The sequence below is a fragment of the Strigops habroptila genome, chromosome 14 (genome assembly GCF_004027225.2).
Source record: "Strigops habroptila isolate Jane chromosome 14, bStrHab1.2.pri, whole genome shotgun sequence".
Classification (NCBI taxonomy): domain Eukaryota; kingdom Metazoa; phylum Chordata; class Aves; order Psittaciformes; family Psittacidae; genus Strigops; species Strigops habroptila.
Window position 1 is genome coordinate 5,246,833 of NC_044290.2, and position 71,064 is coordinate 5,317,896.

Below are 71,064 nucleotides of genomic sequence, written 5' to 3' on the forward strand. Positions count from 1 at the left end.
GTGCAGCTGTGAAGTGTCCGCAGGGTGGGAAGGTTGGGCTAATGCAGGGAGGGCTCTGAGGGATATGTGGAGCGACCGGGATAATCCAGAGGTGCATAATTTTGTCCTGCGGTTCTCCTCCGTGCTGTACAGCAGGCAGACCTCTGAACCCTCTCGTCTAGCAATTAAACGTACTGTTTCATCATTCAGTCTCGTTTAGGGATAAAGCCACGTGTGATTAACATTCCCGAATGGAAGCCCTGCGGGGTGGGCTCAGCCTGAGGGCGCTCCCTGTGCGAACGCAAGTCTAAGGGGAGAGGTCCCCGTTAGCGCCCGACAGCGCAGCCGTGCTTTGAGCTGAAACAGACTCAAACCGCCGTCCCTTGCCACCGGAAGGTTCCCTATCGCGATCACAGCACCCCCGACCCCCTGCCCTGCCCCAGCGCGCCCCGCGGGCCCGCACGGTCCGCGCCGGGACCCGGCAGCCCGATGGAGCGGCTGCCCCGACGGTGCGAGGTGCGGGGCGCCCCCCGGCGCCCGCTCAGCCAATCAGCGCCTCCCCTCCCCTTCTCCTCCCCGCCCCTGCTCGCCTTCCGCTCTTCTGATTGGCTCTGCCGCCCGGCTCATTATGCGGCAGAGCGCGGCCGCGATAGGCTGCGGGCGCCGTCCATCGCCTGCCCCACCGCCCGCCCCTGCCGCCGCCTTTGCCTGCGCTGCCGGGCGGCGGGAGAGCGGCGCTGAGGCGGGCGGGCAGCGCCCTGCACACACGGTCCCGGGGCCGTGCGGAGCTCGGGGGTGCCCATGCGGCGCCGGGCAGAGCCGAGCGGAGCCGGGCGAGCTCCAGCCATGCATCCCGGCGCGCCCGCGGGCACATGGGGCAGCGCTTGAACCGCTGCCTCGATGTCCCCGTGGCGTTGCCGCCGCTGAGGCGGAGGTTGCTGCTGCTCTTCATCATGCTCTTCCTCTGGCTTTACATGTTCTACTCCTGCGCCGGCTCCTGCGCCGGGCTGGCCACCCGCGGCTCCCCCGCGCCGCCCCGCGCTGCCCCGCCGCTTGCCCAGCTGCTGCCGGGGGAGCCGGGCGAGGAGAGCAGCCTGGAGGAGCAGCGGGCAGCGTCCGACGCCGCCGGCCCCATCTCCAGCTTCTTCAACGGCTCCGGCACCAAGCGGCTGCCGCAGGCCATCATCATCGGCGTGAAGAAGGGGGGGACGCGGGCGCTGCTGGAGTTCCTGCGGGTGCACCCCGACGTCCGCGCCGTCGGCGCCGAGCCCCACTTCTTCGACCGCAACTACGAGCGGGGACTCGCCTGGTACAGGTACGGGACGGGCTGGGGCGGGCGGCGGGGACGCGCTCTATGTGTGTCCCCCGCGGGCTCCGGGGCAGGTCGCGCAGCGCCCGCGGCCAAACGCGGATGTCCCGCTAAATGCGGACCTCGTAAAAACCCCGACCCAAAACCCCCTCTGACCGTGGCTCTCCTGTTAGTCCAAGCGGCTGCGGCGGCGGCGGCGGCTGAGGGGTTGCGGGCTTGACGCTGGTCGAACCTTATTTAATCTTTAAATAAAGGTTAAATATTAACGTAATATATTTTTTTTTAACGCTTATTTCGTTGTGCCTTTGCTGGAGCGTCTGTTCTTCCTCCAGCTCAGGGGTCGCCGGGGGCCGAGCCCCGTCGGTCGCAGCCGGAGTGGGGGGTGCGGATCCGGGTCCGGGGAAAACTTCCTCGATCGCTTCATACGGTCCTTCCCCGTTAACTCTCCCCCGCCGCTGTGATCAGCTTCGGAGCCGGTCACTCGCTGCGCGGCTCGGACCGAGGTAGCGGGTGCGTGCGGTGCCGCAGCGGGTGCTGCGGGGCGGGATGCGGCTCCTCGGCTCGGGGGGAGGAAAACGCAAACGCACAGGGTTGTACCCGGAAAGGGTGAGTGTGGAAGCGCTTTTGGAGGAGCAGGGATTGTGCGTGGCTCGGAGAAGCGGGGGACTCCCGGCTCTAGTGGGACCCCGGCGCAGGGTCCGGCCGCCTTAACGTGGCTTCTTATCCCTTTATGATTAAAGTTCCTTCATCAAGAATATGTTGCCTGTGTCTTTGTGCCGAGCGCTTGCAGGAGCAGAGATGGGAAATTAGAAGCTAGATACGAGCTGTAAAGTTCTTAATTTCAACCTCTGTATAGCCCTGAAGTTCCCACTCCGCGATTCTGATTAGGTTTAGTCTCCTCGTTGTTACCGTTGCCATCCCTCGGCAGTTAGTGAAGCGAATGCAGGATAAGATGTGGCGAGTAGGAAGTCATTCCGAAAGCACTTTGTTTTATGAAAATATAGAATTTTGGAGTGGGGCATCCCATAGCCACCAACACAAAATCTTTATAAATTCAGTTGGGCTAAAAAAAAAACATTTTAATGTCCCGTTTTGGAAGGAAAACTTGCATATAACAGAGCCGGAGACCTGTCAGGATTTATTAGCAAAATGGTCTTGTACGTGTTGAACTCTGTTTTTAATTAGGCACCTAAATTAGACCATAAAATGGTTGATTAATCTTTTACAAGTAAGAGGTGGAAGGGGAGAAGGAGAGAATAATGCTTATGATTACATTAATCTGTTATCCCAGATGCAGCGGGCGAAAGTCAGTGTTTAAAGGATCCATGTTATTTTTACATTTGGAGAAGTTGGCATCAAAGTTCCGTGGAACTTTGGAAAGTTTCACCTTAATTTTTAAGGAACGTGGGCCCCATCCCTGGAAACATCCTGCTACTTTATTAAACAGTATCTTTGCAAAAGGGGCTTTTTAACTGAAATACAACGAATCTGAATGGGATTGCTCCAAAGCAGCGAGTGTGAGGGATGCTGAAAGTCTCGAAACCACCCCGAGGATCCGAGCCTGTGTATGTCTGTGGGACTGGGACCCAGCTCGACTGGGAAAACTTAATAGTGCAGAATATATGGGAGGAGAGGATGTATTTGCTCAAATCGACAGACAAGTTGTTGGTAATTGTGTGTTATTTCTATCTTCAGTTTGAATTAGATGCAGAAGTTTGTTCCTATAAATCTCAGCGCTAGAAATCAGATACTATAAAGCTCCAAACTCCCACTGATTGCAGTGAATCTTGGCTTCTCAGCGCTCTCGAGAGCGTGCTGCTTTCTCCAAGCTCTAATGAGGCTTTTATTTATTATCTTCATGTCAATAAGGAGATGCGTTTGTATTTCCTTGTTAATGGCCCAATAAAACCAGATTAAAAGTGCTATAAAAGAGTCTCCGTGCCAGCCGTGGTGGGGCAAGCTGGGCAAGGCTCGTCTCTGCTTTTGAGATGCTTTTACACAAACGGACTGAACTTTGAGATGGGGGCATTTCCTTGTGTCCTCAGCACCCAGTCCTGGAAGTTTAAATCCGATCGCCTGGCTTTGGAAAGATGAAGATGCAATTTTTAAGCCACGTCTCATTAAAAGTATGTTTTATTAGACCAGATTCTGGCTAAATCAGGTCATTTCTGTTTGGAGTTTTTAGTTTGTTGTTGAAGTTGCTCCTGCCATATAATAGTGTTCCAAATATGTTTTCCAGATTTTTGGGAGGCAGAAGGCATCACAAATTTGCTTATTTAGCTTGATGAAAGCTTATATTTTGGGGTGTTTGCAATTGATTGTTTTTAGACACAGAGTAGTAGTTAACATAAAGTTTTCATCTATAGAAAATAACTTTTGAAGGCAGGAATGCTGACTTTTTTCTTGCTCTATTTTCTGTCAATTGGAATGAAATCTGTTTGCTTTTACTTCTTCTGTGTAGAAGGCAAAACAGCATCAAGTAGCACTGACCACTATTCCTAAAAAGCAGAGGGAAACATTAAATTAATTTTTCAATAGTGAGATAAGTAGAAATCGAATGGAAGTAACTTCTGTCCACACGTTGCGGGGTTTTTCCCCCCTGGTAATGAATACAGCATGTTAACTGCTTCGAGTGAAAATATGTACCATGACAGAGGAGAAACGGGATCCAGCCACTATTGCAAACTCATTTTAAGTAGTGCCTGGGACTTTTGGATAGTGAAGAAGTTTCCCCTTCCCAGCAGTAGGAGTTCAGCTCTACTGTAGCCTATGTGCGAGTGTCTGGCTGCCCGGACAAATGGGAAGTTGTTTCCTTACTACATGAGTAAAGTAAGGGCTTACTATATGAGTGGGGGGGGAAGTGTTTCTTGCAAGCCTAGGAAATGATTTGTTGAATTACTATTTTTATGTTCCTTTCTTGTTTCATGCAACAGTGATGCATTTGTAAATATACTAGGGACTTGAAAACCTGTTGTCCTATAACTAATGTAAGGTAAGGAAAAAAAGATCATTAGTGTTATGTGTTTTGGGGTGGGGTTTTTTGATTGATTTACTTTTTTTTTAACCATTTTAGGCCCAGTGAGCTGTAGCGCCCCGTCCCTCCTGCCATGGGCTGAGCATTCCCAGCCCCGCTCAACATCACTGATTTATATTTCAAGGCTGTAGCCCTCTGCTAGCAAACCCCGTGCTATGGCTGCACTGGCTGAAAACTCGATAGCGGTGTTAGCCTGAGCCCCTCCGCCTCCCGCAGCACACTGTGGGACCTCTCTGTCCTTTTTTTCCCCCCTTCTTTTTCCCCTTAAATTAATGTTTTTATTCTTAAAACTCTGGGGGTTCCTCTTCCCGCTCTTGCCAGGCTGCCTTAATACATTCTCCATGCTGAGGCTTGGTGGGTTGGCTCAGCAGGATCAGGCCCCATGGTCTGGTGGTGTGCAGTAAACAGCTTCAAACATGCATTTCTTAGCCACTCCCCTAAATAAGCACTGGGGGAGCTGAATGTGTAGCGTGCTGCTTTGCAGCAATTCCTGAATCACGAGAAACTGCCTCATTTTTTATTTTTATATTTGATTTTGCCCCAAAACCCTCTTTTTTTGCCCCAAGGAGCGTGGGGGTGCATGCAGCACAGTGCTCATGCTTACAATGGGCCACACTGAGTGCAGGGGAAGGATGAGGAAATGATGGTTAAAAGTTTTGGGGTGAAAGCCTTGCAGAACAGAGGGAAATCTGGAGCAAGGCAGGATTTTGCCCTGAAGTTTGGCCGTTCTCTCTAGTCTCAGCTTCACAGTGGCAGTGAGCGCTTAATAACTGCCGCTTAACTGTGCAGGCACAGCCAAGTGCTTGCAAAACCCAATGTGTCGCAAGGTTCATTGGCCTCGGGAAGTTTGGGAGCAGTCTTGATTCTCCCAACTGGACTTTGGGTGCAAATGACTGCGTCTGAGCAAAGAGCAGTTCCTCGCGTGTGTTCTCATGAGCTGCATTGGGTTGGAATGAGCATATCCTAAAGGACAGTTGTGTTCCCTGGGATGGCTTTGCCAAACAGCTTTCCCATGGAGATTTGGTTTTCTTGTTGATTTTTAATTTGGTTTTTATGTATATTGACGTTGGATGTGTTGCACTGGAATGGGGACTTTTAATGGTCCCCTCAACACGCACGCAGGGTTCCGTGCCCCCTTGTCCATTGCAGCAGCTCCCCATGACGTTGCCTTTAGCCGCTCCGCACAGTTCAGAAGAAAATGGCCCCAAAAAAGAAGGGCTGGGCTGCTATAATCAGTCAGCAAGGCCCTTGTGTTTGCATGGGCTCATTCCTTTAGATCTGAGGAGGGTTGAGTTGTTCAAACAGATGGCAAAGATTATTCGTGTTGCTGGGGTTTCAGCGCGCTCTGCTCCGTTTCAAGCATGTTGCCCGATATGACGCACGTGACAAGTCCTTCCCAGCACGACGCTGGGAAGGGGGGGAACGACATTGTCTGCCGTGATCGAGTTTCATGGCCTCACCTGTTGAGCTGCTGAACTATTCCAAGTTGACCATGCATTGGGGGTGACTTATGTGGATGGTGGATCTGCCCGGCTAATCGCGTTAGCGCAGCGCCGCACAGCGCGCATGGGGAACGTCGTGTGCTCCTTCTTGGCATGAAAACGATGGGAATGAAAACCCACGGCTTGACTCTGGCTATGGGATTTAGTATGGGGTTTTTTTGTTTTCAAGTGGCCCGTGGCAGATGTCTGTAACACACCCCGAGCTTTGGATACTTCGAGGCGCTGCCAGTGAAGCCTTTGTTTCTAAAGGCATTCAGCAAGCCCCGGATGCGGTGGCTATAAAAACTCTCATCCCAAACCATCGTGCTTTCGAGCTGTATTTCCAACCAGGCCTGATCATTGACTTCTCTTAACATCAGGCCTTACTTGCTAAACTGCTTTGCTTGCTGGATTCAATGCTATTAATCCATCCCAAGTAGGAAGAAGTCTGATTTAGCAACCATTCAGTGTTCATGTCTTCTGGTGGTGTGACCATGGGTGATCAATGGGTTCAGGGGATAATGAATGGGCAAGGGCCATGCAGGAAGGTTAACATATGGGCTCAAAGAACAACAAATAGCAGGGCACGTTATTTCAGTGGTGTAATTAGGAGGTCAGGGGCTATCGCCTGCTACCTGTTGTCACCATGTGGTGTGTGAGGAGGGGCTGGAGGAGCAGCTTCCTCCTTGCTTTGTGAAATGACTAAGTGCTGTGCTGGGTCCTGACTTGCTGCTGCTGACTGTACCGGGGCTTGCCCACGCCGCTGCAATTTCAGGTCTTTCAGCAGCTCACTGTGTGTTTCCTAATTACCTCGTGAGAAACACCATGTGCTTTTTAAAGGAGCTCAGCCCCGTGGCTGTCACCAGCGGCAGCCGGAAGGCAACTGCGTAAATGGACCTTATCTCAACTTTCTTAATGGAAACAAGGGCTCACGTGATGAAACATATTGATTATGAGCAGGCTCAGCAGGAAAATGGGGTTAATTCAGGGCAGGGGTTTACTGGCGCTGTAGCTTTACCCATAGGGAGTTGCTTCTGGACTGGAGGTGGTTGCAACGTGCATCGGGAAGGGCATCGCATGAGGGTCAGGTAGGAAGAGGAAGCCAAGGTCAGGAGTGCAGCCCCTCTGTCTTGAGCATCTCTCTGCCTGGGGGTGGTGGGGACTGCTTGGACATGATGTGCAGTAGACCTTACTTCATTCATAAAAGCGTCAGGAAGGAGATAACCTGGTGCCACGTTGGCTTCAAGCGTTCCCCATGGTGGTTTTCCTCTTTGTAATAGCTCTGAAGATGGAGAATGAAAATTGACTCGGTGATGGTGTGGTGCCCTTGTACTGGGAGGGGGTGAGGGCCATTGAAGGGTGAGGAGGGATGTGCAGGAAGGACCAGAAGTTTGGGTGGTTGGGGGTTTAGGTGATGCTGGTGAGAATGCTGGAGGAAAACAGATATAGACGTGCTGGTGACAGAAGACCTCGTGCTGATTTCTAGTAAATGAATAATTCAATTCTTTGTTTCTTCTGTTAAAATACATGAATGTGGCAGTGCCCGGGGAAAGAGAGAACTTCATTTAGAGAAAAATAATGCCATGTTCTTATAAATGCTTTACATCTGCATTAACCACCTCAGAAACACCCTGGAACCAGCCTGCTCCAAAACCAGTTCTGTTTTCGCCTCTCCCTACAGAAAAGGGATGGAGAAAGAACCTCTCTGCTGAGGGATGCTGTGACTTAGCGCTGGCTTCCAGGGAGTCATGGCCCTTTATGGCAGTAGAGGATCTGACTCAAGATTCAATTTGCAGCCCATCTTGGAGGCAGGGCTGTGCATTGCTCTTAACCTGGCTTTGGACAGCATCACCTGAGTAGCTCAGTGCTACTAACCTTTGATGGAGGGGAGTGATCCTCCCTTTTCCTTACCTCCTTGTAAGTATTGTGCTGCTAAAAATCCTAAGACCAGAGCTGTAATCTGGCCAGTGCTCTCAGCTGGTGCTGCTGGGGACCTTACAAATCCACTGACGTGGCTGGTTTGTAATAAATACAACCAGTTGTAAGCTCTCCTTTGAGTTGGCACAGCCTCTGTGCTCCGGTGCGCGGTCCTGGCAGCGCAGCAGCAGCTCCTCCAGAAGAAAGTGAGACTTGTGCACGGGCTTTCATTTTATATGCTGATGTATAATGTTATAGGGGGATGTATACGTTTTATATATCCCTTGCTGAAAGTGAATGCAAGGCCAAATCCTGTGCTGCCACAACCGCAGTCTGGCAGCACTGAGCGTGGCTGGAGTGAAAGCACTGATTCTCTTTAAAGCACATACACTTTTCACGTGGGAAGTTGTTTCTGATGAGGACACGAGTCTTCATCAACGTGCTGGTGGCCAAGGCTGGACCAGATCCCCAAACCTGCTGGTGTTCAGTGCAGCCCAAAGCCCTGCCTGCGGGAGGGCTCCAAGATCAGGCCCTCAGCATGTGTGTGAGTGACTGTGAGGGCAGAAAATGCCTCCACAGAAGCCAAAATCCATTACAGTTATTAACCTCAATAAAGCAGCTAGACAGCATTTATAGTAAAGCCTTCAGCTTGCAGCCTGTCTTGAGTATTGAATGTAAGCTTAAAACTTGAAAGTCTACAGAGCAGAGGAGAGCAGCATGTGGAGGCATAGGAAATCTGTAGAAAACTGTTGATTTGGTGACAGATAAAACATGGAAAAGCAGAATGCACTGGCATCACACCGGGGTTAAACTGCAGTTGTATTCTTGATGTGGAGCGGGGATGTCAGGCTAGCGACGATGAGGCTTGGTGCAGAGATCTTCCTGTCACTAGGGGGAGGATGGAACCCCGGCGTTGTATTAACACAGTGCTTTGCTGCTTCAGTGAGCTATTTAATATTTGTTTAAAAACTGGCACGGCCTGCAGCTCTGGCATGCTCTCGGTTTGTTTTCTTTAAAGGTGTATTGGGCTTGGAATGAAAGCAGGAGGTGCTGGAGTAAACATCAGCAGGTGTGTCCCAGCAGTGGTTGTACGTGGTCCTCTGCTGCTTTATACGTGGGGCTGAGAATGTGGTTCCTAAATGTGAATTGCAGAGGGATGCCGTGGCTTTGCTCTGCCCTGTGTCTGCATGTTGGGGTGATGCCTGATGCTCCAACCCCCCCATACCCACCTCTGGTGCCATCTTTAGTGAATTGTGACGGATTGGAGCCAGTCCCCTGAGTGTCAGAGCTGTTCCGTCTCCCACAGGTAGGATGAGGTGTGGAAAGCTCCCCAAGCAGTGGGGCAGTGGGCTTGGTGGGGGTCTCTAAACATCCCCAAGCATCTGCCGTTGCTTCACTGTGACTGGACTGAGCAAAGTGAGGTGCCCAAGAGCCAAACAGCCGGAGCATTGCCATTCCTCAAGGAAGGGCTTAGCATAGTCCGTCTCCTCCATTCTTCCCCAACACTGTGCACTGAACTTGTTGCAACTTAACACAAAGCTCATAGCTTTTTTTCCCCTTCTTAATTTCCCTCTTGAGGCTAATGAGCCTTGGGCTGTCTGCGTGGCGCTCCGAAAAGCAGAGGGAATAGCTAATAAGGGGATGCTGAGCAGCGAGCAAAGCCTTGGGAGAAGATATCGGCCTTGCCAAAGCAGAAGTGGAATAGCCGGTTAGGGTTTCAACCTAACCTGGGCTTGCTGCGAGCCGAGAGGGGCTGGGAGCTGCTGTCTGCTCCTGGCAATGACAGACCGGAGCTGCCGCCAGCCCCGCACCAGTGTCTCTGTATGTACCAGCGCCTTGGCCGGCTGCACCGGGGCTGCTGGCTCCCTGCAGAGCCGGTGCCAAGGTCACAGTGCTAAATGCAGTGTAACAATTCATTCACCTATATATAAACAGAAAGCTCATGTGGTCCTAAAGTAGATTAAGAGCCGGGGAGTTTCCTCTTGCCCGCCTTCCTCCCCACGGTCTTCTCCTTCCTTGGGTCCTCTGCGGGTGAGCCCTGCGGTTGACACACGCTCAGGCATCCCAGTAAGGTTTACCAGTTGGGTTAAGCTGGGGCTGAGCCCAAAATCAGTGGGGACAGAGCTTAAATGGATTCCCTGGCTCACCCAGTTCCCCCATCAGCCCCAGCACCCTTACTGGTGCTGGAGGAAAGGACATGTGCAAGATCTCTGCCTTCCCAGTGGGGATGCTTCACTCTGTATCAGTGCCTGATGCTGGGAGTAGCTGCTGGAGTTTACCTCCAGCAACAGGCGTTTCAAGACTCCCATTGTTTTGAGGCTCACTGTAGCAAGAGCTGAGCTGCATAATTTGTTCCCCTCCATGGGAACACCATGGGACACACCTTGGGACGTGCTGGCACCACGAACCCATCGCTCCATTGCCTCAATGGGCACAGTCCTTTTTTGTCCTGGAACTTAATTTTATTTACTCTCTTTGATGTTTGGGGTTGGAGGAGGTAAAAACGATGGGAAGAGACTCAGGAGGTTCTTACTGGCCTGATTGGAGATGTTGGGGGGGAAAAGTCCCATTCTAGATGAATATTTCGCTACCTCAGTCTGTTTACCATGGGGTTAAAAGCTCCAGAGGAAGCACGTTTGTGGGGGATTTGCAGCATGGAGGTGGAAGAATAAGCTGGGCTGGGTTTCCTGGAAAAGCCACAGCATCTTGATGTTTGTAATGAGGCTTGAAACTAAACCCAAACAAATACTTCCCTCGTGACTCCCGTGGAGTTGAGATTTGTATCGTATCAAAACCGAACTTCGTTTTGTTTCTTCTCACATCCATCTAAAACTGGTCGAAACTCAGTCACTCCAAACCCCAAATGTAAAAATCTAGGGATAATATTTAGTTTAAACTCCAGGTTCTTTTTAATGTAGCTGCAGAAACACCCCTAAAAATTGTATTTCTTAAGAGTAGATGATATGTGCTGTCGAGGCAGTTGGAGAAGAGCAGAGCAGCTTTCAGCACTTCCAGGCCAGTCTGGGTTTTACAGTCAGGGCACGTGCATGCCATGAGCAGCAAAGTCTGCTCCTTGGCTTTGCACAGGGAAATCCTTGGAAAACTGAATAGACCCCATGTCCTACTCCAGGAGTAGTGGGGGAGCGAGCATCGGCGCTGCCCACACTGGCTCTGGAGCCTCTGCTGCTGCTTCCTGGCCACCTCCTTGTGCACAGCCAGTTGACCGAGGGCCACCACCAGGGATGGGAGCTGGTGGGAAGAGGTGCCCATGCGAGAGGTTGCATTTGGGTAATGTGTGTTGTCACTCTCCATCTCCCTGGCTCCGAGGCAGAGCTGACTTGTCTGAGATTCCAAGTGCCAGGCTGTACATGCAGGAGATGGAGGCAGGGAGAAAAGACTTTGTGAAGGCTCACAATGGAGTCCTGAATCAGTTCAGTCCGGGTCGGAGGGGGCCAGGCTGTCCTTTGGGAACCCAAGGGTATAGAGATCAAAGGTGCGGGCGAGTCAATTACAATTCACATTTGGTTCATCCATATGTTTGGGTATTTGAAAGGCTTCAATGGCAACGCATTTTATATCTCTTATGCCCATTGATTTGTTAATCTGACACTTGATTTCATCTGAATAACAATAGCTGTCATTCAGAGTCCTCAGTGTTCAGGGAAAAGTCACTTCACTTGGGTTGTGCTCCAAGGCCTTAGCAGACAGGCCCACTTTGTTCTTTATGTAGAAGGGCTGGAAGGACTTTGGGATGATTCAGCCCATTTGCTGGCTCTAGAAGGAAATCAGCTCTCTAGGGAAAGAGGATGGGATGCTGCAGGTCAGTGCTGGGTTTTGACACATGTGGGTTTGCTCCATAGGGTCCTTTCTGGTTGTCACCGTAGCTGTGGACCTGCCATTGCAGCCTGTGTGAAGAGGTGGGCAGAGTTTTGAAGAAAGACAACCCAAGTAGTCAGAAGTGGAAGGCAAGCATGGAGAGCACTCTTAAATACAGCCTGAGTGTGCTGGACTAGATCAACTCATTGGTATGGCCATGTGAAGTCTCTAATTACATGAATACCTTTTTAATTAGAAGCAGTGCTTTGCATCTGCTGTACTTGCAAGCAGAGCATCTCCACCAGCTGAGCCTGCTCTTTAAAGAGCTCTTGACTCTATTTCCTTGACTGTTTATGACCACGTCATGATCCCATGTAATGACTGGGGCAGGAGGGGAAGTCTGCAGGCAGACCTGCTCCTTCATGTTTCCCTAATTGGTGCCTGTCTCCCTGCTTTGCTGGGAGCTTCACTCCTTCCCAGGGCTGGTTTGGTTCCTTCTGCTCTACCCCGAGTCCTGCAGCGTTGCTGGGACCCACCTTGGGACGTGGTGGCACCACGAACCCATCGCTCCATTGCCTCAATGGGCACAGTCCTTTTTTGTCCTGGAACTTAATTTTATTTACTCTCTTTGATGTTGGGGGTTGGAGGAGGTAAAAACAATGGGAAGAGACTCAGGAGGTTCTTACTGGCCTGATTGGAGATGTTGGGGGAAGAAGAATCCCATTCTAGGCAAATGTCTGGCTACCTTGGTCTGTTTACCATGGAGCGATCTTAATTTCTAGTGCTGCTCCTTTATGAGTGTGAATCACAAATCCATTAGGAGATGAGTTGAGGTGACAATCCCATTTGTGTTCAAATGCATTTAGAGATCAGTACCAAGAGGATCACCGGTGTTTTAATTTGCCAGGCATTTTGTTCCACTGGGTGACAAATACAGCTCAGCCCAACGGGAGACACACTGAGTGGGACAGTGTCCAGATTACTGGTGGTTTGGGTTGATGCCACCCTTCCTTTGCTTTGCAGGAGACTTTCAGAAATCAATTGGGTGACTCGGTTTGCGATAAAGTCTAAACCAATTTGAAATGCTTGACCCACTTTTTAGGATGCTCAGGGCAATGAGCAGTGCAGGACGTGCTTGCTTGGTTGGGCACTGTCCCACATAGCTCGTCCTCCTCTGGTGAGCTTGTTCTTCACTGCCATTACTGCCACCAGAAGATGACCCATCCTCTGATGGTCAGAAGGAGCATCCCCTTATCTTTAAGCCAGTCGAGGAAGAGCTGCATGGGTACAGGGCTGCTTTGGGGTTACTTTAGGGGGAGTCGTGCAGCTGCGGTCTGGCAGCAGCTTGCCTGCGTCCCTTGGCTTGTGTTAGGAGCATTATCAAAAGGCAGGGGAAAAAATGGTAACTTTCTTTTTTCCATAGTGAAACCAGAAAGCTGGTGCTCTCTGAGCTGCTGTTTCAAAGGCCTCTGCTGTTCAGGTGGTGCTGGATGCCCATCAGATTCCCTCAGGTGCAGAAGGTGGGTTCCTGTAGGCGTGTATCTGTCTCAAGGCTTGTTTCAAGCCCACCCTGGCCCTGCCACCCTGAGAGCTCCCTTCTCACATGCTGCAGAGGAGCTCGCAGGCTCTGGCTCAGCCATCACATGGAAGATGCTCCAGGGGCTGTCAGTGCTCGGAGGAAAGTGCTGCTGGGTGAATAAAGCAGTTTCCCTGCTCCCTTCACTGCTTTGCTATGCCCACGGTGAGGAAGAGGAGGAGGAGCAGGGCTGTCACGTGGCTGCCACTGGCACCAGTCCGTTCCGAGGCTCTTCACCCAGCACAGTGGTTTAAGCCCACCTTTGGCGTGACTTACCCTGAGGGCAGATGAATCACAGGGGATGCTCCCCCCCACGAGATGTGGTGTGAGCTGGGGCATTGCTTAGGGCAGAAAGGGGCTCCGGGGCTTATCAGGAGGCTCTTTCTTCTAATCTCAGCTGTAAAGCCCCAGCACAGGAAGGCTGGGCTTGATGAGGAGAAATGTGTGTCAAGGTGGCAAGCAAAGTCCTCCCTGTGCAAACGCTGGGCTGCCCATACGGGTGTTGAACAAAGGGCAGCATTATCAGTGTGACTTGTTACCTGCTTGTGCAGGCACACAGACCAGGGCATTAATGTCTGTGGTGGTGGTATAACACAAAAGACCTCTCAGCAGGGCTGTGATTTATGGATGTGGCAATAGGAGAACGTGGTCCTGCCGGTATCTCGCTGGGTTGGGTTTTGTTCAGTGGCTGTTGACTTGTGCAGCGTTTAGCTTGGGGTTGGCTCTTTGGTTTGTGGGTTTGGTTGGTTTGGTTTTTTCCACTTTCTAGCAAAATTGGAGCCAGTGAAATGCCAGGAGAGAAGGACAGTGAAGTAAGTTCATCTCCTTGCAGTCCTGTCCTGGGTGGAGATTTGTTAGGTGTTTCTAAACATTCAGCCTTAATGTACCAAGATTGGCTGCCCGCATCCAGAGACAGGATGCTGCAGTGGTCACTATGTGCTTACTTAACCAGAAAGGTAATTTATAAGTACGTGCCCTAAAAATCCATACAAACCCTGTGGACCCACACCCTACAATGGACCCAACCAGGGATTACTTCTCTTTTCTGGGAATGTTCTTCCTATTGCAGCATGGCAGATGACTAAGAGGTACATGAAGTGACCATCTCCCCCAGCATTAGATGCGCAAGACGTACCCATTGGGTCCACACCAAGATGTATTCTGCTTGCTGAGCTCCCCACCACCAGCACATGGTGTAACAAGGCCCTGAAGAAGGGCCTTGAAGAGCAGGTGCTGTAGGGATGAGGCTGATGGGATGACCTTCTATGGACCAGGAATACCTCCTGGTGTCCTATCTGGGGGCTGGAGCCCTGGCATGCTCTGGTGTGACAGGTCATGGGTAGCAGGGTGTCTCATGTCAGGTCCAGCCCCATGGCACATCCTTCCGTGGAGCCAGGAGGATGCTTTGCTCTGTGTGTGGTGATGGGCAGTTCAGCTCTTGGGTGGCTCATGCTGCTACTTGGTTCTTGAAACGCCTGGTGCTTCTGGGACACCAGCTGAAAGCCAGAAAGCTGTATGCAGTCTGCACTGTTGGTTATGTGCACCTCAATGCCAGCTTCTGCCTCCCCCAAATCCCAGTTCCCCACATCCATGGGGTTTCACCAATGGAGATTGCTCCCTTCGCTGCAAGGAAGCATTTTCCCAAGACCTATGAGGAGGAGAGATGTCTGAAGATCAGTGAGTAGCACTGTGGTGTTTTAACATCTTTGAGAGGATTAATGCTGTTCCTACAAATTAAGAGAGCAAATCAGTGGGTGTGGGAGCAGTTTGGGGCTACAGAGTCTCTGCTGGGCTGGCGGGTGCATTGCTGATGGTTGAGCTGGCCAATGCTCCTGCCTTGGTGGTGGTTGTGGTTGAGCTTTGATGGCTGGGAAGAGCCTTGGGAAGAGGCTGTGGTGCAAGCAGTGGGTTCCAGTGCCACACGGACGTGGCCGAGCTGATGCTGATAGCAGGTGGTGGGCTTTGTGGTGGGAATTGTGGCAGCAGCCGGGTTGTCCTGCTGGAGCTGAAGCCAAACCTCTGAGACTGGGGTCTCCAGGGCTGGCTGCAGCCAAGTGACAGTGTGTTGGCTGCTGTCCTCTGCTGCAGGAGATGCTTCCATCACCGGCGTACCATGGATGTGTTTTGGATGTCCCACCAGCTGTGATTTTTTTAGCTGCTTTCAAGCCTTTTCCAAGCCAGGCTTCCTGTGCTTAAGCCAACTCTGAACTACCAAAAGCCACATTTTGGGTTTTGTCTGTTATTTTTTTCCACAGATAAGCTGGTAACTCCAGACCTTGACTCTCTTGCTCTGCCTTTTTATCTGGATGGGGACATTACTTTTGTGTTTGCAGTCCAAGCTCAGCAGGTCCTAGTTCCAGCTTCCCATGAAGGGCAGGATCGATGCTACCCAAATAAAGCTGAGTCCAAATAGTAACATCTTTGGTACAAGGATGTGTTAAACCTGCAGTCTCTCAAAGAGGCTCTGAGAGGAGAACTTCATCTTGCAATGAATCCATAAGTGGATCTACCAAACCTTTGTGTAGCAGGAGCTTAGCACACATAACACTAACTCCAGGCTATAAATTTTGGAGGGAGGAGAAATAGCTGGTCCTTCTGGTTGCGATAGAGCAAGAGGCAGTCCAGAGAATTTATTTTTCCCCAAGAGTGAGTTGTGAGCACTGAAATCTCTGCAGATGCCTGGAATTCCTCCTCTTTCCTCCCTTTCAGGCTGTTGTCTGTTTAATTTATAGAGAAAAATGTTTCTACTGCTTTGCAATAAACTCTTGGACACCATGAAGGTAATCTTGGCTTGTTCCAGACCCGCACTGGTGCAGCTCTGGAGTAGCTGCTGACTTGCATCCGTGCCAGGATGAGCTACCTGCTTGTGGTGGAGGTGCCAGGGGCTTATACTGGTGGCCTTCAGGTGCCAGAAGAGAGGGAAGGAGATTACGCTGGTGCAACTGGGGCGCTCCTGCAGGGATAAATCACAGTTAAACACTCCAGCGGGGTGTACTAAGAGGTGACGCAGCACAGGAGTGAAATACACAGTTTGGCAGAGACAGTTGGCTCTGTAATCTGCTGGAAAATAGCCTTTATTCCCAGTTTGCCAGTTAGCTCCATCGTGTTTCCTGCTGGGTCTAGGGGTTTTTTTCCCCCCTTAAATCATGAGTTTCACAGAACTACCTCCTCCCTTCTCTGCTTTTAAACAAAACCGGTCTTTTTCTTCCTTTCTGGGGGGAACCAGAGACAGATTAGAGTAATCTCACATGACTTGACCAGTGGGCAGTGCAGTCTGGTGATGCTGGGCTAAAGAACTCACCCATAAACAGCAATTAGCTTTTAATCATAGTGCTGCTCTGGCCCCCCGTGTCCCCCTGCAGCAACAACGTGTGCTCTTTGTTGTCTGGATGGCACCAGGGGGGGACCCACAGCAATGAAAGGGAATGGGGGGGACCAAGAGGAGCAAGATGCTCATTTCAGCCCCACCCCCTTACTGCGCTCAAAAGCTCTTATTTTCGGAGCAAAGCACTATTGAGGTGTAGGGACAATGGGGACCAAATCCTTCTGGGGGAGGGGAGGTGCTGGCAATTGCATCTTTTGTTGCTTTCACTTCTTTACTTGCCTATGGCCTCCCCCATCCCATCCCTCCAAGAAGCCTGCATAGATGCTCGCTAGATGATAATGCAATCACTTTCTTGGGACCTCGCTAATAGGATTATAATTATTACTGGAGATGAACTGGAGTGAATAGAATATTTACCACTTCATCTTAAATTATTGTAAATCCCTCCAAAGCAGCCCTTTGATATGTAAAGTGCTGCTTCTCTCCCCCCCAGTGAAGATAATTATTTAGTGGAAGTTCAGAGCTTTTAAGTAGGATGGGGGGACAGAAAGAGGCTTCGGTGTTTACATAAAGACAAGGGCCTATATAATGAAGTGGTGAAGTTGATGAATATCTTGCCTGGCTCCAGCAGAAGAGGAGGGAAAAGTCTTGCTGAGCATTTGTAACATCTTGGGCTGTTGTTGGGGGAAAAGGGGAGGAAATAAGGGGAAATTTGCCCCTTCTTAGTCCAAAGAAAGCCCCGCATCTCTGCAGCCCAAGTTTGGTCAGTGCATGAGTCCACCCGATGATAATGGCAACATCTTGGGTTTATTCTTTAGGGCTGGAGTAATTTCTGTTTGAGGAATGACCAAGTAGGCTGGGAGACCTCAGCCTGGCAAAGAGATGTCTTGGGGGAAGGTATGATACTCCACAGAGTCACAGCTAGGCTGGAGATGGAGGGAGGGATGGGGTGGTGTGATGGTGCAAGGACTGGGGCTATGGCTTGAGGCCAGGAGCTCGTGCACAATGGACAAAGCAGGGACCCAGGGCAAGCTGCGCATGTCGAGGGTTCGGGAGGAACCTGGGCAAAGGGTTGGAAGAGAGATCAGTTGAGGGTTATTAGGTGGACAAACTGCATCAGACCCATAAAAGCCTGAGCTGAATCTGGATGGAGGCTGGGAGAGCAGTGGGGGACAGGGGATGCTGCTTGCTCTGTTCTTGCTCTGCCCTAGTCCTCCTCTGGCCAGATCCCCAGATCCTATGCAGCTCCCCAGGCCACAGGGACTTTGGCCTGAAGGAGGTACCGTTGTTGCTGCAGTGTGTTGTCCCCTTCTCAAGGCACTGCTTTGATTTGCCGGGGCCATTTGGCACACGCCAGCTCTGCCTGTGTGGAGTGGGGACGAAAGGACCATCTGCCGATGCCCCACGTCTCCCCGCTCCCCCCTGCCTTTGATGGGGTGTTTTATCCACATCAAAGGCACTTAGATCAGACTCCGCAGCCGGGCCAGAGCCTGTTCCTGTGGGGTATGTGGTGATGCCACCTATGGCCACCAGCTCTTTGGCCCCATTGAAGTCCCCCAGCGGCTTCATGATGGGGACCCTTCGCACACCGTTACCCTCCTCTCCCTCCTTTAATCCCAAAGCCCCCTAACAGGTGAAGGGCACCTGGTAGATCTGGGGGCAAAGAGCAAGGACATTGATTTCAGGCCCACATATTTTCCCCCTCCTCCTTTACCTACCCCTTCTTCATTAATTCCCATCATCTGGTTTGTGTAACCGTGGTGGCGGGTGTTGGAGGGAGCTGGATAGGGTTACACCCCTTTCAAAAAGGCCGAGCCTGCTTCCCAGCCGTTCCCTTTTATTGTTGTACAATTTGCCAACCCAAACAACGGGCTCCCGCTCGAGACAAAGGCACACATGTTGCCCTTGCCACTGGTCATAAAAAGAGGAGAGGCTGCTGCTACTGTACAGGTCCTTGGTGCAACAGCTTGGTAAGAAAAATGTGATGTATCAGATAATAAACCAGCAAGTGCTCCGACTCCCAAAGAGGAATTTGCTATTGCCTCTTCTCCCTCTGTTTCTTCCTCCTTCAGAGTCAAAGCCAAGTGGCTAATTGTGAAGCCAGTTGACCTTGATGCTGATGGCAGGCTCCATGATATAATTAAAACACTTCATTACTTTAACAGTCTTTCTCTGGGCTTGTCAGGTTCTTGCTTTTAAGGAATATTTCTGATGTTTGATGATGGTGTGATCAGCCTTGCAGTGAGGAGGGGCAGGAAGGGTTGGGATGGGTCCAGTGTGGTGGCCTTGGGAACTGAGCTGATGGTGCTGGTAATGCTCGGGGTTTTGGCTTCCCAGAGCATTGCAGACCTCTTGCTCCCTGTCAAGTGTCAGTACAGGGCTATGAGTGTGTGGTTTTAATGCAGCCCGTGGCTGCTCTGATCACCACTGTACGTTTTTCCCACTTCCTGAGAGCGACATGCTGGGAAGAGACTGGGATCAACTGGATATCGCCTTGGCAGAGCGGGTGGGCTGGAAGGCAAAGCTGCCAGCAGTGGAGATACCACCCCCATTCTTTTTCTTTAAAGAACTAGATTTAGTTCACTTGGCCTAAATTTATTTATTGGGATGGGGAGGAGAGGGAGAGACAGAGAAACAGGGGGATTTAGGATGAGAATTGGCTGAGCAGGGCAGGAATAGCAGTAAAGCCCTCCTCAAAACTCTGTTTCACTTAAGACAGGGGATGGGTGGTCTGTGGTTTGAAACAAGCCCTTTGGCTTTGGTGTGATCCTGACCAAAGCAAAGCTGAGCAGGACCGTGCTGGGATGGGGACAGGGCACCAAACTGCTGGAGAGCATCAGTCTGAGATGCAACAAGGCTTCAACCAGTCTCATCTGCACTTGTTTCCTCTAAAGCTTTTCCAAGTTGGTACCAGCAGGCTTGTTTGCTTCTCACCGTAAGCTTTCAATCTAATCTATGAAGTTTTAGACAGCTTTTTGGGAAGATTTGGGGGCGCTTTCCCTAGAAACAGTCAGGTTGCCAAAATTCAGTTTTCTGAGAAGAAATCCCTTTTTGTCTTCTTGAAACACCAGTCAGGAATTTGGGTAGGAACTGGCCAGAAATAGGTTGGATGCTCTGCATGTGCACCGCTGGGCTGCAAAGCAAATGGTTCTGGATTACAGGCCTGAACTTGCCATGAATGTGGCTGATGTCCAAAATAGTTTGACTTGCTTTTTCTCCCCTTTCCACTGTTTTCTTTGCTTCTAGGGAACAGCTGTGGGGGGAAAGCCTAGGAATTCTGCATGAAAGGAGGTTCTTGCTGTATCTGCTGGCAGAGCTGCCATGGGGACTGCTGCTCATAGCTGCATCCAGATGCTATGGCATTTTATGCTGACTCTAACAATGCTTCTCTTGCTGTTACAATACCCTGTACACAGCTGTCCATCTCCTCTAGGAGAGTTTTGTTATCATTGCAGAGGGAAACTGAGGCAGCTCAGAGCAAGGGGCTGGTCTGGAGCAGAGGGGTTTGATGCTGGAGGGTACCATTGCTGCAGCATGGGGCACCTCAATTTTAACACCAGTGGAACTTCAACTCTTGAGCGTGTTGGAGCACGGGGAGCATCTCCAATAGTGATGCTGGGTAGGAATCTATCTGACACAAAACCCTCCCCAGGAAGGAAAGCTCATCATGTGCTTAGCTCTGGGACTCCTGTTCAGCAGCAGGAGCACCTGAGTGCTGGTCTCACCGGGCAGCCTGACGGTGACCTCCACATGGGCAGACAGCCGGGGTGATCATCACCTTAGTCCTGCAATGGGGCTTCAGGCTCCAGCAGACCCTGGAGGGGTTTATCCCAGCGGGTGTTTATGAATGGCAGGAGGTGTGTGGGGGGACCAACAGACATCCCAGGGATAAAGCCAGCGCTGATTGCTGTGCTCTGCCCTACCTGCAGCACATAACACAGCAACAGGTTGTGGAGGTCCCCTCGACCCCCCCGGCCCCTTGCCTGTTCCTCCTTGAGCAGTGGCAGCAGATTAGCCCGGAGCCCCTCTGCGCAGACAAAAGCTGCCACAAAGGGCATTAGGAATCAGGATTGGATTACTGTTTGGCCACCTGTCATCCCCACGTTGTAAATTTATCTCGCTCTGGGTCCAGTTTTCACATTGGAGAAGTTTGCACTTAAAGTAATAATAAATTCCCCCCTCCCAGTGTCTCCCCAAGCAGCAGCCTGGTGGAGTTCGGTTTAGCATCCCTTCTCATTCCAGGCTTGAGAGCTGTGTGGGGCTGGAGATTAGGGCTGTTTGAATAGAGAGAGCCTTTATTACATTAGTCTAAGTGGTTAATAGGTAAAGTAGGCCAATCCATCTTTAGACTAAGCCTATCGCTTTGCCTACGAAGGGTGCAGGCTTCACTGAGGAAATATTCATTAAAGGAAAAGCTTTTGCTCTGTCCCTCTTGACATGTTAATAGCTTGGGGTTAGGGGCTCTGCTCTCTGCCTATGGAAGATTCATAGCTGTGCTCATGCAGCAACTCCCTTCTCTTGCTGGGACCCCTGACGGTGCTGCAGTGCTGAGCCCCATCACTGCCTGGGCTTGGAAGGGAATAAACAGTACCAGGAGTCTGCATCTCCTCATCCTCTCTTTCCTCTTCCATGCTCAGAAAGCAGGTGCCACGTCCCTTCCCAAGCAGGGATGTAAGGAGAGGGTTCAAATGATGGGCAGAGGCAGTACTTCAGTGCTGGGACTCTCTGCTGTGGGACGTTCTCAAGGCCAAAAGTATTCATGGTTTTGAAAAGATTAGGCAGTTCGTAGTCGCTACGAAATGGGATGATTTGGATGCAGATGCTGTCTCCAGAGGTCTTTGAACTCCAGGTTGCCAGAAGGCAGGAGGATAACAAGGCAGGAGGGACTGCTTGCCAAGCTTTTCATACTGTCTTTATTTTGCACTACCGTGTCCGCTACACCCCTCAGTGGTGTCTCCATGAAGCCCTGTCCCGACTGGTGCAGCAGCTTTTGTCCCAGGGCTCACCTGAGCTCCCTGTTTCCCACAGCCTGACTCCCTTTATTGTCTCCCTTTCCTTTCCCATACAGACCACAATGGTAGCTGCACCTCTGCTCTTCTCATCTGGCACCAAACAGTGCTGGCAGAACCTGCCCAGGTCTGTAATGTGCCTGTGAAGCCTCCATGGACACAGAGGACTCCACAACCATCAGGAGCTGCCCCAGGGCTAAACTGTGCATGAACCATTGAGCTGAACATGAGTTCATGCTGAACCCTGCTCCTGTTGCCTAAGGGGGTTGCATCCTGTGGCTGCAACTCTTCTGACCATTACGGCTCCTCTTTCCCCTCCCTTTATAATGGCTATCATTCAGCACAGCCCTTGTTGTCTTGGAGCCCCAGGAGCAGATGTGTTCAGAGCTGGAATCTGGTCCTGCTTCCACAACGTGTATGTTCAGCATGTTGTATTGGAGCTGCGGTGCCATACATGGGCCAAGTTGCCCTTCTCCAGTTGTGGTTTGAAGGGGAATAAACTCTTCTCAGTGACTTTTCCACCGATGTGAGTTCAGACCAGGCAACTTACCAGTTCCTCCTGTCCCTGAGGCTCTGTTGTCTCTGGCTGCCAGCATAATGGATGGTGCCTCTGTGGGAAATTATGGAAACCATGGGAAAGCTCCTCACAACTGACAGGCCCATGCAATAAAACTTTGCTTTCCTGGATGTGATGGTGTCAGAGGTTCAAACCACATCCATGGGCCACAATATGTGGCTTTGCTTGCTTCTGTCCAGCTTTTATAAAGCCAAGGCACTAAGATAATCCTGAGGATCTTAATTTTGTGCTTTGCCCAGCATCTGTGTGGGTACAACAAAGGAAGGCAGTACTGGAGACTGGGTTTGGTGTGTTTGGTTCTCATTCTGGGGTTGAAGGCTTCATTTCTGTCTCCGTTCATCTCAGCCTGTGCTGACCAGCGGGCAGTGGTAGTGTCAATGTGCCTTGTCTTGCTTCTCTTGCTGTGTTGGGTCGCCAGCAAGATGTCCTGCAAATGCCAAGGATTTGGGTCCTCTCCAAAAATAACAATAATGTGGGGGTCTAGACCTGCACAGAACTGAGTGCTCTCAGCTCTATCAGATGTCCTCAGCCACAAATGAGTGTAGGTTCAGGAGCTGTGTGGTCTCCAAAGGGACTGACACCAGGCCAGTGGATGCCTTACAGTTGTTCCTTGCTTCTTCCACTTACGCAGTGTGCTGTGTTTGTTGAAACACTAACCAGGAGCCTGTATTTCCCAACCAGATCAACTGACTTGGCACCTCCACCTCCTGCAATTTCCTCCTGTTTCATGGCCCAGCCATACCCAATGCCTCTCTTGTGCAAGGAGGGAAAAATAAGCCTTGTGTCATTCCCAGGAGACTGATAAATACTGACTGTGGTAGTCCTGGAGGAGAAGTTGGTCTCAAGGTGCAGGGCCCTGTACACAAGCAATCTGATGGACCTGACCTGAAGCCAGAGGGGTTCAGTGCAGTGCGGCTGACCTGAGCAGGTCTTGGGAAGCAGCCTTTCCTCTAGGCAGGTCCCAGGTCATTAAGGACTTCGTGGGTTGAAACCAACCTCTTAAATCAAGCTGGAAAGCAATCAGCGGCCAGCACAAGATGTAGAACTCAGGTTTAATATGGCCATAAAAAGAGACACCACTTAATGAGTAGACTGTTGAAATCCACATTGGCCCACGATAGATTTAAGAGTTCCTCTGTGAGCATTATTGACTGGCTCTGTTCTGTGACAGCATTATGGGTTTGCAGAGTTGGCCAGAAAGGCGAAGAATTAGTCAGAGCTTTTTTTTTGGTTCCTGGTTTTTGGCACACGCTGGTTCCTGGCTTCCAGAAGCTCTTGTGTCTGGTAGACCAGGGTGATTCTTTTATCTGCATGTGTAACTCCATTTGCATGGCCTTGAAATCACAGCTTTAAGTGTTGTCATCACCTGTGGGCTTGGATGGAGGTTTCCACAAGCCTATAGCCCCTTCCTCCACAGTCCAGCTTGTCCATTGCCACCTCTCCCACTGACCGATGTAGATCTGGTATGGACATCATTTCCCACTGTGGGTTCTATGGAGAAGGGGCTTTATGGGTAGCCCCCAAGCACACCTCACCTGTGGTATGGAGGTGTAGACATTGGGTGCCCCTTGCTAGTAAACACATTGCATAAAATTAATGCCAGGAGCTGATGAAGTAAAATACTGGGTACAGTGTGAGCTAAATAGTAGTTGCATAAAGAGCTACTGACCAGCTTTCATAGGCATATGATGATGATTTTTGATTCAGTCAGTCCTCTCATTCTTGGTTTTCCTGTTATTTGGCCTGAGAACTCTTAATTGGGGCAACCATTGCCTTTAGCACAAATTACCAGTGGCTTTCTTTAATTGCAAGAGCCCATGGTGATCTTTGCTTTAGAAGCATAACAGTGGTCAGGGAGGAGATGGCTGTCGGGGAACAAACAGCCCCTGTGTGCAATGTTGTGGGTCTGAAGGAAAGGCTGTTTGAGGCTTGCAGATCACATACTGCCTGGTTATTTCTCTGTGCTTTGAAAACTTAATCAAGTTTTATAGCTTTAATTTTGTGGCTGGCTCCCCTCTTGCCTTTTTCTTTTAAAGTGTCTCGCAACCCAGAGCAAATGAGTCCCATCGGGTTATAAAGGGAAAGAATTGGCAAATGGTCTAAAATATTTAGGCTTGCCTAGTGAATGATAGGAAAAAATTACTTTTCCTGCTTCATGCCACTGCCATCGTTACTGCAAGGTCTCTAGTGTTTTCCCCACGTGGTTGATTAGAAATAGCCAGGGAATAGGGTGGAATTGCTGAAGGCTGTAGGCTTCAAGGGTGTTGTATGAGGGTATGTCCTGCCCGTGAGCTGAGGTCGTGTTCTCCATGTATCCTGTATCCATCTCCTGTATCCTGATGTGCTGTAGCCTGTGTGGCAGTGGAGGGAAGAAGTTGTCGTCACTGGGTGAGGAACTGGGATGTGCTGAAGATGCCACCAGCAGCTCTTGATGCTACTTCTAGTGCGTATGAGGGAACCAGTCTGCACAGCAATAGGGAATAGTAAAGCAATGGGTGAAACTGGGTGCTAGAGGACCCCTGTGGTTGGGTGAGGTCCTGCTGTTGACAAGCCAGGGACAAATTGCACCCTCCTGCCTGAACTGGGGAAAGTGTTGTGTTTGGGATGCTGACAGAAAGCAAAGTGGATGTGCTCCACTGAGCTCCTGCTTTTCCGCTACGCCATTCTTCTCATTCCCATGGGGAAAACAGGCTCTGGTTGGGGCTGGGGGCTCTCTGGTGTTGACCTGAGCCAGGAAAGCCATCTGGTGCAGCTCAGGACTCATCCTGACCAGTCTAATGCTGGTGAGGTACATGTAGCCATGCTCCAGGTGCAGAGTGTAGCCCAGCTAATCCACTCATGGATAACTGGGAGATTACTCAGCTGGATTTCTAATGCAGTGGCCTTTAATAATAATCCCCCCCTAATCCCTAAATCAATGGAAAATGGATTTATCTGTATGAGCTAAATGGCCTGTGAAGGCATTTTAGCAAGAAGAAATCTTGTGTATCTATGTGTGAACAGATAGATATATATATGCATATTTCTGTTGCTGTTATGTGCTGTTCTGACCCATGTCTGTGTGTTTTGCTGGCAGGGACCTCATGCCCAGGACCCTGGAGGGGCAGATCACCATGGAGAAGACCCCCAGCTACTTCGTCACCAAGGAGGCCCCGGCACGCATCTCCTCCATGTCCAAGGGCACAAAGCTCATCGTGGTGGTGCGGGACCCTGTGACCAGAGCCATCTCAGACTACACCCAGACGCTCTCCAAGAAGCCCGACATCCCCACCTTTGAGAGCCTGACCTTCAAAAACAGGACTACGGGCCTGATCGACACCTCGTGGAGCGCCATCCAGATTGGCATCTACGCCAAGCACCTGGAGAACTGGCTCCTCTACTTCCCCATCGGGCAGATCCTCTTTGTGAGCGGGGAGAGGCTCATCAGCGACCCCGCGGGGGAGCTGGGCCGGGTCCAGGACTTTCTGGGCCTCAAGAGGATCATCACTGACAAACACTTCTACTTCAACAAAACCAAGGGCTTCCCGTGCCTGAAGAAGGCAGAAGGCAGCAGCAAACCCCACTGCCTGGGCAAGACAAAAGGCAGGACCCACCCCAACATAGACCAGGAGGTGGTGCAGAGACTGCGGGACTTCTACCGGCCCTTCAACATGAAGTTCTACCAGATGACGGGGCAGGACTTCGGCTGGGACTGAGCCTGGCGTGGGAAAAATCCTCTGTAATGACTTTCCCGGCACGGTTTGCGTATATAAAGAGATATATATGTATGTAAAATGTACAGAAATCTATTTTATAATAATTTATTTTTAATTCCTAAGCAATTAATTCACTAAGCTGCCTAACCGCACTGGCTAGAACGGTAGCCCGTAACCTGTTTAACATTCCACGGTGTTTAATTCTAATTTGTCTCTCCTTATTTTCTCTTCCCCCTCTTCTGTTTTCTCCTCTTTTCTTGGTTTGGTTTGTAACAGACGGTGCTTCCATTTTTCCTAAAGAAAATTTGTATTTAAGAACATCAACAAAAGCGAGGGTGGGACAAGGGAGGGACAGGGAGGGAAAGCACAAGGTTATTTTTGTTACGGGTACCTGGCCTTTATAAACACTTGCTTTCCCTATTCCAGTGTCCCAGTCTCTGCTCCGGTGTTGTGACCCCTCATCCCACAGCTTCCTGGTTAGTCCCACAGCCTCAGGGGGGGTTTCTCTGGGGCTGGGCATCTCCCTGCAACCCACATACCTCTGCTGAGCACCAGCAGCGTGTTTTACCAGTGGCTGTGCAGCACAGGGAATCCCAAGCCATACAGCTCCTGCTCCACAGCCCAGGGCTCTGCTGGGAGGGTAAGGAGCTCTTGAGAAGCCACAGAGCCTGTTGCATGGGCAGAGCTGTCTCCTCAGTACACTTTTCCTCCTTGCCTTTTGTCAAGGAGGCTCTTTCCCACGATCCCTCTATGCATTTTAAATCGTTACTGCAGGACAAGTGGAAGAATACGTGTATGTGTATGGGACACGCTCGGTGCTGGCATCAGTGACCTGCAAGAAGTGTCGCTCCAGGCCTGCCCATGCCCATGGGGCAATCCTGGAAGATGGCTTTCATCCACCAAAGACACCATCAGCACCACGGAGCCATGGGAAACACCCAGGTCTCTGCTTGGCACCATCCCCAGCACGGAGGGTGTTCCAGGACATGGTGCAGGCAGCGCTGCCTCCAGCCCTGTGGCCGCCGGAGCAGCTCCTGCTGGTTGAGACTGGAGCACATCAGTCTGGGCGTTCTTGATTCCTGGTTCAACGCCCTATCCATGGTCTCTCCCAAGGAGCTGTGCTTGCCTAGAGCCAGGAAGAAGTGCTGCTTTGCCAACAAGGATGGATCTAGAAAAGCATGGGGGGTCTGGGCTGTATTTGGGATGTTGCTGGTACCCGATGCCCTGGGTGAGGGCAGGGGTGGCAGGACAGGAGGTTTCAAGCACTTGCTCATCAACCCTGGTACAATACCATGGAAATCCTTCCCCTCAAGTGGACCCAAATGCTTTGGGACTTTAGGACAGGTTTGCGGGGCTGTCCTGAGAGCATTAGCCATGTTTTGTGTGCTCAGGTTTCAATAAGCACCATGTGTGTCCACTGCCTTATCCTTGCTGTCACAGGTTCTGCTAGCTTGACTGGAGCGTTTTCAGAGCAAGGTGGCAGCAGAAGTGATTTTCTCCTTGAATTTTGAGCAGAAGCATGGGGCTGTGTTGACTTTGGGCAACAAAACCCCACACACCTCACCTGCAGCACTGCAGTGGTGTGCTGCACCGAGTGTGGAGTTCACTGGGTCAATCTCATGGTGTTACTGTGGGAGTACTGCATAAAGCAGGCAGTGTGAGTAAAACTAAACGGCAAATGTACCAATGGGCACAGCATCTGTCAGGTGAGTTGATGCTCTGGTTTCATGCCCATTGCCGGTATAAAAGGTGCCCTGCTCTCCCCAGTCCCCAATAGCAAACCACCTTTGAGCCATGCCCAGCTGTGGTGGGGTGCATTCAGTTTCATCTTCCAGATGTTTTCTTTACTTCTGCTGCCTCCTTGCTCTTGCCTGCCCCTTACAGCTCTCTGCTGTGGCTGCTGGGTGATGCAAAGGCTCTTTGGAGCCTGGGCTGCTCTCCCTGGGCCTTGATCTGGTCCTGCACAGACAGATACAGCAAAGAGCAGACCTACCTCTGGGTTCACTGCAGGGATCTGCAGGTAAAGCACTGCCTTTCAGTGCTTTGTTTAAACCTAAGGGCTCAGTGGTGTCACATCTCCAAAGGGATTTAGGGAGTTGGACCCCTGTCAGTGCCAGTGAAGTGTGTGGGTTCATACGTGGGGTGCCATGTACTGGGGTGTCCTCAGGGACAGAGAGATACCAAGCAAAGGTAACATCAGGACTGAGCTGCCAAGCGAATCCCCTGTGAGCAGGATGCAAATGCCTTCTTGGGCTTTGCCTCCAAGCACTTCTTCCTGCAAACAAGCAAAGTTGGGCAAATCCTCGCCTTTTTGCCCTCAGCCATTTCTACTAACCAAGTGATGCTTTGGACCTGCTTCCAGATACCATGGGTATGAGTGTGGGATCTGCGGGGCTGCAGGTTGACAGCCCTCCCACACAATCCCATCCTGCGTAACGCAGCTGCAAACCTCAAGTGGTGGTTGGATCTATCTATGCATGTTTGGGGGCTTGGGTTTTAGTTCCAGCCAGGTCCCCAGCTCTGTTGCCTGCTGCCAGCACAGAAGCATGTCTGCGTTATCACAAACCCTGCTCCTGTTGGGTGATGGAGGGGAAGGGGCTGCACAGGGAGAAGAAAACACTTCCAGGTGGAAAACAGTGATTTTTACTTCTCATAACCTCAGTCTTCCTATGAGCTGGCATATGCAATGTGTGGAAAGAAGCTCTTCCTCTTCTCTTGGCCTTCGGGTAAGCTCCCAGCCACAGCTCCGTCACTTCCTCAAGTGGTTTCACTGGCTGCATGGTGAGAGCCTCCAGGATCTCTTGTGCTGGCGTGGCTTCCTTCCCATGGGGCTCCCAACGGAGCGCATGTGCGTGCCTGCCTCTGGATGCTGAAGCATCTTGCATCCCCTCCGTCTTCCTCCTTGCTTTCTTGGAAACAACTTCTTAATATCCCCATGCCTTCCTCAGCTGTACAGCAGCCTGTGGGCTTCATTTATACAATCAAGCCCTGCTGCAAAACACTCCCGTGAAGCAATCTTGTTGGCGAGTAGGAATACAGGGAGTACATAATAACTTTTCTAACCTTAAGCAAGTTGTTAGCCCTTGCTCAATATCCTTCGTAATGAAGTCTGCACTAGACTTGTAATGTAAAAGCCTTACCTAACAAGACAATGAAGGTGAAGTCCCCGTGGTGTACATCTGGTTGCTAATACTGGAATCAGTGCTATTGTAAAAAATACCTTTTTACTTTAAGTTAAGCTTGGAGGTGTGATTAGAAGTTCTGTTTATTTTTGGTTTTCCACATTGTAACATTAATTTATGGCTGAGTTTCATTCAGTCCTGTATTCAGACGTGCAGTACAGGTATTAGTGATGTGTTGTCTGTAACATGGAACTATAGAGTAGCCAATTTGTAAGAAAAAGAACAAAATGGAAAGAAAAAACAAAAAAAAAACCATCTAAAAAAAGCTGAAAAAAAAAATGTAAATCGAGTATTTTGTGGTATGTACAACACAAATTAATTTTACACAGAGAAAGATGTTTCTAGGGAAATGAAATTCTGATAATTCATACTATTTGTATGAACAAATAAAAGCTCTATTTTACGAAGCGATGGACACGGTTGTATTCATTCAGCGCTGCAGAGGTGGATGTGGCTTCCCCACAATGGTTTGGTGATGCCACCCCCCGACACCTCCATGTCCACCCCATTAATGTCCATGTGATGATGCTGTCCCCATGGCAAAGCCTAGAAGTGCTGAAGCCAACAGGATTCAGTCACGTCCATGAGCACGGGGCTGGGAGCTGAAGGCTTTGCTGGGTGGTGAACACCTGTGTGTTCTGCTCAGATGGGTTCTGGGAGGGCTGACCTGTCCACTCAAACACGCCTTCATCAGGCACCATTACAGGGAGGGAGAACTGCGGGATTGCCTTCAGGCCTGCTGCAAAACCTGGGTGGTCTTGGTGGTTGCTGACACCATCCTGTGGTACCAGGGATGCTTGAGGACACATTTAGTCCTTTATGTAGCAGGGAATCTTTTCCGTGCTAAGTTTCTTTTCAAGAGCATTGCACTTGGTAGTGATGCTTCAGAGGGCTGGAGCTCATTCAGCCTGGAGAAGAGAAGGCTCCAGGGAGACCTTAGAGCAGCTTCCAGTGCCTAAAGGGGGCTACAAGAAACTTGGAGAGGAGCTTCGGACAAGGGCCTGTACGAACAGGACAAGGGATGGTGGCTTTAACTTAACAGGGGAGAGATTGAGATGAGCTCTTAGGCAGAAGTTCTTCCCTGTGAGGGTGCTGAGGCGCTGGCACAGGGTGCCCAGAGAAGCTGTGGCTGCCCCATCCCTGGCAGTGTTCAAGGCCAGGTTGAACGGAGCTTGGAACAACCTGCTCTAGTGGAAGGTGGCAGGGGGCTGGAACTGGATGAGCTTTAAAGTCCCTTCTAACCCAAACCCATCTGTGATTCTATGAGTCTATGCTGGTCCAAACCTCTGGGCCAGCAGTTACTGTTGCTCCCTACACACTCAGCACTTTAAGACAGAAAAATTCATTATCATTCAATTCAGAAGATTCCCAGGCCAGTGCTACCGAAAGCAGCACCTAAAGAACATCACAGATTTATGTAACATAGCAATTGCCACTTAACTAAACTGAATTAAAACCATTTCATTTTTCTTAGCAAGTCCTGCATCCGGTGCAGAGTAATTGATGGGACTCTTTCAGATTGCCCATTTCTCAGAGACCTTCTCGAAAAGGAATCAGAATTAAGCACAAGATTTAATATAGCGATTTAAGAAGAGTTTGACCTAGAAACCTCTGGCTCGTCAGGATTATAATTAGCTGCTCCCTCATTCTGGCAATGCTTAAACTCTGTAGGTGTTTCATTTTTAATATGTATATATATAATTTTACTTTAAGATTCCCATGTACTTTTTGAGCAGCACAGCTGGATGTGCTTTGAGCTGACCTCAGCTTGACGGAGTTGAGCAACTTGTTACCTCCTTCTCACCTCACCTGGGTTGCATTCCAAATCCTCTGCTCAGGTCCTGGCAGAGGCCAATCCTATAGGCACCCTTATTCTGAGCTCAACCTGGTCTTGCAGCAGCTTCTGCAGAAGCTCACCCTTGTTCTTGTTTTATATATGTAAGATCTACTCTGTTCTGGGGTGGAATGAGTGTTTTCCTTTTCAGGGGGACTGGTGCTGCAGAAGAAAGGGAAGGTAAGTCGTTCTGGGGTTCAGCATCTGCTCTGCTCTCCCTGTAGGCTATTCCCAGTTGGTGGACACTGGGGATTCCTTCCCCAATTTGGCTGTGGCCTGATTCTCAGATGCTTTTTAGCAAAAGCACCTAGAAAATAAGAATAGGGGTGCCTGTGTGGTTTATGGATCATGTCCTGAATGTAGAGCAATGTTTGCTCTGAAGAAGATGGCCTGAAGGGTCTTGTATTATCTCTGGGACCCCAGCTGAAGGAGGAAGGACTTGACAAAGGAGAACGGTTTGATGAAAAGATTGATGAGGCGAAGGCAGCTGTTGGAAGGTTGCTGCTAATGATGGTGGTAACTAAGGTGCATTTACTCTTTCTCTAGGTTGGTGGAAGAAAGGTGACGAGCTATTGCTTTAATCTAAGAGTCAATCAGGTCTCCAGGTTGTGCAAATGAATGTGTCATCTCTAGTGAAGGTGCTTGGAGTCCAGTGCTGGGGTAATATCCCAGAAGGGTGCCACCTTGTAAAGATGCAGATGCCATGGAAGAGAAAGAACAGAGCAGGGAGGAATTCACCTGACGGGGAAAGGGCTGATGCTGTGAGCTCCATGTGCTGTGTGGAGATCTTGTTGAGGAGGGTGAGGGAGGGTTAAAATGAGAGAGGACAGAGCTGAGACAGCCTGCAAGCGTTGAGGAAAGAGCTGGGCAGGATCTGTGGAGGCAAAGAAGTGCTGGTAAAGCTTGGAGTTGCATCCATGCTAACAAATGCATTGAAGAAGTTGGTAGGTCATGTAGGTAGGTCCAGGTTTACTGGGGTTTAGACTGAAAACAATTCTGAAGCTTGAGAAAGTTTTTACGGGGGCCTGGTTTCAGGGAGAAGTCATTATTGCACAAGAGCTCTTTTAACTTGGGACTGGTATACAGATGGCTGGGATTTTGAGCTGCTGACAGCCCCAGCTCCCTAACCACTGGGATGCTGCAATAGGAATTGCTTTGCTTCTCTTTCCGAGTTTCTGTTATTTTTTCCCTCCCCTCCAAAAACCCTACTTAACCACTAGATCTGTCTGTTAACAGCTTTATTTAAAGCTAAACTTTATTATCCTCCGATTTCTGTGGTTAAGAACCATGGTGTTAACTCTTTTCCTAATGCATATACTTAAAAAGATAATAATACTGACTAATTAGTTATAAATCATTCAAACATTTCTATGCAAGGTGAAGTGTTCAGCACCTTGTTTAATGGCTGCTTTATTAGAGAGAGGAATTCCTGTGTCAAATGTTAGTGTTGGTACCTTCAGCTGGGATAAAACCTTATGGTCAATGGGAGTCTTCAGATCTTCCTGTCAATGAGGATTTCCTCCATTTGCAGATTATAATTCATTACATTAAAACACCTATTCCAGACCATTGCAGGGTCCTATGCACTGATTCACTGGGAGGGAGCAACTGGTACCCAAGCCACAGAAGGCTGGTTGATTTTGCTGTTACTAAGCTCTTTAAGCTGTTTGCTCTGTTTATGGCTGCTTTCCCTTATCTTCCAGCAGACCAGACTAGGTTCTGCATGACTTTTACATCTCAACTTCTGCCTCCACAGTTTCTTCCTCCCTCTGAGAAGGGGCTTACAAATAGGATTGCAAGGATCAGCCACTGTCGCTGTAGCAAGTCGGTTAAAAACTGAAGAACATCCTCCAGGAATATTATTTGCAACTATTTATACATTCAGCTGTAATTGTGAGACTTAATTCATGCTCATTAAGTCCTCTGAGATGCTTGATGAGAAGCACTGCAGCAGTGGTAAGTGTTAACTGGTTATTCAAGCTGCTTACAGCAGTGCAGGCATCACCGTTTGTCTTGGCTTTTCGCATCCCACCAGGAGCTGGTAGGGAGGATGTGGGTACCCACTGCCCCAGAGTCTGATCTGGATATTGGGCTCTTGCTAGTAATTCCATGCCATGCACTGGTAGCAACTGAAATTCTCGGCAAAGGAACGAAGTTTTAAAATCATATGCTTGAAAAATGGCTTGGCAGAGAAGACGCAACTGGCTGCCTTGACATCTAGGTTATTTAGCTGGGAATTTATGTGTCAAAAGCTTAAAAGCTTCACCAAAGAAAATTTAAGAAAGCACCATGTTTCCAACTAATTAAGTAATGTCAGCCAAATATAATTTATTTCTCGCCATCACTCATGTCTACAGCAGAATTATCTCATTTTTGATTTCTAATGACTTTCTCTCTCTCATTAATCTGGCCATGAATTATCTTTATATAACTTTTTGGCATCGAAGCAAAGAAAGTGTTTTTCTTGTTAATAAGATCCAGCATCCCTCGATAATTCTGCATCACCCTTGAAAGGGGGCAAGGAATCAAGCTTGGGTTTCATGGCATGACTGCAGCCTTCCTCCCCAGGAACCGTGGTAGGCTCTACCGCAGGTCTTCCCCAGGACCTCAGCTTCTCCTAGCTCCCTAAGGACTCCTTTGTCCTTTCTTCTAGTACCAGGTTGTATATGCGGGTTCTTGGTCTTTCCTTCTAACAAAACAAGAGGCTTTTTCCTGCACTTCTCAGGGAATTGTACCAAGTGCTTTTCACAGAACATCGTTGGCTTTGCTGTCTCTCATAGCATCCTTAGCTCTTCTTACAGATACAGCCTGTTGCAGAGGTTCTAAACCTGGTTATTCCATCTATCGTCTGCCACTCCATCCCAGGATTGTGTGTCCTGGTTATTGGAAGTCTCAGTCTTCCTACTTTACTGCTTTGCTTCATGTCTTGGTTTTTACTAATGATTTTTATCTGAAGTTCAGCTTGTTTCCAAGTCCCTGGAGCAAGCTCTGAGGATGCTCCCATACGGGACTGGATCAGACATGTAGTTTGCATCCAGTACTCCATCTCCAAACTGGGTAGCTCCAAGGATAAGGAACTGGATATTAACTTTTCTATTTCTCATAGGTGAGCAGGGGTGAATCTGTATTTTAGAGGCCCATGCTGTGCTTGGGTTTTGTCCAGCGGTGCATCAGAGTTCCTTCTGTGGTCGAGGCAGACCTTGAACAATACCTAAAGAGATTAGTAAATACCTCTTCTTATGAAACTTTCAGTCCCAGCTGCAGATCAAAGTAACTCAGGTAATTTAGAAAGGCATCCAAGTGTTGGGTGCTTTACATACGCTGGCCCGAACCTCCCAGAAATTCCTTTGTTTCCAACTGCTGCAGGAGCAGAGCTGCTGCCCACAGTCACCAAGAGCAATCCTGCTGCATCTCCCGTGGGAGGAACTGATGTTTCCAGCCAGCCTGGGTTGCTGCGAGGTAACCTGGTTGGCAGATGACCCGGGCAGACAGCGAGATCTGCTCCAACCCCTCCTTGGGGAAAGGAGGGAGCAAACAGCCAGGAATGCCAGGCAGGCAGAGCCTCCACTGGCAGAGCTGTACTGCCTTCAAAGGGTGAGCCTGGGAGGAAGCTGCAGGCACTAAACACATCACTGCAGGGTGGTGCAGAAAATGGGTCGGGGATACCTCAAATGTTGCCTTTCTGTGCTCTTTGCATAGAGGTACTTTATATATAAGAGTGATTTTGAAACCCAGTGGGTCATGCCTGCTAGGACAATAAATGCATCATTTCAGTTGCACGTGGCTGGCTGGCCACAGCTCTTGAAACACTCATCAGGACTGGAATTGCACTGCTGGTTAGGTTGGGATAAGAGAAGTCAGCTGAGTGCCTCACCAATAGCTTTCAATATGGTTACCACTGGCTTGAATTTACCATAGTCTTCCTCTCTCTCATGGTTTAATCCCAGTTGGCAACGGAGCCCCATGCAGCTGCTCCATCATTCCCCGCCACGGGAAGAGGAAGAGAATTGGAAGTGTGAAAACTCATGGGTTGAGATAAAGGCAGTTTAATAGGTAAAGCAAAACAAGGAATTCACTCACCCCTTCTCCTGCTGAGGTGCAGTGTTGCATTTAGCAGATACCTACCCCAATCTGGGGCCACAGCCATGTGCAGCTGTGTGTGTACATTTCCATCTGCAAGATGGGCCGTGGCTGCTCACATCATCCTGAAACATGGACAATTCAGGGCCATGACAGTATTAATACTGTATTCGGTTTTTTCAGGTCTTTGCATCAAATGCCAGTGTGGAGAGCCAGATCCTCAATTTAGTGTAGATCAGCCACACTTAGCACACTGTTGCTGAGGTTGTCCAAGGGACTTCAGTGGATCTGCAAGGCATCTGGTAGGGTCTGTCTCCACATTGCTTCTAGACTAAGTACAAGCCTTCAAAAGACAGCAGCGAATGTCTGGTCAGTCTGGTACTTTCCTCCTGCTCCATCCTGAGTAGCCCTGTGGTACTGATGGATACTGACTTCTTCCATTTACCTTGACATGGCCACAGATGCATGAAATTTGACAAGAAACCCAGTTGGCTGTCAGTCATGGGGAAATCCATTTGCCCTCAGTTAGGCTGGTATTCTTCATCCCTGGAGGGGTAACAGCACAGGGATCTCATTACACTTCCTCTGTGTGTACTTGCTTTATACTGCTTTGTTTGAGAGCATGCTTGGCAACTCAGTTTAAGTATTGTGTTGGAAAATAGACAGTATTTATGTATCAACAGTGAATAACAGTCTCCAGACAATCAGGGATGCAATTCAAATGGTACAGCTGGATGGCGAATGCAGGGAGATGGGTCCTGCATAGGACTTCTTGGAGCAACTAGGTGAATGTGCTTGGGCTTGGGGTATGAGGACTGCACTGCATGTGGAAGGGGTGTATATGAAGTGTTTATTGAGTGTCTGTGTTCCCATCTGTGGCAGAGCCCACCAGTTAGAGGGATTAACCCTTGTGGTCATGTCTAGCTCTTTGAAGATGAAGCCACCAGTCCCTGCTGGATCTGCACAAATGACCAAACCAAGAGGTCACTGCAGAAGGTCCCATTTGGAAGTTCTGACCATTTCAGGGACTCAACTTCACGTTCTGCCCCTCTCAAGGAAGGATAGTGCTGGGAGACTTTGTTCTTCTGGGTGTTTCTTGGCATTTTGCAGGCGCTCTAAAAGATTTATAATGAGGTGCTTTTCCAATTCTGTACAATCCCATCTTCAAAAGCGACTTGGGCTCTTGACACTCATTTTCCTATGGAAAGCTGATGAGAACGAGGTTCCTATGGCCTCTAGCTCCAAAATATAAAGCAATTTGCTCGCACTGGCACTGCTGGCAGGGAGATGCCTAAAAGGGATCTGAGCTTCAGGACCAATCATGTCTGAAAATGTTACCTCAAACATGTAATCCCTGGGTCCTTGGGCAGCTTCTCTGGTTCTTCACAGGTCCTGAACCCTGATAGGTGCTCATCTGAAGAGCGGAAACCAAACCCTGTGGTTTGGGAGGCTTGGTTTATGTTCCTGGATGGTTTGGATGAGGTGTTTTTGGCAAGCTGCTTACCCTGCCTGCATGCCTCTGTTCTCTGTCCTGGTTCTGTGTTTACCTACCCTGATGGTGGTATTAACACTGGTGCAGCACTTGGATGCTACAGCTGGAAGCATGTGTGTATCTTTTGCTGTTCACCACCTTCACTCTCCTATTTAAAAGTAGAAATAATGATGTGAATAAACAGTAAGCTCAGGAAGAGCCTATAGGTTAGAGAAGGTTGACTAATTCTTGGCAAGGGCAAGTTGGCATAGCCGTGTTGACTTTAAGGGAGCTGAATTGATTAATGTCAGCAATGTGGCTGGCCCTGTTGTTCCAGATGTTCTGATGAATGCTGCAGATAATGATTTCTGTCTGGAAATCTGCAGAAAACTATGAATATGTGTGGGGATAAGGATGGTGCTTCATGGGTTACTATGACCAGCTCCAGGCATGGCTCAATGCAGGGCAATAAGCAGCTTCACTCTGCTTGTTGAAGCACCCAGTGCTACCAGAGAGACCTTAACTCAGCTTTGCTGTTGCTGAAGGTGGATTTATCAAGTGGGTGATTGTAGCTTGTTGCTTCTCGTTGTGTGTGTGACATAAACATTTATTATCTTCATTTGTAAAACTTCTCTGCAGCTCACCTCAGGGCAGATACTTCTGAGAGCTCAATTACAGGCAGTTAGTTGCTTGACAACCCTCCTGGCAGGTGCCAGCAGAGTACAGGCACTGCAAGCTCATCAGACAGCCCATCTCTCTGTTTATTAATGTACTGATGTCAGCCTAAAGTCACCTGGGAAGCTTCTGGATTTCTCAAGGGGATGGAAAGAGATACAGCTTGGAGCATGAGGTCCTTGTGTCTGCTACAGGAGGTCATAAGTGGTCTTCAGCCTCACTGAGCCCCGTTGCATGGAAGGGCAACATCCCTGATCAGTCCTTCTCCCTGAAGACACAAGGAATTTCATCGCTGCGCTACAAGTAAAGTGATTTAGCCAAGCACATGCAGGAAGCCTGTGGCAGAGCTTGTAATTGAAGGTGGGTTCCTGGCCCTCAGCCCACAGCTCCTGTTTACATCATTAAAGCAGATACAAATCCCATCTGAGGACTGGACCTCTGCTCCCCTGAGGAATCAGAGAGCAGAAACTCTGTCCCAGAGCCACCAGCTGAAACAGACCCTGTGGTGCTTGAGGGGATGGTCCCTGCTGTCCTTTACCTCAGTGTCTCCACGCTTGGTGGGTGACTATGGCAAGGAAGGATCTCTGTATGCTCACAGCACCCAAATGATGCCTTTTGAGGCAGACCTGTCAGCCTCCTGCTCTGCTGGCTGACACAATGAGGATAAGAAGGGGCTCAGAACCTCCTGATAGTCATCTGGGATCTCTTAAAGTTTTATTTATTTAAAGAGACTTCCATTCCCCTTCTAAAAGGCAGTGGGAGGGCTCTGCACGTCCAAGTGGCAGCTCCAGTGATCAATCAATTCTTCCTAACCACCAACATCCTGCAGCGGTGACGGGTCATAATCAATCACTACCTATTATTATTACATGATGAAATTGTAATTATGGGAGGGAAACACTGCATTACACTTACACATCTGTCATCCCAGAGCTACACGCTCAGGTGGCACCTTCCAGCCAGGTTCAGCAAAGTGTTTTATGAAGGTCCATTAGTCCCCTCTTCCCCCCTACCTGCCTCCTGGTTCAACACAGGCAGAAACAAGGGGAGGGGAAAACGTGCAAAAGGGAGTTTATTGCATCAAAACTCTTCTCAGCAATCCCTCAAGTGTCCTTATTGCTTCCCTGGTGCCACAGTACATCCCTTAACCAACTCATGCGCTGCTTCTAGATGGATGGCCCTCACATCTATGCAAATAGGAATTATGTCTTTTTGTTGGCAATTCTAAACAACTTTTTAAATCAAAACAACTTGAATTTTTTGGCACGAAGCTTAAAAGCAAGAAAAGAACAACCCCTGGAGGAGTTCTTGCCCCGAGATGGATTATTTTGCTAGAAACAATCTAGAAGTTGAAGTGCCTCTCTTGATTGGCACATTAAAAAGAGTTTGATTGTGTTTTGAAAACACCTGAAAGAAGTGCCTTTAGAGACTTTTTCCATATGAGAGATATGAGCAAAATATTTTGCAGTCAAAGACAATTCTTGCTTAAAATATTGGTCAGAAGTTTCCCCTCTTATTTCAAAGAGGTCAAATATCTGTCAGAAATGAGCCTTTTGCTGGGTGATTGGATGGATTTAGATGACCTCAAGGTCCCTTCTAGACTATCTTCTGTGACCCTGTGACATTAATCTCTGATCTAATGGCCTGCTCATCAGTTATCATTGGATAAAGGAAAATGTCATTAGATTATACCTCCCTGGCTGCGTTTGCACAGGCTGCTCCCTAGCCCTCATCCCTGGAATACAGAGCAGGAAAGGGATCTGGAGCACACCTGTACTGATTTCTGGTTTCCATTGAGGATTGTCGGGAAGCTGATAGAAATTATCTTGGGGCTATATATGTTCCTGTACTGTGCTGGAGCATGGGTGGAATAAAATATCCATCATACTCCACAGCCTAGACCTCACCAACAAACCCAATTGGCATAGATGAATCCAGGTGCCTTGCTCTGGCTAGTGAGGGGAGAGGGGTTCCAGGTCGGTTATATCCCTGAATTGGACATCTCCTGGGATGGAGGTGAATCTGGACCAAAATAACCCTACGGCTGATCTCTAGTCCCAGGGCAGACCTGATGAAGTGGGCAAGGGTTTTCCCTGCAGAAAGACAGCAGTAATGTGGGAGCTGCTCTGGTTGCACATACATGAGTAATCATTTCTCTCTTTCTCAAAAGACCACAGCCAATGCAGCTTCTCTTTTCTTTTTTTAATCCCTAGGATAATTTAGTGTCCAGCCCTGCTTTTCCCCATGGAAGGAGCTCCCAACAATGGCAGAAGTCTTCCCTGCCCCCATGGTTTAACCTCCCTTATTTTCCACTTATGTCCCCAATTGCTTTTATATTCACATGATTGATCTTTGCACTGTTCTGTTAGGTGCTTATGTAATGTTAAGGGTACAATAATCTTTTTTTTATCTCTTCTTGATTGTTTCTTCCTATCTCTCTCAATTGTAATCAAAGAAAACTTGTTTGTGCAATCTTCAGCGCAGAGGTGGTAGTGTTGGGTTAGAAACAGTGGGGCTTTTACTGCAAAGCATCCAGAATGTGTCATGGCTGTCTCTAGAGTAAGTGTGTTGTGCCACGAAAATTAGGACTTGGGCACCTCATCTGTTTGTGAGCTTCTCTTGATCCTGAAGACTGGACACACACTGAACTCCTGGTAAGCTCTGCCTTGGGGAGGATGCCATTGGGCTGGAGCTGCTGGTCCAAAATGTTTTTGAAGTGTTTCTTATCAGAGGATAGGAAGCTTTCTAAACAGAGCAAAAAAGGAGGGGGGGAAAAAGACCCAAAGCATCACTGAGACAATCTTCCTCTTGCAACAAACTACTGCGAGTTATCCTGTTCCCTGTCAAGGGAGTCTCTCCAGTTATTCTTGGATAGACCTTATTTATAAAAACATTAGTGCAGAGTTCACAATAACAGAACCCTGATTGACCTGGAGGGTGTATTAAATAAATAATAAATGGGAATAAAGTATCAATGAGTGGTGCCTATAGCAGACATCTGTTTCCTCACTGGCCTGCAGCCATACCTCTCTGGGCTGTGATCTCCTCAGCCAAGCAAGGTCAGACGAGTTCAGCTCTTGGATGAATATCAGCATGTGGATGGCAGAGCTAATGGGAATTGTGTGCTGATACGAGTGTGTGGGCTGGCTGTTTGCTGGTACCTGCCCTGTCTGAAAGCAGGGGGCATGGCAGGCAGGTCATCAACCTCTCAAGATTCATCTTGCAATCCTAGACCCACTGACAGAACTCTGTGGGTAGATATGTGCTGCACATAGATTAGCAATAGCTTCTGTCCAAAGATTGTTCCTGAAACTCCTGATACACTCCAATGTTTTTATGGGGTGCTGAATGGCAGAGAGGCGCCGGAGTTGCTTCTTGGCACGTGAACAGCATAAACACCCAAACAACTGTTGATCGGTGGCTGTTCCCAGGAGCGAGCCGAAGGTGTAGCAGATTTTGGAAGGGCTTTAATAAAAAGGAAAGCAGAGTTCTGTTTTCACAGTGGTAAAGCAGTTTCAGATGGTGCTGAGTGATGTTAGTGGGGCTTTGGCAGAGAGTGAGATGAGAGCAGCCCCCAAGACGACCAGATGTGGGCTCTGAGTCTGCCTAATCTACAGGAGGAGAGCTTTTGATATGGAGAACTAAATTTTCCTACCTAGAGCACAGATATGAATAGACACAAAGGCCTTTTTTGAGGTGAAGAAGCAGTTTATTCATTTTTAGGCCCTTATTCCTAAAAGTAGACTTAGCTGTGCCCCCAGTGCCCTCATGGAAATGCCCATAGAAGTATGCTCATGGCTATCAGTCCAATTTGTGAAGACAAGGTTTTCTTGTCCAGCCAAGCTCAGTCTCTTGGGCTGTCCCATCACGCAGCAGGACATGGGGCATGGTAAAAAGTCCCTCCATGCTTTTAGGTGTTTAGTGCTGCTTTCAGGGGATTAGCTGCAGCCAGAGACTTGTTCCTGATGCATCACTTGAGCTGAGCAACATCATAAGTGATTTTGAGTCGAGCTTTGCTGTTGGAAATGAGGGCATGATGGGGTGTGTATGGGGGATGTCTATTTAGCTTTGAATTAGCTTCTTCTGAGGCCTGAATTATACTCGGGTCATGATTTCTAGAGTCCTTTTTCTTTTCCTTCCAAGCATGAATGCTAGAAATGGAGTTAAATTAGAGAGTTGGGAGTTGCATATAGAATAGCATGTGTCCTTGCACTAGGGACTTGAGAAATGCCAAATATAATGGATTTCATGATAAAAACTGCAGAAAACGGTAGTTCCGTGTGATGACAGCTCCTGGAGTGGAGCAGGAGTTGTGTTGATGTTATCATCTACTTAATTAGATGTTTTGAGCCTGAAAGACTTCACTCTGGAGATGTCATTGGCTGCATGTAGTTTTAACCCAGGGTTCATAAGTAGCATTTCGCCTCTGAGAAAGGCCAATTAGTCTAAATGACGCTTTAGCCCAAAGGACAGAACATGAGCGATTGCCTGGGAGGCGGGTTGCTAATGGGTGGCTTTCAGTTCCTGCCTGTCTGCTTAAAAGCTGTCAGAAATCTTATGTCAAGACAAGCAGGTTCTTGTTTCCATCACCTCAGTGTATGTGTATTGTGGGGAAATGGCACCAAAAGGTGCAGTGCAGACACATACATGCCCGAAGGGGATGGAAATGGAGCTGGAGCCCTTTGCCTGCTGTCCGTGAAGGTTCAGGGCAAGTCAAGGGGCTGAGCAGAGAATTACCCAAAGCTCCCTCAAAGCCAGGGTCTACCCAGTACTACCATGATGAAATCCTTCCCGTTCTCCATGGGTTTCCACCTTCACCCAGCTCCCTGAAGTCCTTTGATAGTCAGCACCAGGAGTCCCTCCTCAACAGGCATGGGGTCATCCTGCAGCAAAGTGGCAGGGCATGTGACAGTACCTAGGCATCAAATTCCTCCTCAGGTGTTTATCTCAGTGGTTTATCATTGGAAGAGGTCAAAATGAGACCCCTTCATACCTTGGAAGACTTGGGTTAGATAAAGCCCATGAGTGGGGCAGGACTGGGAGGATCTTGGGAGAGCTGGTGTCTCCTGGCTGCTGAGACAGACAGCTCTGGAGGTTATGAGTCTTAGAGATGGATCTGGGAAAATGCAGGTCTTTGTTTTGCCAGACTGATAGGAGGAGGAGCAGGGTGGCTCCAGGTGCTTCACCTACACTGCATGCGGGTAAGTCAGGCCAAGAGGTGCACCTGTGCAAGGCTGAATTCAAAGTAATGAGCTATGGAGGTTCACCAGTCTATGAGGGAGCATGAATGTTCTTTCAGGATGCTGAAGAGCACAATGTGGTCAGTATTTTTTGGAGGAAAGCTGTCACACACTGTCACCTTGATGGGAAACAGCAACTGAGCAGGACCCAGCACCAGAGAGTCCTCTGCAAGAGCCATGCTTCAGCTTTGCACTGCAGAAGTGGAAGTGAGTAAGAACCTCAGGGTTGATTCCCCTTGTCAAAGCTGTTAACACTCCACTGAGGTGGAGGCTCTATCCCACTGAGGGAGAGAGATGGTGTTCCTCCAGCACGGCACTAACAAATACAGCTCAGGTGGCTCCTTTACCTTCCTATGCCACTGTGATGCACTCCATAACCTCCCACTTCTCCAGAAACTTGCTTTTAGGCTTGATCTTCCTTTAAATTTATCTTAATTATTAATCCAACACATCTGTTAGAGATCACATAAGCTCAGAGTAAGGGAAAGGATTAGGATAAGGTTTTGGACACATTTAAAGTGCCTGCTGTGTTTAGTATTTCTAATACTGAAACGTTTAAATGAACCCAAAGGTTTTTCCAGGGCCCTGAGTCATCAGCTCATTACTGAATTTAAGCTGCAGGATGACTAATTAAGATTTAGCAGATTGCATTGTATATACAAGTGCCCTTCCTATGCTTGCATGTTGAAAGAGACACAATGAGTGAGACCTTCACGGGTCTCATGCACTGTGGTTCCTGTACAGCCCTATAGGCTGGGACCATATGCAGACCCTGAGGGGTTTGTGTGTCTGTGCACTCACCGAGGCAGGGCTGGGGGTCTCAGAGCGTGTGTCAGCTCCAGCTCTGCCACTGGCCTTGGCAAATGGCTTACCATTCCCAGTCCTGCAAATGGGAATCATTCTTTATGCTGTCACAGAGCTTTTAGAGGCTTTTGCCTTCTACTAGTGAAAAAGAGCTGGAGTGTAAGGGTGGACAGCACAAGCAAAGAGGAATTATACCCCCAAAATATCAAGGGCTGAGCCAGAAGCAATTTTACATAGCTGTGGAGTCCTAAATCCATGCTTAGGCTCCCTCAGTAGTCAGAGGAAAACTGGGGATGCTTCCAAAATGTGGCTGAGGTTAGCTGTCTGTGGCAGCACAGACCCAAATGGTAGGTATGATACTCCTAGGCCAAAGCTAATTATCTCCAAAAGAGTAATTCTGTTGGGTGCAAGCGAAATACTGTTTGGCTTGCATTTACATGTTGTCTGAAATCATTTGTCAACAATCTTCTGTAATTAGATCTTGATTTAGGCTAATCATTATATGCCTTGTTAACTCAAAGTGTGTATTTAAATCCCCATTGAATGTAATAGGACACAAGTACATGCTGAAGAAGTATGAAATATTTTTAGAGGCTTGACAAAAATGCTGAGCTGAAATAACTCAGGCTTTTTGCTGCTTCAACCATTCTTTCCAGTGGCAAAATGAGAACTCCATTAATCAAATATCATGAGCTGTCTCCAATTATTTTGCCAAGCTGGGAAATCAGTGAAAATTCCACTCTGAATATGTGAAAGCAAAATGTGCCAGTGCATTAAAATGTTTAAAAGCTACTGCTGAAGAAGTGGTGACATGGTGGCTCTGTTCCAGTTTTCTATCTATGTGTTGGGTTTTGGTTTTTACCTTTTAGTCGCTATAGAAATCCCAGGACTGAGTCAATTTTGCAAAAGTCACTTAGATTCCACCAGGACTGAACATGCAGCTTTTGCTAATGTAATTAATGTCTATTAAGCGAGCGTGAGCCCTGAGCAACTTAATAGGAAAATCTAATAATGTTTCCTATTGGAATGTTCCCTGTTAAATTGTCCGAGTGCTTTAGTGTATGTTTTCTGTAGGCAGCATTGTTTAATGGAAATGTTACACAAATTAGTATTAGGCCCTTGGTGAAATGGGATCTTTTCTTTAATTTGATTTTACAGCCAGCACGCAGAATGATTGCTGCTTTGGCCTTGCCAGCATGCGGCCAGGCAGGATTAGGTTTTGTTGGGATCACCTTTGGAATGACTCCTCCACAGCTCTCGCCTACAGAGCAGCCGAGGCTGGGTTATTAGCTGAGCTGTAAATGGCATTAATAATGTCCTTGTGGAGCAATAGCGTGGCAGGATGGTCTCCATAAAAATAGGAATCCTGTGGCTGACCAGTGTTTTGTTTTAGTTTTGGAGGTGGGTAATAAAAGAAGAAAATGGAAAGCTTGTGCCTTTGTTTTTGTTTGGCCTAAGGGGTGATGGGAGCCGAGGTGCAGATGTTTGCATAAAGCCTTGGTTGTTCTATGGGCGCTGCTGCCTGCCCTGCTTGCTGTTTGTTGAAGCCCCTGTTGAGTTTGCTCGGGGTTTTAGCAGTGGTGGTGATGGAGCAGGGCCAGTGCTGGAGCTCCCTGGGGACCCCCATGCAGAGGTCCTTCTCTGGCCTTGTCTGTGTCCTGAGGTTGGAGAGAAAACAGCTGGATATCCATGTAAGAAGGGTGGGCAGGATGGGAGAAAACAGCCGTTGTCTGCACTGCTTGCGTGGTTCCCACTACCATCCACGAGTGCCCATACCTGGGTAATGTCTCTGTCATCCCTGCTTTATCCTTGAGGAAGTTGAGATGAAAGAAGGGCGATGCTCCCATCCCCTTGAACCTGGGAAAGGGTGAAATCCCAAAGAAAAGAAGCTGCTTCTCTTTTCTGTAACTACACAGTCTCCTTGGTCAGGGCTGGCTTACAGGGAAGGATGCCAGGGCTATTAAATGGCCAAATTTAGCCTCTTCCCTACAGAATCGGAGTAGCAAATGCTCACGCTGCATGAGGGAGACGCTGGGGTTGGCATTGCTTGGGCAGCTGCAGCTCTGAGAGTTCACTCTCAGCAAAATATTAACTAAAACAAGATTTCTTCCTCTTTTAGTTGTTTCTCTTCTGGAGAGAGGAAGGGATGAATATCCCCCTGGATTTGAGGAGAGCAAGGAGGGCAATTTGTTCAGTAAACTCACTGAGATGGTGCAGTGTATCTGCAGTTCATAGGCAAAGGGAAAGATCTGCCTCTCTCTTCAGGCTGCTGCTTTAACTCTCCCCAGGAGGAAACTTCCCGGCCAGGGGTTCTTCAATTTTTCATCAAGCTGTTTCCTTCCCTCGCAAGGAGAATTTCTTCTTCAGAGCAAGCTGATTAATTCTACCCTATGCACCATCTCGTACCTTGGGTCTTGCAGCACAGTTCCTGCAGCCCCTCTTGCAGCATCGGGCGCTTCACAGACGTGTCTGAAGTCAGTGTCTTCTCCAGGAGCAGCTCCCGGTGTGCACTGGGATTGTGCTTCAGGAATAGCAAATTACTGAACACTTTGAGCAGCCCTGCTCAGCTTTGCTTCCCATGGAGCACCAGTGTGCACACAAGCAGCTAATCCTGGGTTGTCCTGCCAGAATCCAAGCCAGCCCTGATCTCGTTGTCTTTCAATAGTGTTTAAACAAAGCTAGGTCTAAATTGAATACGTTGATATATAGGGGCAGGGGAATAGGAAGTGGGTAGAAAAGGCAAATTATTTGAGCAGTTCTCAATGGAAAAGGTTTTTAACAACAATAAACCTATTCTGCCTGCTTGTAAAACAATGAACTTTAAATCCTGGTATCCTATGAGAGAAAAGCCCCTAAGCAGTGGCTAAATCATTTGACCAAAATCATCAAACAGGGAAATCTATACTTATTGTGTGGTTCCCACACTAGCTATGAGTGCCTGTATACATATAATGTCTTTATCATAGATTTCTGCTGTTGCAAAGGAAAAATATAGTTGGTGGTTCTTCATACTGATGAGTCTTGTAAAACCTTTGCCTGGATTTGATGGTGGTGTTTTCATAGGTTGTTTTTTTCCAATGAATATTGAAACAGCTTTCAGAAGTTGGCTGGGCTCACTTCCACTTTAAATTAGGGAAACTGAGGCAAAAAAGGCTTTGCCCAAGATCATAAAATGAGTAAATGACAGAGTTTGAGGTAGAACCCAATTCGTTCCTACTTCAAGTATTAACATTGCTTGCCTGGAAGTGCAGGTCAGGACCACCTCCCTTGCCTGTGAGCCAAGCTCTCTTCCAGCAGCAGGGCCATATGCCCCCTTCTGTATCGCTTAACTAATGATGTATATCTTTGCTGGAAGGTCTTATACATGGGCAGATCTCCAGTAATGGTATCTGATAAAATCCTTCCATTTCCTTGATTTGGTAATGGATGTTAGCAGTTTAATGCCTGCATGGAGCATGTTTGCATACTGTCAGCACGAACCATGTGGAAATGATCGATGGGATGTTGGATCCTAGGCAGGAGTAGGGGCAAGAGAATAAATTGCCTTTCTCTTTAAGTATTTGGGTATTATTTGCTACCTGCAAATACAAACAATCATGCTGGAACTTTCCTGGTCATGAAATCACTTGGTCTCAGAGTAGCATAGACAGAGACCTTGTCTCATGTCTGTGGTGTTGCTGTCTTGGTTCCTCACCTGCATTATGCTTTTCTTGGTTGAATATTGCCACACAACTAAATTTAAGTTCGTTTATGGGACATAAAGAGAGAAAGCTTTTGTGAGTGAGTGCTGGGTAAGGCAGGGATGGTGGGTCAGAGGACAGTGCTGTGGCAGTGTGTGTACATCCTTGCTGGTGTCACCTGGGTGTACTTGTCCTGGCTACACATCTCATGAAGGCATGAGATGGCTACAGAAACACAATGTCTGCAGCACCTCTGAGTCATATCCATTAACATGACATAAGAAAGTTGCTGTTCAGGGGGAGAATTAATAGAATCTGTTGTCTGGGGTGGTGGGAGACAATGCACCAGCCACAGCACATGCGGTGGCCGGGGTTCAAGGTCTCCAAGGGTATGTTATTAGTGTTTGTCCTTGTAGAGGTTGCAGCTGAACTTCCTGATGCAGGGTTTGGAAATTGTCGTGGTTCAAATCTTCTTGTGATCTGGGGCAGTGAAACTAGAAGTAGAGGAGTGAGAAAAGAGGATGAAAGGTGGAAGAGACAAAGTGGAATATTCCTCTAGCTTTTATCTGCAGCAAACCCCTGATCTGTGTGTGTGCTGTTTGATTTTTGTCAGAGCTGGTCTTGTCACAAAGACCTTTTTCTGCAGGGACAGTATCTGGGTGATGCTGATAGGAGCAGGAGTTTTGGATTCGTGATAGGCTATCTGGTTTGAATCAAATAAAGTACCGCTCTGAATCCCTGCCCAAAACACAAATGAAGCCTGCAGCACGTTAACAAGATGAGAGAGTCTGGCTAACTCATTTAATCTGTTCGAGGCTCCTCTTGGCTTCCAGGTGTTCACCTCAGATCACAAGCCAAAACATCCTGGGAGAAGCTCTTGCTGTCGTATTTCCAGCCAATCTGATAAAGCTCGCACCTCCGAGCCGGCATGCTGCTGCAAGATTCCTGCTCTGCCTTAGCCAGGGATGTCAGGTTAGGGCTTCAAGGCCAGATCCAAACTGTAAATGTAAGAATAGAGGTTGTGTCCATCAAATGCCTTGCCAACTGGAACGCATTTGACCTCATAGCTCTCCTTTGGGACATGTGCTTTTTTCCCCACAGCTGGGCAACTAATTTCCCTGTCCAAAGTCATATCAAATCTTTATAGCAGTTTCTCTATTTGAAAATAAGGGGCTGTGCAAGTAAGTGGGCGACCCCATCTATACAGCAATGCTATGAGAGGTCCAAACTCACCTCTGTCCCTAGATAAGTCTATATGGTAGCCACATACCTTGCTAACAGAGCCATGCTAGGACAGCTTGGGCATGCCCAGGTGGACTTAATGAAGCAGGGAGAGCCCTGTGCTAATGTGGAAAGTAATTTGGGGTTGGTGATGGTCGTGCTCTTTAGCTCAAAGCACTTCTGCTCCAATAACGTGCCTTACAGCAGAGCAAGCAGCACTGATCTTGGACTTCCTTGGCTCTCTGAGCTCTGACTTGCTTTGGGGAGAGCTGAAGACTTTGTGGCGGGGCTCAGCAGCCCATGCTGGAAGGATGAAACCCCCTGAGCTATGTTTAGCTTCCCCAGGAGCAACTTTCTCTAAAGAGCCTGATGGAATGTTGAAGGGGGAGTAGCTGGGATACATCCTTGATGATCTTCCTGAGCACTTGATGGGTGTTGGACTGCCCCAGACAAGGCTAAAACTCAACCCAAGGGACTTGTCTTTGCCACAAAAGCCTGGCTTTTCTCCTAGTTCCGCTGAAGATGCTTCAGACTGACTTTTCAGTGTGTTTCTAAATTATCTGTATATTTTCCTACAACGCTACAAGTGCTTGCAAATATTTCCCCTCAATCTAGTCACTCTTTTCCTCTAGGCTTCAGAGGGACCAGAAAGGTACTTAACTTATGTTTTATTCATTGCAGTCACTATCTCTTGTTAATTTCCTTACATTATTTACAGAATTTTAAAGTATTTTTTGTGTCAGGCAGCATTCCAGCCCCTATAAAATGCTAATTTTCCAACTGTATCAGAGGCAAACATCTTTCCCAGGCCTCTAGGTAGACAAAGGGTCATCCCCCTTCTCAATTCATCTTTCATGATTCTATATATAAACGCAATAAAGCCCACTTGAATGGCAGATCTCAGGCAACCCACTTCTCTGTGCAGTTAAACTTTATGAAGATCCATTGTGGTTGTGTTCCTGGTACAATAAATTTAATTTTTGATCTAGTGCCTTTAATTACTAAGGATGACTGAGCCTGGTTGAAGTACAGGAATAACCACTTTGGATCCTTGCCCTAAGCGGGAATGAAACACAAGGTTCAGAAAGTTCAAGTAACTTTGTGAAAAGAAACTGATTCCTGTTTTCACAGTTGCTTCTTTGTACTTCTTAATTCCAGCGAGAGAGGAAGTGGGGGAAACCCAAACCCCAGAAGGGTCTTAATGGTTTAAGTTTTAATCTTGTGTCGGTGAGCTCTTGGCGGGTTGGTCCTGTCCCCAGCCTTGGGATGTTGGAACCTTTTGAAGTACTGGGACAGTCAGCACCATAAAATTGGGCAATACATGAAGATTTAGAGACATTTTAAGATAGGCTAAATCACTGTGACATGCCTGAACCACGTATTTCCTTCTGTCCAGTTACGCCTCAAGGTTTAAGGCCAGTCAACAGGAAACACTTGACATTAGATTTCATGGCTTTTAGCCTGGCCAGGTGTATATAGCGACCACAGCACATCCAGTGAGCCTCTTTGTCTCTCAGTCACAGTGGCTATTGCCACTGGTGTTTGCTGTACTTGTCACAGATGTCCTTTAGGTGCCCAGTGTCCTCTGGTCGGCTGAGAGGACATGGGTGGTTCCACCTCTGCTCATTGCTCTGGAGAAGTCTTTGGTGAAAATGAAGTGTTTTGATGGAAGCATTGCATTCTTGCTCACTGGACGTGGGAGCAAACAACCCTTCAGGTCTGGAATTGCTTCAGAAGGGAGGCCAAGGCTGTGGATGCAAAGCAAGGGTGCAAAGCAGATGATGCAAGGGCCAGGCATGAACGTGGGAGCAACCAGGGCTGGATTTGGCAGGCAGTGCCAGGACACTGCAGCACCAGCAAGCTCCCCTTTGCAGACAGAGCCCTGGGCTGCTGCTGTTGTTTACAAGGCAGAACATTTCTCCTCCGCACCTCCTGAGGTTTGCCTGAACAAGGATGCCTCTTCTCCATCTGTTCAGCCTCCAGCAATGCTGGTGTGTCAAGTCAGTGGTTCCATCATTCTCTATGGCTATCAGGTCAAGGAGAGGTCAGATTGTGGTAAATAAAGTGACTCAATCTCAAAATCAATTTAAAGGTGGCATTGTTCCGGCTTTTCCTACCAGAGGCGGATGCTCTGAGATAGCGCCTCTGATCAAGAAGTGCTGTCAGACTTGAACACTTCATTTGAATTCTGTAGCCACTTTGAGCAGCACAGCAAGGATGTCAGGCTGCAAACACAAGGGCTTGGCAATTATTTTTCAGTGCTTGGAGTTTCATGGAAGTTTCAAGGTTTTCCCAGTAAAAGCATCATGGTATGTAATGGGTGGTAGCTCTGTGAGCTGCCTCCTCAACTGTATGAGAAGTACAGGGCTTTATCGGCCAGGTGATGTTGCACGAGGTAGAGCAATGCAACCTGCAACCTAAGCAGAGGCAACCTGTGGATCACCTTCCAACCGTCACTCCTTGGAGGCTGATGCTTGGATGCTCCCAGCATCTCACCATGCAGATATCTATTGCTTCGTCTAAAAAGCTATCTCAGTGACATGCGCAGGCTCATGAGCCACTGTGCGTAATGATGTCAGCAGAGGGAGATGTGGCCCTGCATGTGTCACTTGTGATGTTGTGATATGAAAGAGCAGTCCCAAAATACCATTGTAGGGTATGTGGTGTGCTCCTGGAGTCCTCAATGGCACAGCTCTGCCAGCAGCCAGGAAGTGATAGGCGTCACTGGGATAGGGTAGACCAGGAGAGCATCTGTAAGTCCTGTCTTCTTCCCTCCATACCACTTCTGCCATTCCTGAGCTTGTTTTAGGTGTAACTGGTGAAGTTCTGGTGAGGCTGGTTGAAGTTCAAAACCAGTGGTTTTGAAGCGAGCAACTGTGATGTTTCCAACTGTGATGATATCTTTCTTGGAAAAATGACAGATAACTTTTGGAAATGATTGGGAAACCTCAGAGGTTTCCTACTGCTGAAAGCCAGGGAGTTCCTGTGGTGGGGCTGTTCTGCCCTTCCAGCCTTTGCTTTGGAAACAAATGTCTGAAGGACAGCCCAGTCCCATAGACATTGTGCTCCTGACCACTGTCTCCAAAGGAGTACAGCTAAAATCCTTTTGGCACTTTGAAGGTAGCCATTGTTTTCCTTCAGAGGTGCACACCTCTGATGGGCACTAAGAGGACAAGCAGCTCCACTCTGTCCAACTTTAAGAAGAGCTAGTGAAGTGCAAGGCTCTGCAGGACTGAGGAGACTGTTGGCAATAACTAGATTGGGTTCAAGGCTCTGTCCTTGATGTTAGACTTAATTTTGGGTCAGTTTCTTTTCCAAGTTAGCTACCTACATGCATGTGGCATTATGCTGCTCAAAAATCCTTTGCATGTGCACTGTAGCTAAAGGCAATACACTTCACATACAAAAGCTGTCATTCTACTAGGGGAAAAAAAATCCTATTTACAAGCTTATGTGAAAGATTTCCCCCATCCTTTCATCTTAAACAACAAATTGACATGTTAATAAATGCAAGCCCCAAGAATATGAATGTTGCTCAGACACTTGTGAATGGATTTCTGCAGCCAGAGTGAACCAGCCTTGGAGCCTGCTTGGCTCAGTCTGTCTGCAGAACCAGAACCTAGGCACACACTCTCTGCTCCAGGGCTGATCCTGCTTCTTCACTCAAGTCAATGGCACAGTCCTGGCTGAGAATGCGTTAGATTTCTCTGCAAAGCAGAAGTGGTAGGCTATGAACTTTGATAGGAATTAAGAATATGATACTTTCACAAGTCATCCTTCATGGAGCCATTATGAAGTAGGGAAATGCATCAAAAGTTGCCCATTGGAAATCACCAGCCCACTGCAGGTAAACTAAATATGTTCCATCCACAGTCTTGTTGCCATCTTGGTGCCATGTTCCAGTGAACCCCTGGATTCACATCGCCACCCATCCATCAGGTCTTCTTTATATCATATGCAAGACCACCTTTTTCTCCAAGCTTTCACCTCAAGTTGACTTGAAAATGCATTGCCAAGAGTTCTCCCTTTCCCCCAACCTCTGTTTCTCTTTGATTCCACTATGAGGTGAGGAAAACCTCTTCCTGAGGGTTTGGCAAATACACACCATGTGGAATTTGCCAACATTGGTTAAATCTGAATAAATAAATCCATCTGTTCTCAAAAGGAACCTGCTCGTTCTGTGATGTCAAAGCCTGGCCTTGGTGACATCAGTTAATCATCACAGGAATTACTGTGACGCCCCAGGCAGTTACTGGCTGGAGCAGACAGGAGATAGATGCTTGAATGGAGGAAGAAAAAGATTCTCTTCAGATAAGTGCATGGGAAAAGAAATAAAGGAAATTGCATGATAGGTTAAAGGAGCTTTTTATGTGCAGAAGGTAATATTTCCCCGTCTGTGGCAGAGATGAATGCTTTTTTGCATGGTAAAGAACCTCTAAGGAAATACACTCTAAATAGGCAGATGTATTCAAATAAAATAGCAAGAGATTGCTTTTTTTACATGGTATTTTTTTACATGGGCTATAATTATAAACCCATGTACCTGGAGATAAATGAAGCAGGGGGGCACTCTTTCTTTCCTGGAATGTTTCTGGATCCCAGAAACCTACTTTATACATGCGAAAGTTAAGGTACTCCAAGCTGGGTCTCCCATCTGATCATTTCCATTGCACTTGCTGAAATGTATTATACTTCCAGGATGTAATTTGCTTTAGTGAATTAGCTTTTACTCCTAAAGAGCTAGCAACCACAGGGCTAAAGACAGCTCTCCAGAAAGTGACCTTGAAGATCACACACCATTACTGATGCCTTGTTTAAACTGCAGAGAAGTGTTAGGACTGCATAATAAGATGTTGATTGTCAGGCTGAGCAAGCTGAGATGAAGATGATGTTGGGAACTACCACTTTGCCATCTTTGCCTGGACTGTTCTAAATGCTTTTCTTCATTCTCTGTTCATCTGCTATCTTTCCTTTGCAAACTTCCTGAAGATAAATTCCAGTTCTTCATGGGCAAATATTGTTCAGAATAAATAGGGAAGCAGAGGAGAAGTGTTTGTTTTATACTCAGTGGGGTGATAAAAGAAATCTCTGGACAGGCTGCAGCCTCTGGACCATTGTTCCTTTGTGGTTTTGGCAGAAACACTTTGGGCTGTATTGATTTCTTGTGAAATGAAATGTTAACAAATGTGTTAGCAACAAGGGAAGATGTTTCCTTCTCTTGCTTGTGGATTTTCTGAGCTTGGAGGATTTTCTAACCTTTATTCCCCAAACCCCTGGTTGGAAATTCAGTGAGGTTCATGGGGAGACTCAGTGCAACAAATAATAGCTGTGCATTCAGCTGGTTTCTCCCCCAGTGGAGGCTGCAGTATGTCTAGTGTAAATATCCACAGAAATTTAGGCACAAGACAGTATAGAAATAATCTTGCTTTCTTTTTCCTTAAAACTCCTTATTATTTTAAAATTTATTCACAAATACTCTCTTGGGGAGGGGGAGATCAGTGCAAAGTTAGTCTTGCAATATTGTGCAAGCTGAAGCAGCCATGAACAACACAGCCTGGGAGCAAACCTGGGTACCACATCATGCTTTAGAGGTGCCAGCATGTGGGGAAGAATATCTGAAGCTTGCTTTGCTATTTTCCATCTCCTAACAGGAAAAAGGCTAGTGAGGGGAAATCAATGGTGATCAGTCCCTCCTGGTGTCCACTGAATGCTTGGTTTTAAGAAGATCTCATCCAAATCTCAGTAAAATGCACCTAATCCATGTACTTTGTGTTGTAGCACTCAGCTCATAAGCTGCCCTCCAGCACTGCTGCTGTGTACGATTCTCTGATGCATCAATCCCATAATATTCTGCTTCTCCATACATGACGTCCCTGCATTGTGTAGCTGTTTGCAGGGTTATCCAGGTGCACTGCACTGCAAGTACTAGCTCCCAGCACGCTTTCCCTCCTGTAGTTTATGGCTTTCACTGTTCTGGCAGGGAACAAAAGGATCTGACCTTCCTAAGGGTGAGCAGGGAAGTTACTAAATAACCAAGTTCTCCCTTCTCCAAAAGGCTGTAAATTGTGCTGAAATAGTAGTTTCAGGATATGCCAGATGAGAAGCTGCTGTAGGCCACCAAATGACTTATAATTGGACATGAACCAGAGGAAATGCTTTACCCTGAAAAACTCACACCTCCCTCTCTTGCACAGCACGCACATTTGCTGCCTGCTCTCTCCAGCCATGCTCCTGTTGGAAGCACTACAGTGTCCATGGGTCACGGAGGGTCATGGTCCACCCCAGGAAAGGACACTCCCAATCACTGTCAGCCTCTCCTTTGAAAGCTCAAGGACAGCTCAAGGTCTTTGGGCTTGCTGAAGATCTGGCCACATGGGAAGGACCCAGTGCTGCAGAGCACACAGCATCTTGTGGATTTGGGTTGATTGGTTTTGGGGGGACATGTATTAAACACCATAAAAAGTTCCCCTTCTTCAGGATATAGCTCTTCCACAAGGGCTCTTGCACAGACTTTCTCCTTCTCTTAGCTATTTTTTTCCATGCTTCGACATCATTACGTGAGGGACATTACTGAGCTCCTAAGTGTGGAAGAAATGGTTCGGAGCCAAAATGTTCTGCTGAAAAGTAGAGGGTTTTTTCCATGGCTCCATCTGAACACAGCCAACGTGATTTTCTGTAGCTCCAGTTTTATAGGAGAGATTTCTGAAGCCCTACCCTGAGGTCACCAACTTGTGGGGAAGTAACACGTGGTCAATCAGACTTGTGATTTCTGCCTCCCCAGCCAATAAGTATCAGTGCTACTTTTCACACTCTTGGGGAATGACCTTAATTAGGCTTATTAAAGTTAGTTCTATCTTAATTGTGTGGCCATGGTCCTCCAAACACCTCTGCATATGTACAAACATTATTGAAGTGAACAGTTCCCTCTAAAGCCAATGAGGCTGAATCTGTGCTGAAAGTTGAATGTGTTTATTAGGGCTGGTGAGAACAAGGTCTGCACCCTGACATTCACTGCATTTAGGGGTAAGAGAGGACTTTCTGATCACCGATGCAGTGTTTTAGATAGATTGTCTAAAGATGGAAGCAAGAGTTTCAAATAAAATAAGAACTGAACCAACCATGTCCTCAAAGCACAATCCCAAGAATATTTTATTTTCTTTTCAAGGAAAATATGAGTTTATCTGATTTTTATGCCATATTTTTGTGGCTGAGCACTGTATTGGTGTCTTCAGAGCTCCTTACCACGTGTTGCCACTGCTGCACCAGTTGCAGTTTCCTAATGCATTTCAGCTGCAAAGCAATGTAGTCATTTCCATTCCTGGGGCTGTTCTGCTCACAGCATTGCTCACAGGGCATTGCTGAGAGCACTCAAGCCGTGCGAAGTTTCGCTCATGTCTCACACATTTTTACCACCCAGAAACACTGTTCATGCCCATTCTGGTACCATGGAAGCTAGTGGTAACTGCAAGAGATGGGCTTGAAGCTGTGCCAAGCCTGTGTACATCCACCTTACCTGTAAGTAACACTGGTCTTGCACCTCCCGAAGCTGGCACTGTGTCCTGGCTTGAGATCAGATGTCCCCTGGGGACTGGCAGTCGCCTGTCTCTCAATCTGCTCTCAGTTGTTTCATGCTTCAGTAAGACAGAGCCCTTTTCTTCATGAATCTTGTGAGTCTTCTGCTTGTCAGGTCTGTGATGCTGGGCTGTGATCTCCAGGAGAGGCTTCCTGGTGTATTTCTTTGTTCACTGACTAATTGGAGCCTCGGGAAGGAGATGTGCACTATGGACATGAGTGTGTTGCAGGTCCAATTCACTGTAGCATGTCCTATTGAGAACTTCCCAAGCTTCACTGCTGTCATGACTCACTGTGTATTTTTCTCCTCTGGGCTATGGTTCATCAATTCATGAATTAAACTTATTCTAAACTTTAGAGAGAGGCTACATGAGAGCATCCCATTGAGTTCTTGGATTTGGTGATTCTGAGCTATTCAGAAGCCTGGTTTTGAAAGTGTTGGGATAGATGGAAAGAGTTCCATTGGTTCTTGAGGGAAATTTGCTTTAGGTCATTCATGAAGAAGAAAGGGCACCACCTGAAGATGATCCTTGAAAGTACTTCTTCCTTCCCACTGATTTCACAAGAGCTGAAGAGTTGGGCAGTCTGGTTATGCAGAAGAGCCACCACAGGTCAAGGTAAGCCCTCTGCCCTTGTCTGGAGCCAATAGACAGCTGAATGTGAACAGTGGCTGTTATCACAAACGTTACCATTTGCTGGGGAGATCTCTAATGAGGCAGGAACATTGGAATTTTTCCAGCACATCACCCATGTTGGCTGCCCTCCCATTTGGTCATGCTAAACGACTAGGTAAATAGGCCTTTCATGAAACCTAACACCCGCCCTACCTAATCCCCCCTGCCTCCAGACTGTGGGGCTAATCAGTTGTTTTGACATAACCGGGATCCAAATTCTATGAGGAACATGGCCAAGAAAAGTTCAAATCCAAGACCAAGATTAATGAGAACTTCAAAGAAATTTACCACCAAATGTTACTAATTTAGTACACCCTGTGTTTGAAACCAATGACCTAATTGGAAACTATATTCTTTAGAAGCCATTATATCCCAGCTCTTTAGTATTCAGGAGGTGGCTTCTGAGATCAGAGTCGGTTTATGTCATTTGGTAGGATGGGACAGTGGAATTCCACCCCCACCTCCCTAAAACTGGGATAAAATATCCTGCTGTTGACTACATTAGGTGATTGGGCGCTTAATACACAATAAATAACAGATTCATAATCAGACAAACAATTTCCTTCTGCTCTCCAATAGCTTGAGTATAATATTACAAATCTTTTAAAGCTGGTTAGAGAAATGAAGGGTCTGATTAACTCTGCTGTCATGTTGCCAAAAAATCAGCACATCAAACCAAAATGTACTTAGCATAAAAATGTGCATTATTGCATGGGGCTGCAATTTGCCTTCCCAGAGTTCCACCAAGGTCTATGTGCAGGAGTCAGTCCTGCACTTGGCTATGGGATTTGGAAAGAAAACCTAAGGAGAAAATCAGATCACTGATCCCTTTAGCAAAGACCCATCAACCTGCTGTGGAGGTCAGGCATGCTGTGGTCAAGCTTAGGCACATCTCTGTGTGATACCTTCTTCCTAGCAGTGCTACAGGGTTCCATACTTTCCTGAAAGGGTCCTGCTCTTACATGCAGTGACACTGTTTGTCCTGTTTCAGACCATGCTGATTCTCCCCCAGAGAGCCAAGTTGAAGGCACTCATGTTGGAGAGTCTGCAGGGTTTGCCCAGCAGATGAGTTCAGATAATGAGGCCATATAGATAGTTCAGATAGAGCTGCTGCAGATGGAAGTCTTCTGTAGATGCAGACTCTAAATCACCACTTTCTATATATAAAGGAGGATGAAAAAGTTTCTACCTTGGACACTTCAGTAACTGAACCATCTTCTGGCAGTGGCTGTTTCTCTGCTCTGACTGCAGGGAGATGGTGATGACTGTTCAGATTTGCATCTTCATCTCCTGAACATCAGTGTGGATGCTCAAGAAGAACCCCATCCTCAGCAAGGTGCCCAAATCACACAGCCAGGCTATGAAGGAGCAGCACAGCCACCCCCACTTTGCTGAAGACAATGTGACCTGTGGGTTAGAGCCATGTCAGTACCCTAACTGGTACTGAGCCCTTGCCCTTCTTATTACCTGGCCTTTCTGCAGCTAAATCAAAGCTGTGGTGAATGTAAGACAAAGGGAAAAGAAGCTTCCCTAAGCCTTGGTGATGTTTCAGCTGCAGTGATGCCTCTAAAATCAGGCACCAGATTCAGCCAGAGCTGCTGCAGAATGCTGGGTGTCCCTCCTGCACTACATGACGTCTGCATGGGGAACTGCTGGTGAGTGAGGCTACTCCAGACAGCAGAGATGGAGATCTTTATGGTTAGAAGCTCTTCAGTTCAAAAGCTGTGAGGCTTTTTGAGATAAACTGGGTTTATTTAAAGTAATCAGAATATATTTCTAGCCATTGAGGATACTGTTGTCTAAGGTTGAGCTGTAACGCAAAGTCCTCTTAAAAAATCTTGATTGATATTTCTGGGCAAAATAACAGCTCTGGAATGATCTGTACAGAAAGTTCTGGTCCATAAACCTGAATAACCTTGAAGTTAATTGTTTGGAATATATCGCAGTCCATTTCAGGCACTGCAGAGGATCTGGGACAACTCATTTGCAAATGCTGCCATCTCCCAAGCAGTTCATGATCTGTTTGCCACCCTACTGCTATGGTGGCAAACAGACCATGAAAGAAGAAATGCAGTTTTTCAACCTATAGCCAGGATGTGAGGTGCTTACCTGCCACTGCAGAGGGGAACGAGGAGCTTCTCTTTGCTAAGGGACCTGCCATTTAATTTCTAATGGAGTTTACATGGTATCTCAGGCTAATAGCTGGTGTTTTCCTTTCCTAAACCCAAACTGGAACTCCCCCTTTCTGCCTGACTTAGGTGCAGAGAGCAGTTGTCAATTAATAAATAAATGAAGGAATAACAAAAAAGAAAAGAGGTCTTGATGAGGCTGGAGCTATTTGAATACATTCAACCTTTAAGACAGATTCCTTGTTTCCACATCGGGGGTATTTTGCCACTAGCTGCTTAGTGAACATCAAGGAAGGTTTTTCTTGGGTCATTTTCAGAAAACGGTTGAAAAGAAAGAAAGAAAACCCCCAAACCAAGCAGGGTCCTGTGTTGGCTGAGGAGCTGATTCCTGCTTGGCTGTGGGTTACCTGACCCAGGTCAGATACCCAGCCTGGCGGTAATTGGTGACATTTGATCAAGTTCAGCTGAGCTGTACAATTGGCCCCTACCAAAGACATTTCTCTGTGTGCCCAGTGTTAGCAGAATCATATAATGGTTTGGGTTGGAAAGGACCTTAAGATCATCCAGTTCCAAACCCCTGCCATGAGCAGGGACACCTCACCCTAGACCATGTCACCCAAGACTCTATCCAATCTGGCCTTGAACACTGCCAGGGATGGAGCATTCACAACTTCTTTGGACAACCTGTGCCAGTGCCTCACCCCCCTCACTGTAAAGAACTTCTTCCTTGTATCTAACATGAACTTCCCCTGTTTAATCATCTATTAGACATTTATTTATTTATGCTTGCCAATGATCCTTTCCCACTCCAATGCAGGACATATGCCTGTTCAAGGCAGTGCAAAAGCACACATTAGAGCTGAAGCACTCAGCAACCCTGCATCTGCTGAGAAGGGCTGGAGATTAAAGTGATTTCCTCTTCAGGGCCTTACAAGCCTTGTGGGGTTCATGCCACCTTAGGAGCCTGGGCACAGCTTGAAAGGTTTAAGTGCAGGAGAGACCGTATTTCCCAGAAAAGGGAAATTTGTATTTTATAAACCCCTCAGTACCCATTTTGCTCACATCCATTTTATGATTATAATTACTTGGATTACTTTTATTTTAGATGAAGGAAAACAATAATGAAAGGGTAACTAAATAAAAAAGGCGCAGAAAAAGAAGGAAAACACTGTGGTTTCTGTTCAGAATGTTTAACCCTTCAGCAAGAGGAAGAGCTGGATCTTTAGATGTGGAGGAAAAGGTTGGCTTGTAGCTACATACAGACTACTAAGATTTCCATCTACTCTTTTCAATGGAGCATTCATTCCTGCCCTTAAAGAAAGGTGAATCTCCTGTGCCTTTTCTGTGCTTAAACAAGTTGTGGTTCTCTAGATGTCTGCAACAAAACTGGGCATTATAAATAGATATAAATAATAAAGATTATATATACACACACAAAAAATTATGTTTATATAATATATATAATTTCCCACAGAAATGCCTCTTGCATTTCTCCATCCTTGCTGGGGTGTATGGAGAGGAGAGTGCTGTAGAGCTCAGCCCAGGGCAGGTGGGGATGAGAAGGGCACCGTGTCCTGCAGCAAAGTGAGTTTAGTTTGTTCTCAGTGACTATGCTGTATTCGTGCAGGCATAGTGGATGAATTGAGAAAGGCATCTTCAGTGCCTGCAATCTGCTACAACAAGGCAAATATAGATTATAATCCTGTAAATGCCTTTGAGTGTGGTAATTGCTAAAATAAGAAAAACCTCATAGCAGGGACTTGTGATCACTGGAGACCCTGTGTCTTCATAAACATCCCTCATCCCTTCTCCAGTTCTCATTACAGTGGTGGAAGCTGCCTTTCCTTCTTGCTGTAATACATAAAGCCCCACAAAGGACATGAAACTTGTTCTTTCCAGAGGCTCCCACCACACTGGGCTATGCCTACATGTTTGAAATGCCCAAAGCTCAGAGCACCAGAAGCTCTGCCTGGATTTGCTGAGTATTGTCGACCTTTTCTGTGTGTTTCACTCAACAAAAAGGCACATCATCTTTTCCTGGGTCCCTCATGAGCCCCAAGAAGCAAGTGCCATGTACCTTACACCCCCTGCACGGTGCATGGCAGGCTCCTAGGAAAGCAAGCAGATGTATTGCTCTGTGCAGTGGCAATCAGGAAGGGAATTAAAATTATGATATGTTGCCATGGTAATGAAGTCCCGGGATTTGGCTAGGAGGAGAAGTGAGGTTGTAGCTAGTTGCTTATGAATTCCTCAGTAGGCTTTTCAATACTCTGTTTCCTTTAAATGAAATTGGAGAAAGACTTGCAGTTCATAGGGGGGATAAAAATTTTATGAAGCTAAATCTAGGCAGTGTTTTAGTGTCAGTCAGCATTAACCCACAGCATGAACACATAAATAATTGACATTTCAAACACCCCAGTGCTCTGGGGTAGAGCACCAGCAGCACTCGAGGGCTGGTGCTCCATGGGCAGCCCTGAAGCTTGTGAGCTACTTCCCAAGCATCCTGGGCTGGATGAAAACACTCCTCCTTCCCTTCATCCTTCCATTTCCATACCTCCTTACAGGCTTTTTTCTAGCCAGAATAAACCAAGGTAAACCTGACAGGTTTCCTCTGGCTTGGAGCAGGTGTGTTTAGCTGCTTAGGGAAGTATTTGCAGCTATCTCTTGAAGACTAGATTTCTGCTTATCTATAGGCTGTGGTCAGCAGGATGGTGGTGGGCTGAGGTTTGCATGTGTGAGATCAACTCTGCCTCTGCCAGCAGCCCAAATAAAGAGAATCCTGAAACAAATGAACAGAAAAATAAATGAACTTAATTAAAAAATCATAGAAAAATAGAATGAAAAGATTGCAAAGCACTGCTTGTTTGTGAGGGTGAGGATTGGGTTTGAAAATAGATATTCAATGGAGATTTAGGATAACAAAAGGTGGGGTTTTTTGACCTGGCCTTAGTTCCCACTTACGTTTATAATAAGCTGAAGTAGAGCTGGCTGAAAATTTATTTGCAAACAGAAAATATCTTAAAACCCAAATTTTAATATTTTCAGCAAGAATAACACTAGGAAAAGGAAACTGCTCCCAGTTTATCCCCAAACTTGATTTTATCATTCTTTTTTTCTGCTTTTCACTTTCTACCTCCCTTTATCAGAGGCAAATGGAGGAGGTAGAGGATGAGAACAGATCACTCGTCTTCAGGGCAGGACAGAGGGCCAGTGAGAAGAGAAAGGAACAAAACCAAAGCACAGAAAAGAGGCAGTTCGAAGGCTTTCAAGGACCATTTTTAGTGGGGAAAAAAAAGAGACGTTTTCTTGTAACAGGGAGATGTTCTACACTGTGCAAGAGGCTCAGATGAAAAATGCTCACTAGAAAGTAATGCCATGTGGAGAATTCTTCACTGCTCGAATCCTGGAACAGCTGGTCGGGAAGATGGGATGAGGCTCCTCAGCTGGCTGCAGCCTCCTGCCTCATTCATGGCTCCCATCGCCTTCTTGCTCCTCCTGGACCCTTGTACCCACTGCCTTCCTCTGCAGAGCCAGTGAGCAGGTTGGAACTTGCAACAGACCCTGCCAAAGTCCAACCCTCCTACTGTAAGCATTTAGTTTTCCATGTTTATTCCCTTGTTCCTGTGCAGCCGCAAGCACTAATGCCAGGTGGGATTGACAGCTGCTGCGAAGGGGAAATCTCAGCTTGTTGTGACAGCAGCATGGATGTTTGTTGGGTAAATATATGTGTACAAGTAAAACTTCCCCCTTGCTGTTGCAGGATGAGCTGCTGTCAGTCTCATTTGAGAATCCTTTCACTGTGGTGCAGCAGGCAGTGGCATTTCATTTGGCTCTGGAGCTTTCTAATGTCAGTCTCAACATTCTTTTCACTGTGGTTGTAAAACAAGCACTTCACTGTTAGAGGACACAGGTGAAGGCAGAGCAGCTTGATATTGCTGGATGAGATATGCTGCAGCCCCCTTTCTCCTGCTTCAGTGCACAGCCATGGCCCATCCACATTATAACGAGGGTGACTGCTAGGAACAAATACCTCAGAGCCCCTCAGCTCCATATAACTATAAAAACTGTGAAAACAAAGGGTGAAATAAAGAAATCAGCACCATCACCTCCTGCTGGGCTCCTCCCTGGTGCCTTTGCTGTGCGAGAAAGAAAGAAATGCAGGTCTTTAAGCTGCAGGATGGCTGGGGGCACAGCAGTGTGGCTAGGACACTAGTAAAGGCTGGAGTGTTGCAATCAGTGGCTTTCGCAGAGCTTGGTAATTTGTGGACCATGCCAAGAGCAGCACCAAGCTCCCCTCAGCAGGTGCTCCCATTTCCAGCAGTGATTGCATTCCCTAAAACCCACCTGCCAGAGGGGCTAGGTTTGATTTTTGCAGCCCTTACACAGATCAGCTGCTGATTCTTTGTTGGGATGCTCAGTGAGCACAGGGGTTTTTTCCCTTTACCCACTTCTGCATCTTCTATTATGGGATGGATTTGCAGTGAACCTTCTCTGCAAAACAAGTGTCCTGGAGCTGACTTTGGTAGCCTCTGAACCACTTCAGCAGCCTATCTTCCATATTACTCCTAAACAAGTGTCTTTGGACCCTTAGAAGAGGCAGAACCACCATCTTGTGGCAACTCTGGAGAAGAAAATGAAGTAAGTAAGGAGCTCTGGGCATCCAGACCTTGCAGAAGTGCCTGGGGGGAAAGAGGAGCCCTGGCCCTGCAAAAAGAGAGTCTCACGGCCCCAGGGAGGGATGGCATCAGAGATTAGGATGGAGATGTTTCATCTCTTTGGGAGGCTTGAGGGATTGAACAGTTGAGCAAATGCTGATGCATTGAACTAAACTTTAATGGCCATTGCATGGTATTTGCCTTCCATCTCTGCAGAACAGTAAGTGACAGCCTGGGGGAGAACCAAGGGGCCATAGGGTCTTGATGTGCTTGTGTGAATGTGTGCTGTTCTCATGGGTGTGTGGTCTGACCTGTGTTCACTAGTGCAGAAGGACCATTTTGCTCTACTGGGAGGTGGGTGGTACTCAATGGACCTTCTTCCTTGCTCAGGCCCCTTAGGTGTCTTCTGTGGAGCTGTCAAGGGGGAAGTGGGCACCGTGCTGAGCCTCACTAAAGCCTTTGCAGACCTCCAAAATTTTGATGCTGTTCAGACAGTAGCAGTCTTTGTAGTCTCCACAGGACTTGACGATATGCCAGGGTTTCTGATGATGACTCTGGTTTTGGGTGGAAGCAGGCCATTTTGAAAGAAATCTCCATTGCATTTGATATCCCTCTAGAGCTATGGAGGCTAGAAGCACTGGATTTTCCAGGCACAGTGGTGGGGTTTCTTTCAGCTAGGAATCTAAATCGGGCTTTTCCACACTAGGGGAAGCTTGAGACTTCCTGAACACCAAACCTTGGAGCCTTCTCTTCTGCTATGAGCCTGGTAATGGCCTCACACACCAAGAGAAAGTAAACATAAGGAATTATTACTGGCTCTTTCTCTCTGGTGCTACGCTTGGGCTGGCTCCACTGTGGAGCATGAATAGAGTGTCAGGTTGGCTGCTGTCAGATCAGTAGGTTCATTTTGTATCTTTTTTTTTTTTTTTCATTTTTAGGCCATGAGAACACAAAAGTACCAAAGGAAAGACTTGTTTCCCTCCCTACTGTGCTAAGCCAAGGCAGACTCATGTGATTGCTTACCCAGCCTGGGAAGCCACGGTCTTCAGATGCTCCGGGATGCAGAGGTGGGCAAGTGTGCTTTAAATAAGCTTTTCTTTTTACTGCTAGGTTTGAATGAACTTCTAGAGCTGGTCAGAAATGGAAAATCACTGTGAGATGTCTCTGTGGTGGCAATCTTTTGTGTCAATTGTTTTACCTTCTGTAGACCTTCAAATTGGGCTTATTTTGAATGATTGATTTTTTTAGAATCAAAAATACTCCAATGAACCTGGTTTTCCTTCTATTTAAATAATGTTTCTCAGTAATTGCTTAGCTACACTTTCCATTTGCAGTGTGAACTTGAACACTGTCAGAATCAGTTGTGATGTGCAAATTTACAGAGACACTTGAAAACTTTTCAGTTTAAAAGGTGCATCACTCAAATGTTTGTGGAATCAAAGCTGACCATCACAAATCTCTGGTAGCACATTCAAGAAAGGGCTGTTAATATGTCTGAGGTTGGGACCAACTCAAATTTCCTGCTGGGGACCATGATGCAGAATGTAAATACAAGTGAGAGAAATTAAATCTGAGCAGGATTCATCGTGTTATTTAAGAGCAGTTTTTAATTAAACAAACGTTTCTCCAAAACTTTTAATGGGCTTTTTTGATAAAGGCTCCCACTTAGGTAAACTCCCTTAATATTTTTTCCAAAGACTAAAATTAAACTGTGAAAGCCCCAGAGGTAACAACACACCGCTTCAGCCAAAACAACTAAAACTTCCAGCTTGAAAACAAACTGTCTTTTACAAAACCAAACTATATTTCACTGAAAGAATGAACACTTCTAAAGGAAACATGAACTGCTTCTGCAAGAAGTGTGGGCAATGAGAAGACCCCCCACTTACTGACTGCATTCCTCCAGCAAAAACCCTCTCATTTCCCACTGGCAATGTGCAAATCTCCTATCAGCTGAAAAACATTGTGTTTTTGCATTAAAAGTAATTGCTGAATGTTCTTAACCAGAAACAGGCTGCGTAAAGGGAAACCTCTATGGGATGAGTGTTGCCTCCCACTTGCAACCGTTTCAAGTGTCGGGAAGCATCTGAGTAGGGATGGCAGGTCCTTGGTGCCTGGCTTAATGAGGCAAATCATTACAGAAAGACAGGTCTCTAATGGCAAGCACTGGAAGTGTTGAATCTTTATTACAGTGTTCTCAGGGGTGTTCATTTTAATCAATGCCTGGATGGTCAGATTAAGTCTGTTTGCTCTCTTTTGTGAATTACTGTGCAATTCAGCATTAACGAAGGTCTAATTTTATAGTGTTATTGTTCAAGAAGGTAATACAAGCCTGGGAATACTGGCAAGGAAATAAACTTTGGAGGTCCATGCCAGTATTGGCTCTCTGAACTAACTCTGGTAAATGAGTAAATCAAACAGAACTTCGAGTTTCAGCTCAAACAGAGCCACCACCCGTTCTGCAGACTTTCCATTAAGTTCTCCCCAATGCTTTTTAATTATGTTTCTGTTCTTCCCTTTTCTCTGGTGAGAGAAACTGGCTGCAGGGGAAGGACTATGGTTCCTTCTGGTACCATCTGTGCCAGTTAGATCTGGGAAGTACCAGAGACATCAGCATGCTGGAGCTCCTGCCAGAGGGCTGGCATGACCTAGACTTCAGAGCCTTGGTTTTGACTGTGCTCGTTGGAGTTTTCTTCATTTGCCCCTTGGCAGCTGTTTTTCAGAGGAGTGATGGGTCCTTTGGTATCTGCTTTGCCAGGGAACTGGTTTTGTGAAGACGTAGGGATAGTGCAAACCTTCATTGGTGACAGAAGTAGATTCAGAACAGTGTAATCCTGATGGAGACCACTGGGCTGTCCATGAGTGTTTGCAAACCAGACCTCTGCATGTTGGTGCTTGCAGTCACAGCGGTTTCATTAGCTCAAGTGTGCCAGCCACCATGTGTTGTGAGATACAGGCTCTGTATCTGTCTAGCTTCTACATTTAAGGGTAATGCAACTTCTCAACTCCTTATAGATGGCCTTTTGGCTGTGCCTGGAGCTTTTTGTTTCTCACTGTCCCAGTGTCATCCTACTGCTGCTCTGAACTTGGATATCTGGGACGATTGTCAACTGGCTCCAGAAAGGGACAGTGTGAGGGTGGTTACAACTGCTTTTCTGGTTTGCCTCCTACATGCTCTTTGGCCAGAAGTGAGAGGGTCTGAGCCAATAACTAAAAATACAGTCTCATTGCCTTGGATAAAGGTAAGTTTGCCAGCAGGAGCTTCTCTGCAGGAATCTCTGCATCCGTTCTAGCACACAATCATGTGTGATGTGAGGGGAAGTTGGTGTCCCACTGTTCCTATCTCCTGCCAAGGTGCCTTTGTCTCAGCTCATGCTGAGTCATGGCTGTTTGCAGCTGGAGATGTAGGCTCTGCTCCCAGGCAGATCTCCATCTCACCAGGGGCACTATGACAGAATAAGTAAGAGGAAAACCTTTTTGCAGTGGGCCCTGCAAAGGCATTCTGGTGGATGGCTGTATTGCTCAAAGCAGAAGACAACAATACTCACGATAGGTTGGGACCCACTTTGAGTGGACATATAGCGTAGATGATGGTAGGTTCATGGGTCTTATGGTGCTGTGTGTGGTGGTTGCTCTTAGTAAGCCTGAACTTGGTTGCTGTTGTGGGGAACCAGCATTGCTTTAAAACAGGTTTGGTCAATGTTCACAGCAAATGTTCTTTGTCCCATGCTCACATCCCTTCATTTTCCCTCCAAGTCTGTCCTTAGTGTAAAAGGAGATGCCAAGGTGAATCCAGGCATTACATCACAGACATCCTGTTGCTTCAGACCCCGGCGTGTGTTTGACTTGGCTAATGTTTCTTTCTCAAGATCGATGAGTGCCCATCCTGTTTGCCTTTCTCTGAAGATAAAATAACCTCCCTAGGATTAGATTCCAGGTCTGGGCAGCCCAGCTGTGACAAAGGACAGGTGTGGGTCTGCAGGCAGGATGGGGTGCCGGGGCATCCCTGCTGCCCTGTGCTTGCTGCTCTTGCGAGACGAACTATCTCCATGACCATTCCAATTAGATGGGGCCTCTGCTCCCCACCCTGCTCAGCAGGCTCTGTGTGTTTGGGGAGAAAAATGAGAGGAAGGAATTGGAAGACATTACAGTCTGTGGGAAGTGTGGAGAAGAGAGTAATAGATGTGAGGAAAAAGACTATTAAAGTATTCGAAGAGTTGGATTAAGAATGGATGAATTGATGGTTTGCAACATGTCATCAATCCTGTTTAGGCAGACTGTGTTTCTGATCTTGGCTATGTGCTTGTTTCTCTTAACTCTCTTCTTTCTCAGCCTTGGTTGGGTCTGGTCCCATGCCTGTTGGGAAGGATCCTTCCACTGGAAAGCAGAGGGCCCCCATAGCTCTGCAGTGTCCCTTGAAAAGCCAAGCACAAACTCACCAGGGCTGCATAAACTGGCAGAATTACAGCCATAGAGCAACCAGCAGCAAAGACAACTGTGAGCCAGAACCTCCCATCCATCGGTAATTCAAGCTTTCTTTAAACACTGGTAAAGGCTCTGGATGGGCACAGTAGCTACAGCAACAGCCTTTGCTCAGTCCTCAAGAAGGTCTGTGTTCAAGGGAACAGCAGGAAGAGGGATGATGGTTTCCAAAGTGAAACTTAGATGGCAAAGCCAAGGTGGGTCACAGGTTGTAGGGCTGAAAAGAGGCAGTGGTTTGGGTAAAATACAGGCTCTCCTGATTTCTTGGGGTACATTAGCAATTCAAGACCCAGTTATAGGTCAGGGTATCACTGTGCTAGCGCCTGTCCCTCATATTGCTGGTGGGAATTGTTTTCTGCTGAAGACTTTATGCCTGCTTTATAGGATGGGCATAACAGATTTCATTCTTCCCTCTGGGCTATGAAGGACATAGTGAAAGCTGGGGGTTAATCCTGTCCCAGGCTGCTGTTGTAAAGCCCTCCTCTAAAGCACAACCTGATGCAAACATGACTTTGTGCTTACACTCACCCAGGCTGTGGCAAATCCCAGCACCACTTGTTGCGGGCTAGGGAGCAATCCAGAGCCAAGCTGCGACCAGCTCCTCTTGTGGCTGCATGGGGCAGGATACTCACTTGCAGTCTAACTCCAAATGAAGCCTCTTTACCAAATGAAGCTGAGCACAAATCCCACATCGAAAGATGTTGGTGATGCAGATGCAACTTAGTTTTTATACACTGCTCTTGAGTCTTTATGTTACAGCAGCTGTCCCTGCGGTAGTTTAACACCAGCTACTCTGTGAAGACAAAGGCTTCAAATAAAAGCCCCAAAAATGTAAATTCCTGTGACCAGTTATGCTTGGGGGAAGGCAAAGAAAGCAGAGAGTAACTGCAGAACTTAACCTGGGTTAACTAAACAGACTCTTAAACTCTGTTTCAACATAAGACTTCTAACATTACCTGTTTGGCATGTCATAGCCAGGGGTAAGAGCCACCACACAGCACAAAGTTAATCACTGAGCCAGCTGCCCCCAGATATGCTGGGACATAAAGCTTGAAAGCGAGAGCTCTTTCTCTGACATCCTTCATGACACAAGGAGAGAAATGAATAAAGGATGGAGAATCTCAGATGACAGGGCATACACCAGCCACTCAATGGGGCTGCAGTGCAAATTCTTCTGCAGAATGGCTTGTGCTATAAGGTCTCCTTCCCCCTCCCTGACTTCTCTGACTTCCTATAGAGGTGAAAAGAACGGCGAATTTAGTCCTTCATTTCTTTTAATTCTGCCCAAAACGGGTCCTACTGTCTTCTCAATGTATCAGTCTTTATGGGGCATGTGGAGCTAAACTAGGCATCTTCTCCCTCTTCTTATTCTGTCATTGGCACACCGAAGGCAGATCAATTCAGGCTGTTACATCCTTCCCCCCATTGCTGTCTGATTTTTCTTGCCCTTATCGCTTGGAGAGTGAATTCTTTTTCTCTGCTGACACCGGCACTGAGGAGCAGCTCTGGGGCTGGGCCAGCGCTGCCTGCTTTCCTCAATTTGTGTGCTTAGTTGAGTCCAGACTTGGGATTTTTGGTCTCTGCTTTTGACTTGGCTTTGGTCAAACTTCTGCCATGTCCCCCTTTCAGAAGTTCCTCTTGAAAACTAAGTGTCTCTGAAAGTCTGCAGTGATTCCTCACAGCTCCCTTTCCTGGGCTTCTCTGCAGGGACCTGAATGAAACACTGGAGGAAATACTGGCTTCTTCATGGTTAAAGACACTTGACAGAGACTTGAGAGTGTTCTTTCCCCAGCTCTGTGCCACTGACCTCCAGCAAACCATTTTATCTTCCCGTTTCCTATCTGTGAACGTGACAGAAATGTTCCCTTTCTTTCTTCCTTTGTCTGTCTTATCTATTTATATTTTAAGGTCTTTGGGGCAAGGACTGTCTCTTGACTGTACAAAGGCTGACAGACAAAGGCATTGACCTTATTTGGGATCTCTAAGTGTTAATGTGATAACAGTACCAGAACAGTGGATGAGTGCAAAATAGCAACACAGTCTATTTTGGAATGGAAAGCAAAGTGTTTTCCCTTCCTTATAATAGCTTTTGGGATGCAATAATTAAGGCATCAAATAGAAAGCACGTAGGACTATGTGAAAAACTGCACATTCTACAAAACACTCAAACTGATCTGTCAACATTGAGGTTATCTTCCTCAACTTCCCAGGTTTGGTTTGGTTTGGTTGGGGTTTTCTTGGAGTGGGTTTTTTAACTTAAAATCCAGCTCCTGAGAAGGGGAAGAGCTGGGACATAAGATGTTTGTAACTTGCCGAAGCTTTTAGGTTGCTTTGGGTTACTGAGGACTCTAGTAAGGACAGCTTTTCCACTGCAGAAAGCTTCCCGGAGTACTTGCTCCACAACCCCTTGCTTCAGCCAGTGCAACTGCGTGGGGCTGACTGTTACCTGACACTAGAGAAATGGCTTAGAAAATTTTCAACTGTATAAACGTGTTTTGGTGCAGCTTTCTTTCCTGGAGCAGGCTTTCCTTCTGTTGCAATGCAGAGGAAAGACTTGTAAATCTTGCTAGAATATGGTGTTCTTCCCCTCAAGAAGGGCAATGTTCTCTCATCTCTGTAGGTATTTTGCTTTTTCACACAACCAGGGGAAAAGTGTTAATATGCTTCTCATTAGGAATCTGAAAGTCCTGCTATCCTCTCCTGCATCCTAATATAAACACATTTCATCTTTATCTGATGCAGAGATTCAAATGAAAATTAAAACGTTGGATTTAAAGGTAAACTCAGCAGGAAATCTTGCTTTCTCTCTTCAGCAGTAGATGTGCTTTTGACCTCCTAAGATGTGACTTTGTGTTAATTTAATACTAAATTCCCACTAGATTAAGCACAATCTGAAGACACAATAGTAGAATGGCAGAGGAGGGGAATCCAAGCAGCACTTAATGTCGTCTTTACTTGTGTTTCATGCTGAAAGATCAGTTCAGGTAGTGAATTATTAATGCTGCAGTCTGGCACAATCGTAGGCATGCAGCCTGCCAAAATGTAGGAAGTCCATTGTGAAGGCAGGATATTGGATCCCGTCGGTGCGAACAGGCGTGCTTCCATGTTTGAAAGTTCACAGTGGGAGAATTCAAATCAACCTCTGAGGTTGGCTGCAGATTAAACTCTTCCATTTTTAATTAGATGCTGCCCAAAGGACCTCATGTCAGGAAAAAAGTAACACTAAACCCATGGAAATATCCGTAATAATTGTCCTACAGATTCAGTCATTGTTGGTGGGGTAAAACATTAACATCCTTTTATCATGCTTTAGCGTTTGCTTGGTTTGGGGTTTTTTCCCTGCAGTCCAACAACTTTAAAGCCTAATGAGTTAAGAATTGCTCAGGATGATAATGGGGCTGCTAAGACTCTTTAATGATTGGCATGGCTCATGAAGGGGTGAAACAAAAATGAAGGAGGCTCCCTGGGGAAGGGTGTAAGGCCACAAAGGGTTGAGTGGGCGACTTGGAGAAAGGGACTGTTGCTTTCACACAGTTAGGTGTTTAAAGGAAGCCAAAGCCTGGCCACAGCTGACTAATTTTGGCTAATTGGAACTTGCATGGGTCAAGGCTTGGTGGCCTTGCTGCTGTTAGGTCAGGGCAGCATCC

The 71,064-nt window shown here is 47.4% G+C and overlaps 1 protein-coding gene across 1 annotated transcript; it reads left to right on the forward strand.

Moving 5' to 3' along the window:
- Positions 1 to 678: 678 nt before the first annotated feature.
- HS3ST3B1 (heparan sulfate-glucosamine 3-sulfotransferase 3B1) lies at positions 679 to 29,141 on the forward strand. Its single transcript, XM_030505811.1, has 2 exons — positions 679 to 1,294; positions 25,100 to 29,141. The coding sequence occupies exons 1-2, from the start codon at positions 852 to 854 to the stop codon at positions 25,716 to 25,718; spliced, it is 1,062 nt and encodes a 353-aa protein (XP_030361671.1). The 5' UTR covers positions 679 to 851; the 3' UTR covers positions 25,719 to 29,141.
- Positions 29,142 to 71,064: the final 41,923 nt, after the last annotated feature.

What these genes read in the sequence shown, in the direction of transcription:
- HS3ST3B1 (XM_030505811.1), top strand. Translation starts at nt 852, where the DNA reads ATGGGGCAGCGCTTGAACCGCTGCCTCGATGTCCCCGTGGCGTTGCCG. An exon ending in CGGGGACTCGCCTGGTACAG is followed by an intron (nt 1,295 to 25,099) that starts GTACGGGACGGG and finishes TTTTGCTGGCAG; the next exon opens with GGACCTCATGCCCAGGACCC.